The sequence below is a fragment of the Elephas maximus genome, chromosome 1 (assembly GCF_024166365.1).
Source record: "Elephas maximus indicus isolate mEleMax1 chromosome 1, mEleMax1 primary haplotype, whole genome shotgun sequence".
Classification (NCBI taxonomy): Eukaryota; Metazoa; Chordata; class Mammalia; order Proboscidea; family Elephantidae; genus Elephas; species Elephas maximus.
In genome coordinates, this window is record NC_064819.1 from 89909648 (window position 1) to 89981736 (window position 72089).

General features: G+C 40.3%; 1 protein-coding gene across 1 annotated transcript; it reads left to right on the forward strand.

The window, feature by feature from the left end:
- Positions 1-32761: 32761 nt before the first annotated feature.
- LOC126072889 (tripartite motif-containing protein 26-like) lies at positions 32762-43178 on the forward strand. Its single transcript, XM_049878794.1, has 7 exons — positions 32762-33202; positions 34297-34392; positions 34578-34808; positions 36508-36530; positions 41065-41180; positions 41821-41853; positions 42487-43178. Exons 1-7 carry the CDS (start codon positions 32762-32764, stop codon positions 43176-43178), a joined length of 1632 nt encoding a protein of 543 aa, XP_049734751.1.
- The last annotated feature ends 28911 nt before the right edge of the window (positions 43179-72089 follow it).

Genomic DNA, 72089 nt, shown 5'->3' on the forward strand with positions numbered 1-72089 from the left:
TGCTTGGTAAAGTGGAGGGTCAGTGAAAAAGAGGAAGACCCTCAACAAGATGGCTTGACCCAGTGGCTGCAACAACAGGCTCAAGCATAACAAAGATTGTGAGGATGGCACAGGATTGGGCAGTGTTTCGTTCTGCTGTATATATAGGGTCACTATGAGTCGGAACAAACTCGACAGCACCTAACAACCACAACACCTTCTGCAAGAGCTCCCCACTGACTGCTCCCAACTGGAAGCCAATGGGCAAGGGAGTGCCTTGATTTAGTACATGCAGGTCAGAAGCTCAGGACATACAGAAGTGTAGACAGTGGATCTGGAGGGACAAGTAGAAAAAATTCAGCAAAGCTTACCCTTGCTGTTTCTTAGCATCTAGTCTTGCTTTGTGTACCCAAAACAGAGGACACAAAAAGTTCCAATAACCATGTATAATCATGGGATAATGTCAATTCAATCATTATTTCCAATTGGAATGTAAAACATTAACTACCACCATGTTTTTCATATAAAGCATCAGGGAGAAGCACTGGATACACAATTAATACAAAAATAGCTGCTACAATCTTTGTTTTTGTAGCTATTCACAAGGCCTAGGTTGACAATCGTATCTACATTCTTCTACCACCCATTTCTAGGTCCCTTCACTTTCTGCCCTTCAGCTAGAAAAGGCTATTTCCCTGGTGAAGTAACCTAAGCTTTTGTATCTGTGAGATCTGAGTTCTTTATTAAACTGTGTAATTTTTCATTGACCAAGACTATTAGGTAAGGGAGTACTAAGAGGCTCCTTAATGCCCCTTAGTTCCAAACATAATTCTCTGGCAACTGGATCAATTACACAGGCCAGTACAGTGACCTTCTTCTCTACTTGTTGGTTTAGTGACCCTAGGAGCCCTAAATAGCTGGAAGACACAATTACTGTGTTCTGTGGTGGAAGTATTCCTCTCTTGGGTACTAAAAACCCATTGCCATCGAGAGTCAATTCTGACTCGTACCGACCTTAAAGGATAGAGTAGATCTGCCCCATAGGGTTTCCAAGACTGAAATCTTTAAGGAAGAAGACTGCCATGTCTTTCTCCAGAGTGGCTGGTGAGTTCAAACTGCCTTTCAGTTAGCAGTCAAACACTCTATCCACTGCAAAGATCCCTCTTGGGTACTAACACCAGTAAATGCACTGAATCCAACTTCATGATATGAGAAAAAACCTTCAAGAGGTTTATTAGGTCTAATAGTGAAAGGAGCTAGACCCAACTTTACCCCTTGATTCTCAGACCTGTGACTTCTACATGTGAGAGATGGCACCATACATTGGTATGGCAAACTGAATAGTGGCCCCCAAAGATATTGCGCTAAACCCCGGGACCTGTGAATATGTCCTTATGTGGTAAAAGGGACTCTGCAGATGTGATCGAATTAAGGATTTTGAGATGAGGAGATTTTACTGGAGTATCTGAAAGTGCCCTAAGTGTAATCATAAATGTTCTTGTAAGAGGAAGGCAGAGGGAGATTTGACTACAGAAGAGAAGAAACAAAGATTGCAGTAATGCGCTTTGAATATAGAGGAAGCGGCTATAAGCCAAGAAATGCAGGTGACCACTGGAAGCTGAAAAAAGCAAGGAAATGGATTCATACTTCAGTGAGGAAGGAACCAGCACCTTGATTTGGTCATATAAGAGTAATTTTGGACCTCTGGTGTCTAGAACTGTAAGGTAATAAATTTTTGTTGTTTTAGCCATTAAGTTTGTGGTAATTTGTTACAGCAGCAACAGGAAATGAATACAATCAACCACTGGTTTACTAATGCATATTGCTAACTATTAGTGGCATCATCTAACTTCATGAGGCGATAAGAGAATCAAGATCAACTCAAAGCTGGTTCCTATGAGGTGGAGGTCAGACATACCACCACTCACCGTATTCTTCACCAGTTTTGACACAAGCTATCTTCCCCGCTGTACTCTCTACTTCTCTGCTGAGTTCAGAAATTCACTGCAATGGCCACACAGAATTCACAGACCATATTCACGATTATGTGGCTTATTAGGGAAGTAACAGGTTACTTGTGACGCTGCAAGCTATGTCACAGTATTCAAATACCAGCAGGGTAACCCATGGTGGACAGGTTTCAACTGAGCTTCCAGACTAAGACAGACTGGGAAGAAGAAACTGGAGGTCTACTTCCTGAAAAAAAATTACCCAGTGAAAACCTTATGAAGAGCATTGGAATAATGTCTGATATAGCGCTGGGAGATGAGCCCCCAGGTTGGAAGGCACTCGAAAGACTAGGGAAGAGCTGCCTCCTCAGAGTAAAGTCAACCTTAATGACGTGGGTGGAGTCAAGCTTTTGGGACCTTCATTTGCTGATGTGGCATGACTCAAAATAAGAACAGCTGCAAACTTCCATTAATAATAAACAACAACAACAACCTGTTGCTGTTGAGTCGATTTGACTCACAGAGACCCTATAGGACAGAGTACAATTGCCCCATAGGATTTCCAAGGAGTGGCTAGTTGGATTCAAACTGCTGACCTTTTGGTTAGCACTTAACCACTGGGCCACCGGGGCTCCCCATTAATATTAGGAAAATGGAACATACAAAATATAAATCTAGGAAAAATTGGAAGTAATCAAAAATGAAATGGAATGCATTAACATTAATATCCTAGGCATTAAAAAAAAAATAGACTGATATTGGCCATTTTGAATCAGACAATCTTATGGTCTGCTATGCTGGGAATGACAAAGTGAAGAGGAATGGAGTTGCATTCATTGTCAAAAAGAACATTTCAAGACCTATCCTAAAGTACAACGCTGTCAGTGATAGGATAATATCCATATGTCTACAAGGAGATCAGTTAACACTACTATTGTTCAAATTTATGCACCAACCACTAAGGCCAAAGATGAAGAAATTGAAGATTTTTATCAACTCCTGCAGTCTGAAATTGATCGAACATGCAATCAGGGTGCATTGATAATCACTGGTGATCGGAATTCTAAAGTTGAAAACAAAGGATAGGTAATTGGAAAATATGGCCTTGGTGATAGAAATAATGCCGGAGACTGCATGATAGAATTTTGCAAGACCAACGACTTCTTCATGGCATATACCTTTTTCAACAACACGAATGGAGACTATGCGTGTGGACCTTACCAGATGGAATACACAGGAATCAAATAGACTATACCTGTGGAAAGAGACAATGGAGAAGCTCAATATCATTAGTTAGAACAAGGCCAGGGGCTGACTGCAAAACAGACCTCCAATTGCTCATATGGAAGTTCAAGTTGAAGCTGAAGAAAATTAGAACAAGTCCACTAGAGCCAAAGTATGACCTTGAGAAGCTCCCACCTGAATTTAGAGACCATCTCGAGAATAGATTTGACACATTGGACAACAATAACCGAAGACTAGACGAGTTGTGGAATGTCATCAAGGACATCATGCATGAAGAAAGCAAAAGTCATTAAAAACAGAGGAAAGAAAGAAAAGATGAAAATGGATGTTGAAGAGACTCTGGAAGTTGCTCTTGAATGTCAAGCAGATAAAGTGAACAGAAGAAATGATGAAGTAAAAGAATTGAACAGAAGAAATGATGAAGTAAAAGAATTGAACAGAAGATTTCAAAGGGCAGCTCAAGAAGACAAAATGAAGTATTATGACGACATGTGCAAAAACCTGGAGTTAGAAAACCAAAAGGAATGAACACACTCAGCATTTCTCAAGCTAAAAGAACTGAAATAACAATTCAAGCCTCGAGTTGCAGTTTCGAAGGATTCCATGGAGAAAATACTGAACGACACAGAAAGCATCAAAAGAAGATGGAAAGAATACACAGAATCACTGTACTGAAAAGAATTGGTCAACGTTCAATCATTTCAGGAGGTAGCATATGATCAAGAACCAATGGTAATGGAGGAAGAAGTTCAAGCTTCACTGAAGGGCATGGCAAAAAACAAGGCTCCAGGAATTGACGAATACCAGTTGAGATGTTTCAACAAATGGATGCAGCACTGGAAGTGCTCACTTACCTATGCCTAGATTTGGAAGACAGCTACGCAGCAAACTGACTGGAAGAGATCCATATTTATGTCTATTCCAAGGAAAGGTGATCCAGTAGAATGCAGACATTATCCAACAATATCATTAATATCGTATGAAAGAAAAATTTTGCTCAAGACCATTCAAAAGCAGTTGCAGCAGTATATTGACAGGGAACTGCCAGAAATTCAAGCTGGATTCACAAGAAGACATGGAATGAGGGATATAAATGCTGATGTCAGATGGATCCTGGCTAAAAGCAGAGAGCACCAGAAGGATGTTTACCTGTGTTTTATTGACTTTGCAAAGGCATTTAACTGTGTGGATCATAACAAATTATGGTTAACATTTTGAAGAATGGGAATTCCAGAACACCTAATTGTGCTCATGTAGAACCTGTACCTAGATCAGATTCAGTTGTTCCAATAGAACAAGGGGATACTGCATGATTTAAAGTCAGGAAAGGTGTATGTCAGGGTTGTATCCTTTCACCATACTTATTCAATCTGTATGCTGAGCAAATAATCCAAGAAACTGGACTATATGCAGAAGAACAGAGCATCAGGATTGGAGGAAGACTCACTAATAACCTGCATTATGCATACGACACAACCTTGCTTGCTTAAAGTGAAGAAGACTTGAAGCACTTACTGATGAAGATCAAAGATCACAGCCCTCAGTATGGATTACACCTCAATATAAAAATAAAGAGAATAAAAATCCTCACAACTGGATTAATAAGCAGCATCATGATATACGGAGAAAAGACTGACGTTGTCAAGGATTTCATTTGACCTGGATCCACAATCAACACCCATGGAAGCAGCAGTCGGGAAATCAAATGACGCATGGCATTGGGCAAATCTGCTGCAAAAGACCTCTTTAAAGTGTTCAAAAGCAAAGATGTCAGTTTAAGGACTAAGGTGCGCCTGACCCAAGCCATGGTATTTTCAATTGCCTCATATGTATGGGAAAGCTGGACAATGAATAAAGAAGACCAAAGAAGAATTGATGCCTGTGAATTATGGTGTTGGCGAAGAATATTGAATATACCATGGACTGCCAAAAGAATGAACAAATCTGTCTTGGAAGAAGTACAGCCAAAATGCTCCTTAGAAGTGAGGGTGGTGAGACTTCATCTCACATACATTGGACATGTTATCAGGTGGGATCAGTCCCTGGAGAAGAATATCATGTTTGGCAATGTAGAGGGTCAGGGAAAAAAAGGAAGACTCTGAATGAGATGGATTGACACAGTAGCTGCAACAATGGGCTCAAGCATAAGAAAGATTGTGAGAGTGGCACAGGACCATGCAGTATTTTGTTCTCTTGTACATAGGGTCACTATGAGTTGAAACTGACTCCATGGCACCTAGTAATAACAACAGCAGGCTACTTGGAGGTAACATGATACAACTCAGGAGGCAGGAGATAGTCCATCAGAACCGCTTCCAACCAAGACAGCTCCCAGCTTTTTCTCAGCTGTGCCCACAGGCAGGCGCCCCTTCTCTTGGCCACGTCAGGCTGTGCCAGCCAATGGCCCTTGCTGCCAGGCCCCTCTCAGCCTCTGCCTTGCTAGGGTAAATGTTACAACTCTTTAGATCCACGGACAAGTGCCCAGAGGCACCCTACTCTGACAGCAAGCCTCTTGCCTGAAGGCTTTAAGCTCTTTTTAGCTCTGTGGATCAGCAAGCCCACTGCAGCGGCCACACGCAGTTTCCTGGTTCCTGCTGCTGCTGCCACTGCTGCCGCCATCTTGCACTGTCTCCTGCTGTCTCTGACTGTCTTCAGTGCTATAGCTCTTTATCCCAAATCTTAGAGGTTCTCATCCCAGCTCCCCAAAGAATGCACTCTGCTCCAAGCTCTTCTTCTTGATGGTAGCGATGTACCCCTAAACCTCTGCGGGATTGGCCCTTATAAGCCTAGCAGGATGGCATAGCTGACCAATCTCTCTGGTAGGCCACAGTCACTTAATGTGCATAGTTATTGACCAATTCCCATAAGGTCGGTTAGCCTTATTGGTTGGTTTTATGAACTCTATTTGCACAGTAGACTAACCAATTCCTTGCAATATTGAGGCCTAGCCAATCATTTTGACAGAGTTATAAACCCAAGGCCAAAAAGACCATATGTAAGAGAAATCTACTGCACCTGGCACATGTTGCATTCTGTGGGATAGCACCCCAACCTCACAGTGAATGTTATTCCAGTTGGTGCTGTAACTGAGTCTTCGGTGGCCATCCCACCATTTTATGAAGCCCAGCTTCTTCTGGGTGATGGGATGTGTGGTAAGATCAGTGAATTCCATAGGCGTAAGCCCATATTCACATTTCCTTTGCTGTAAAATGTGTCACTGATCAGACTTGATGCTGCATGGAATACCATGGTGATGGAAAAGGCATTTTGAAAGTTTAGGAATATAGAGCTTATAGAAGTAAACTATTCATGGAAGGCAAATCCATACTGGAGAAAGTATTTGTGTGGAAAGGGTTAACATAGCAGGCCTGGGTTTCTAAAACCCTGGGAATTCCCAAGACAGATCTTTTTCCATGACTGATCCTTATGTGGCTTCTAGGAGCTGAACTCATGTAACGTTTTAACTGATAAAGAGTGTTTTGCATGCTGTGGTATAAGGCCTAAAATTAAGGCTCAATATTATGTTCTGTCTTGACATGTGGTAAAATCAGGAGGACCTCAAATGGACCACAAGTTCTTCTGCCTACTTTGCTCCTGTGGAGAAGGTCCCCTAGTCAAACAATCCTCCTTGGCAAAGGAATCTGGCACAGTTCCTGCTTATTCCTGAGCAGTGAGTTTCAGTTCCATGCCAGCCTCTGGAATTATTCAAACAAGCCAATCACATCCTCCCATGTGGACAAGGTATCAGCCCATCTTCTTGATATAACACAGCCTGGGTCCCACAGCCCCTGCTTGCTCATTCTGTTCCCAAGTGCAACCCCCATAAGGTCCCGTATGGCATAACATGTGATACCTCAGCAGCCTTGCCATCCCACACACAATCTTTGCAGGCAAGATCTTAACTACATCTACCTTTCTCCAGGATTAGAGATATGCCATTACATGGATGACATCCTCCTCTGAGGAGGTTCATTGGACACACTGATTCAGAACATACAAATAATCAGAAAGAAGCTCACAAGAACAGGATGAGCCATTATCCATACATAGTGCAGGGTCCCACTATCTCTGTTAAACTTCTAAAAACTATTTGGTACACTGTTATGGATTAAATTGTGTCTCCTCAAAATGTGTGTCAACTTGACTAGACCACGTTTCCTAGTATTGCATGATTGTCCACCATTTTGTCATCTGATGTGATTCTCCTGTGCATTTTAAATCCTGCCTCTGTGACATTAATGAGGCAGGATTAGAGGCAGTTATGTTAATGCGGCAGAACTCAATCTACAAGATTAGGTTGTGTTTTAAGGCAATCTCTTTTGAGATATAAAAGAGAGACAGGGAGACTTCATACCACAAAGAAAGTGGAGCCAGGAATGTGCATTCTTTGAACTCAGGGTCCCTGAGCTGAGAAGCTTCTAGAGCACAGGAAGATTGATGACAAAGACCTTCCCCGCAGAGCCGACAGAGCATGAAAGGCTTCCCCTGGAGCTGGCACCCTGAATTTGGACTTCTAGCCTCCTACACTGTGAGAGAATAACTTTCTGTTTGTTAAAGCCATTCGCTCATGGTATTTCTGTTATAGCAGCACTAGATATCCAAGACATACACTGAGGGCTGCTCCACCCCTGACATTGTCAAGAAACAATGTCTCTGTCAGTACCCACGATGTTAATAAAAGCCCAACATATTTTAGACTTTTGGGGGCTCTATGGGCAATATATTCCTCATTTATAAATTTTACTTTATCTTACTTATGTTATTTGCAAATTTGCACACCATGAATTTGGCCCCCTCCAACAAAAGGCTACAATAGGCTCGCTCATTGGTATCCCCAGAGGCTTCTTCCCTGTAGAGGCTTTAGCATCCTCCTCTGAGACCTCCTGGAGTCTCTGGACTACCCTTGATGGCCATAGTTGTTCATTGACTTCTGATGCAAGAAATTGTCCTCTTTGGTCTTATGATATTAGGGTGGCAACTGCTGGCCACATAAGGGGCTTTTCTGGAAATAGAGGCTCTCATAGACACTGAGCCTGTGACCCTCTGTGCCATGCTGCCCGTTATGCCTTGAGCCATGGAAGTAGCATCCCACAAACTCAGCAAGACTACCAAAGCTTCTTTGCTACAGGGTGGAGCCAAACATGGGCCCTCTGGCATATTTCACCTGCAGGATGGGTAGCCCCCTGTCCTTAGTCTCTTGTCGGGTACTGTGGTGCTGAAGGAGATCACCCATCCCAGACTCCTTGGCTACCTGGGAAGGTCCTTGTTATCAACTGAATGAACAGCAATGGGAATTTGTACACTTCACAGACAGTATCACCACCATAATATGTGAAGGTCTGTGGAGTGTTGCTGCTTTTCATCCTTTAACCAGGATGTTTCTGATAACGGACAGGACTCAAGAATCAGCACAATTAGCCACTGTTCGTGCAGCCATCTTAGCACTGGATGCTCTGGAGAGAAAATAACCACATATGCACCTTCTTACAAACTCTTGAGCATTGCCAAGAGTTGTCCCCTTTGATGTAAAGAACTCTGGTAATCTCTGGCCTCACAGGTACTCAAAATGTAAATTAAGGTTAAAAAAAGTCTCTGCATGTGCTAAGGCCACAATACAAGGCCTCAACAGCACACTTTTTATCCCTTTATCTCATTTCACTTCTGAGGATACACAATGTTGGGTTCTTGAAGTAAGCATTCAATAGAACTTCCAGTAACAATTTCCTCATCTCCTACTGCCTAGTCTCTAAGCCAATACTTCCTAGTTTAGGTTTTTGTGTGTGCACCAAAGAATTAACTCAGCAGCACTGGGTTGTTCAAATTCACATTACAAAGAAAGAACTGGCCTTTGACCAGCTCCTGGGGGATAACCTCTAAGCCCATGGAGTATCTTGGCTGATAAGGGGTTTTTTTTTGTATACCTAGGGATCTTGGGCCATGTCAGATAATTTATGCTCACGGTGTGATTTATGGCAGAGGCCTTGGACCACATTGTATCAGTGTGACCTATGATAGGTCTGGAGACTGAGTAACTAAGGTCAGACAGGCAAGTGCTCCATGTCTGCATGGCTGACCCCCAATAAAGACCAAGGGTACCAAGGCTCAAGTGAGTTTTCTTGGTTGGCAATACTCCATACATGTTACCACACATCATTGCTGGAGAATTAAGCACTGTCTGTATGACTCCACTGGGAGAGAACAACTGGAAGCTTCACTTAGTCTATCCTAGAGTCCATTCTATACATGACTTTTAGCTTTGCTGATTTTAATCTGTATTTTTTCACTGTATTAAACCACAGCTGTGAAAATAGTAGCTTTTCTGAATTCTGTGAGCCCTCCTAGTGAATCATTGAACCTGCGGGTCATCTTGGGGATCTGTGACCCATGTATTAGAGCACCAACCCTTTTCTAAACACCAATTTCTGTATCAGTCAGGATAGACTAGACCATATTGCAGTATTGTTGTCTTGTGCTGTTGAATTGATTCTGACTCATAGTGACCCCATGTATTGCAGAGTGGAACTGCTCCATAGAGTTTTCGTGGCTGTAATCTTTACGGAAGTAGATCACCAGGCCCTTTCTTCCTTGGTGCCACTGGGCGGGTTCGAACTGCCAACCTTTCAGCTACCAGCCAAGTGTAAACCATTCGCGCCACTGCAGCACAGAGAATTACTAATCATGGCCTTTCTAGCCATAATCTTTGTAACTCCCACTAAATGACTGGATGAGACTATGCAAATGAAGTGCTTGTGGCCCACCAAGGGGATTGGACAGCTGCTAATAATACAAATAAGGGGCATGGTACCCTTGTGGGAGTGGGACCATGCAAATAAGATGTATGGAACTCTAAAGAGGTGATTGGTTAGTTTTGCCATCCTACTATGCTTAAAATGAGCCATCACAGAGGAAGAAAGGGGGAACTCACTACCACCAATAAGAAGAGACAGGGGCTGAGTGCATCCTTTTGGACTCGGGGTTCCTGTGCTGGGAACTTCCTAGACCCAGGAGACACACAGCTGTAACATTGGAGGAGGTGATAGACGGCAGAAGCAGCAATAGAAAAACAGTGGCAGCAGAACCAGGAGATCAGCGTGAGATGGTACAATGGGCTTCCTAGCCATGAAGCAAGAAAGCTGAGCAGCTTTAGACCTCACTGGCGGAGTGGGGTGCCTCTGGGCGCTTATTGGTAGAGCTAAAAGAGCTTTGTAACACTGGCTTGAACAGGGCAGAAGTTGGGCGGAGGGGTGAGCAGTCAGAGAGGTCTGCCTGCAGGCACAGCTGAGAAGAGGCTGCCCTGATCGATGAACTATGTGTTCTGAGTGTACCTGACCCTGAACTGTAACCTGTTACTTCTCCAACAACCCCCATAATCACAAGTATTTTCTGTGAGTTTTGTGTGGCCATTGCAATGAATTATCGAACTCACCAGAGAAGTAGAGTGCCGTGGGAGGGACAGTTGGTGTCAGAATTGGTGAAAAGGTTGCAGGGCGGAGGCATGTCCAAACTTCACCTCAAAGGAATCAGGCTTGGGCTGCTGCTGCTGCTGCTGCTGCTGGTGATTTTCCCCCCTCATGAAGTTAGAGGAGGTCAGATGCTTCTGCCATGCCATTTTTACAGCCACCCAGGGACTTTACTGCAGTATAAATCCCCAAATATCTGTAGCTAAAATAATATAGATATACTTCTCACTCATACTTCACTGAAGATTAGAGGGGGCTCTATGCTTTCTAGTTACACCAGGATTCAGGCTGACAAAATAGCTGTATGTCTGGAATGTTACTGGTTGTTATGGCAGAAAGGGAGAGAGAGAAGTTGGCTCTTAAAGCTTCTACCAGAAACACATGCATCACATCTGCTCACATTTCATTGACCAAAGCAGCTCACATGGTCACACTTAACTTCAAAGGAGGCAGCGGAGAGTAAGAGTTTGTGAACAAGATTAATGACTACTACAGTCATCATTCACCTTTATTCTAATTATTAGTCTTTTTTGTATTCTAAGTACCCTTTCTTTTACACATTATTGTGGACTGCCTTGGGCCTTCTGAGGCTTGTACCTTGTATAGAGCCCATTTGTTGCAATCAAGTTGATTTGGACACATAGTGACCCCGTGTGTTACAGAATAGAGAAAACACAGGGTGGGTTTGAACTGACAACTTTTTGGTTAATAGTTAAGTTCAAAACAAGTGCAAACTATATGTGCTACCTAGGGACCTTAAGTTCAACATACTATCAGAAATTCTGTTTATCTCTAGGTTTAGGATAAGCCATGACATAGTGACCCAAAACATAGACTTTTTATTACGGGAAATTTCAAACATAGAAAAAAATTGAATAATATAATGAAGTCACATGTACTCATGTCCCAGCTTCAATAGTTATCAGCTGTTGACGAATTTTCTTTCATTTATATACTCATTTATTCCACCCCGCAACTCCACCACCACACACAATTCATTTTAAAGCAAACCTATACATCATATTTCATCTGTAAATATTCATTATCTATATCCTGTTCTATACAATTGCTATAAAAATTCTGCATTTGATTTCATGCTCTTCCAATTAACCAGATTTTCCTAATTCTACTGATTTATCCTATTTATGTTTTAGCCTCTTGCTGTGTTTGTCTTTTTCCCATTTCTACTGGCTTAGGATTTTCATAGCTCCAACTCAAATCTCCCCTGTACCTAGTAGGATTTCTCAACTATCACGCTACTTACGTTTTGTTGTGAGTGATAGTTCTGTACATTGTAGGAATATTTAACAACATCTCTGATTCTACCCACTAGATCCCAGATGCATCCTTTCCCCAGTTGTGACAACTAAAAATGTTTTCAGACATTGCCAAATGTGCCCTTGGAGGGTAGGAGGAATTGTTCTGAATTTTCAAACACTACATTAAGGGCTGTGATGCTGGAAACTATGCCACCAGTAGTCAGATACCAACAGGGTCACCCATGGCAGATAGGTTTCAGCTGAGCTTCCAGACTAAGAGAGGCTAGGAAGAAGGACCCGGCAGTCTACTTCTGAAAATAATTAGCCAGTGCAAATCTTATGAATAGCAGTGGAACATTGTCTGATATACTGCCAGAAGACGAGCCCCCCAGGATGGGAGCCACTCAAAAGACGACTGGGGGAGAGTTGCCTCCTCAAAGTAGAGTCGACCATAATGATGTGGATGGAGTCAAGCTTTTTGGAACCTTCATTTGCCGATGTGGCATGACTCAAAATGAGAAGAAACAGCTGAAAATGTCCATTAATAATCAGAACATGGAATGTATGAAGTAAGAATCTAGGAAAACTGGAAATCTTCAAAAATGAAATGGAACACATAAACATTGATATCCTAAGCATTAGTGAGATGAAATGAACTAGTATTGGCTGTTTTAAATTGGACAATCATATAGTCTACTATGCTGCGAATGAAACCTGAAGAGGAATGGTGTTGCATTCATGATCAAAAAGACCATTTCAAGATCTATCCCGAAGTACAATGCTGTCAGTGACAGGATAATATCCGGATGCCTACAACGAACACCAGTTAATATGACTATTATTCAAATTTACACACCAACCACTAAGGCCACAGATGAAGAAATTGAAGATTTTTACCAGCTTCTGCAGTCTGAAATTGATCAAACATGCAATCAGGATGCATTGATAATTACTGGTGACTAGAATGCAAAAGTTGGAAACAAAGAAAAAGGATTGGTAGTTGGGAAATATGGCCTTGATGATATAAACGATACCAGAGATCACATGACAGAATTTTGCAAGACCAACGACTCCTTCATTGCAAATACATTTTTTCACCAACATAAACGGTGACTGTACACGTGGATGTCGCCAGATAGAATACCCAGGAATCAAATCGACTACATCTGTGGAAAGAGACAATGGACGAAAACTCAATATCACCAGTTAGAACAAGGCCGGGGCTGACTGTGGAACAGACCATCAGTTGCTCATATGCAAGTTCAAGTTGAAACTGAGGAAAAGTAGAACAAATATACGAGAGCCAAAGTACGACCTTGAGTATATCCTGCCTGAATTTAGAGACCATCTCAAGAATAGATTTGATGCGTTGAACACTGATGACTGAAGACCAGACGATCTGTTGAATAACATCAAGGACATCATCCACGAAGAAGGCAAGAGGTCATTAAAAAGACAGGAAACTAAGAACAGACCAAAATGGGTGTCAGAAGAGACTCTGAAACTTGCTCTTGAATGTTGAGTAGCTAAAACAAAAGGAAGAAATGATGAAGTAAAAGAACTGAGCAGAAGATTTCAAAGGGTGGCTTGAGAAGACAAAGCAAAGTATTGTAATGACACGTGCAAAGAGCTGGAGATAGAAAACCAAAAGGGAAGAACATGCTCAGCATTTCTCAAGCTGAAAGAAATGAAGAAAAAACTCAAGCCTGGAGTTGCCATAGTGAAGGATTTCATGGGGAAAATAGTAAAAACGACACAGGAAGCATCAAAAGAAGATGGAAGGAATACACAGTCATTATACCAAAAAGAACTGGTCGATGTTCAACCATTTCAAGAGGGAGCATATGATCAAGAACTGATGGTACTGAAGGAAGAAGTTCAAGCAGCACTGAAGGCACTGGAGAAAAACAAGGCTCCAGGAATTGACAGGATACCAATTGAGATGTTTCAACAAACGGATGCAGCGTTGGAAGTGCTCACTCGTCTATGCCAAGAAATTTGGAAGACAGCTACCTGGTCAACTGACTGGAAGGGATCCATATTTATGCCTGTTCCCAAGAAAACTGATCCAACCGAATGTGGAAATTATAGAACAATATCATTAATATCACACACATGTAAAATTTTCCTGAAGATCATTCAAAAATGGCTGCAGCAGTATATTCACAGGGAACTGCCAGAAATTCAGGCTGGATTCAGAAGAGGATGTGAAACCAGGGATATCATGCTGATGTCTGATGGACCCTGGCTGAAAGCCAAGAATACCAGTAAGATATTTACCTATGTTTTATTGACTATGCAAAGGCATTCGACTGTGTGGATCATAAATTATGGATAATATTGAGAAGAATGGGAATTCCAGAAAACTTAATTGTGCTCTTAAGGAACCTGTACATGTGAAAGGGGCAGTGTGAGAAAGAGATTGTGGCATTGTTTCTACATGGCTTGCATAGTTAGCTTTTGCATACCCCGTTGATTTTGTGATTTGTGGTTTGTTTCCTCCCTTCCCTTTCCCATTGTCCATGATTCTATAAAGTTTAAAATTAACCCATGTTCCTCTTGAAGAAGCAGAACAACAATCAGTAAGATCTGGGACGGGACAACTAGACAGTGGGGGCCCATCTTGTGACTGAAACCAGGATGGCATCAGAGGACCTCTAAGAATACCCACAGAAGGTCAACGTGTCTGAAATGTGGCCAACATGCCCCCTCGAAAGGGAACTTTCATTCTCCAAATTCCTCAAGCCTAAGCCCTAGCCCTGTAAAACCCTTCGGTCAGTCTCTGACAAACAGACAAATTTTGGAGGAGCTCTTTCCCCTTTGTCTCTTGTATATCAGTATACAATAAAGCCCTCTTGCTGCTTACCTCACCCATCTCAGTATTGGCTTTTGTGGCTGGCAGCTCAAATCTGTATTTTGCGGTAACACATAGACCAAGAGGCAGTTGATAGAACAGAACAAAGCGATACTACCCAGCCACCCAGTGCCGTTGAGTCTGCATGGTTTCAAGTAGGGAAAGGTGTGCGTCAGGGTTGTATTCTTTCACCATACCTATTCAATCTATATGTTGAGCAAATCTGAGAAGCTGGAATCTATGAAGAAGAATGGGGCATCAGGATTGGAGGAAGACTAATTAACAACCTACATTATACAGATACACAACCTTGCTTGCTGAAAGTGAAGAGAACTTGAACCACTTACTGATGAAGATGAAAGACCACAGCCTTCAGTGTGGATTACACCTCAACATAAAGAACACAAAAATCCTCACAACTGGACCAATAAGCAACATCATGATAAACGGAAAAGATTGAAGTTGTCAAGGATTTCATTTTACTTGGATCCACCATCAACACCCATGGAAGGAGTCAAGAAATCAAAAGACACATTGCATTTGGCAAATCTGCTGCAAAAGACCTCTTTAAAAGTGTTGAAAAGTAGAAATGTCACCTTGAAGACTAAGGTGTGCCTGACCCAAGCCATGGTGTTTTCAATCGCCTCATATGCAAGCAAAAGCTGGATGATGAATAGGAAGACCGAAGTAGAATTGATGCCTTTGAATTGTGGTGTTGGTGGAGAATATAGAATATACCATGGACTGCCAAAAGAACGAACAAATCTGTCTTGGAAGAAGTACAACCAGAATGCTCCTTAGAAGCAAAGATGGTGAGACTAAGTCTTACATACCTTGGACATATTATCTGAAGGATCAGTTCCTGGAGAAGGACATCATGCTTAGTAAAGTACAGGGTCAGTGGAAAAAAAAAAAAAAAAGGAAGACCCTTGATGAGGTGGATTGACACAGCAGCTGCAATAATGGGCTCAAGCACAATAATGATTGTGAACATGACACAGGTCTGGGCAGTGTTTTGTTCTGTAGTACATAGGGTCACTACGGGTTGGAACAGACTCGATGACACCTAACAACACATTAGAGGCTTCTGTGGGTGAAGCAGGCACTCATGAAAATATTATTAAGGGTTATTAACCATCCCATAATAGTTGTTTTTCAGAAAAGTCTACTCTTGCTACATTTTTTGTTACAACTTTTACAGCACTTCACCATGATTGGTATAATCCCCAGGTTTCTTCTCTCCTCCTGGCAGGAGGCCTAGGCTTAGGTGCAATGACTCTGAATCTACCTGCTATGTGACCTTCCTCGGTGGCAGTAGCTAGCCATCGCCATTTTTTTAGGGCTGTCTCCGCAATATTTTTAGAGCCGTGTGCAAAAACCCATTCACTAAAATTATGCAGATTGTGCACACATCACAAGACTGAAGATCCTCCCCTCCCTGCTCATGCATATGTATGTCACTCCCTATAAAAGGAGCAAATCTGCTCTGGTCCAGGGAGCTGTCAGCCTTAGGTCATGAGACCCTGCCTGTCTCCCAATTTGTGAACTGTGAATAAACCTTTTTGTTCTTCCAACCCTGCATCTGGTTGAAATCAATTCGCTAGTCTGCTTGACAAGAACCTATTAGTTAATGGTTTCATGGGGACCTATGACTTGGGCTGAAAGATAATTTGTATGGCCTTGGAGACCTGGTGGCATAGTGGTTAAGAGCTCAGCTGTTAACCAAAAGGTTGGCAGTTCGAATCCACCATCCACTCCTTGGAAACCCTATAGGGCAGTTCTACTCTATCCTATAGGGTTGCCCTGAGTCGGAACAGAAAGGACTCCACTGCAATGGGTAGAAGCGATAGGGATTATTATGTCCATACAAAAGTCTTTTGTATTCCCACAACTACTATGATTATTCTTCATCTTTTGACATTTCATTTAGTGGTGGGAAATTTCAGCTTGGCTCCCATCGATCGGTTGGTGATATGTGGCATCGTACTTTGCCAACTTTCATGCTCCTGAAGGGTTGCAAAGTCTTCACACATCCCCTAGAGGAACGATGTGGGGCAAGAATTCTAGGATACTGTTGCCAGGAGGAAACCCCGGGTTTTGCTCGGCGTGACTAGTTCCAGCCAATAAACAAGAGGTCGAGGTAGGAGATCAGAAAGACATCTTCATTTCGTTGTACAAGGAAAGGAGCATTCTGGGCTGCTGCCTTCAAGACTGCTCACAGGCAGCCTGGGGAGGTGGGCTTTTACAGAGAGCGGCAAGGAGATGCAAATTCATTATGAATATTCAGGACTGACCTTCATGCAGGTGTTCAGAGGTTAGGGATGACTACGCATTTTCTCTAGACAGGGTCTGATACCCTAGGATGGAGGAAGGGATGAATTTTTCTCCATTAGGATGTTAAGTCTCCACCCAGAGGCAGGTTGAGGCCATCTATGGCCAGTTCTGCGTTTATCTTGTCAAGGACAATTTCAGAAAAATGGGCAGCTTATTTTTTTTATTTTGCTTGGTGTAGGAGGATAAGCCAGAGCAGGTGTCTCTTAGAAGGGTTGGGCTCTGAAACTGCCTGCCTCAATACCAACGGTTATAGCTGTGTTCAAGCCAGTCTTAAGACACAATTATGACCTTCAGTCCCAACAAGGCACCTGTCTCTCACAATTCATTCTTTCTTCGTGAAAATGAGGCCTGTTCCCATAGATCTACCTCTCAGTCCATCTACTTCACAGGCCCAAGTCTTCCATTCATCCTCACTGCATTTTCCTCTAGACCCCCACATCTTTGGTGTTGGTTAGAGTTGGACATTTCCACCAATCTGGGGGTTGACTCCAATGGCCCGTGACCTCTCCAAAAGAGCCAGAGGGCACCTGAGATTTTCAAAGGGCAAAAGCAAATGAATGGTGAAAATGGCCAACAACGGTGGAAGCAGCTGATGAGCAAAATCCCCGGCCCAGGGGGTAAAATCTCCAACTTCAGAGTTCCAGGAATCTGAGGTCCAGCCCCAACAGCAGGCATCCCACAATGCCGGGCAACCAATGGCTCACCCTGCACAGCCAGCAGGGGCTTGATGGAAGTAAAGTGCTGCCATGTTGGTCTTTTGGTCTTGGCTGAGTTGCCTGCCTTGTCTCCCATTTAGCCATAAAAAGGAACAATGACAACTACCGCTCTTGCGCCTTGCCTCATGAGACTGTTGATCGTCACAACACGGTACGAAGTAAAATTATCGTAAAAACATTCGCAGACCATTAACCCTCCTGACACCGCCTCTTCCTTCCCCCCACCACTCCCCTCCCGCCCCCAGAAGGCCCTGCGCGAGGGCCCGGAAGGCAGACGTGCGTCCTCAGCAACGGCTTCCGCTTGTGGGCTGCCAGGGTGGAGAACTTTCCGGAGTGGCCAGGAGGTGGAACTCAGGTACAGGCAGGTCTGGGGCTGTCAGGAAGGGCTCAGGAGCAGTCAGCAACCCAGGTCTCGTTAGGGGTTACCGGGGCCAAGCCGGACCTGTGGAACCACCGACCTGAGAGGCCATAGTGGGGTGGGCCAGGCCCGATCGAATTTAAGGAGAGAGCTGTAAGAGGGTTAAAGCAGGGGTCCCTGTGAGGCACAAGCATGAGAGTTAAAAACGAAATATTAACTTTGACTTTTTAGTGTGGAAAATAACCAGCATTCTATAGGGCATAACGCTTTGGAAAGTGATTTTTATTTACTAACCTGGTCTCGTTTCACTAATCGGTAGAAACTATGGTGGCGTAGCGGTTAAGAGCTACGGCTGCTCACCGAAAGGTCGGCAATTCAAACCTACCAGGCGGTCCTTGGAAACCCCATGGGGCAGTTCTACTCTGTCCTGTAGTGTCGCTATGAATCAGAAGTGACTCCATGGCAACGGGTTTGGTTTGGTTTTGGTATTTTAACTATCCGTAGCCTTCTGGGATATGGGGGTTATTATTATTTCCCTTTAACCGGGGTAGTTGTGGTGGTAGTAAGGGTGTCATATCCGTATTAAGGCCAGTTGATCCCAAGCATAACCCTATGATGGTGCCCCCTTAGCCTTTCCCATATTTAACATAAAAAGCCTATGGGCCCATTACACAAATCTGCTGATACGTTAAATACTAGCCAGAAGTTTTAACACGAGGAAAGCGAAACTCGTGAATATCGAGGCAGACGCCTTCACACCAAACTTTTAAAGTTTAGTCGCCATGCCAAAGGGGGGGAGGGGAAAAAGCAGATTAAAATTGAACTCATAATTATAAAATTTTTTTTTGAATAAAGTCTAGTGTGGCAGTGACAGTTAAGGACATAACTGGGGGGTGGTGTGGGGGTGGGGAGGTATAGGATCCCCTTTCCTTGGCCCACTAAACTCTCTTGTTTTGTGGTTAGTCTAGGGCTGGGAGGCGAATTGTGGAAAGAGACGTCCCTGAGGTCAGGTCCTGATTTTGACCCTTAGTGGCTGTTTGAGTTCTCACAATTCTGCAATCCGAGTTTGTTTCCTCTTGTAATAAAATGGAGATAAATGCCTGTCTCTGGGATTTTGGGAGGATGACAAGAGACAAAGGATATTACTGGACACAAAGATATATATCTTTTGTCTTCATCCTCTTACTGATAAGAAACTTGAGGTTCAAGGCACTTTCTCAAACTTTGATGGGGGCAGTTTTACAAACAGCAGGGAGCTAGGGGTTGTTGTGTGCCGTTGAGTGGATTCGGATTCATACCGACCCTGTAGGACAGAGGAGAACTGCCCCATAGGGTTTCCAAGGCTGTACATCTTTATGGATGGAGCACGGTTGGTGCAGTGGTTAAACCTTTGGCTTCTAATCAAAAGGTAGGCAGTTTGAGTCCACCAATCGCTCCTTGGAAACCCTTTGAGGCAGTTATTCTCAGTCCTATAGGACCGCTATGAGTCAGAATCTGCTGGATGACAAAGGATGTGGGTTGTTTTTTTTTTTGGCGGAGGGGTGGGTGGTGGGGAGGTTGGGGTGGAATCTTTACGGAAGCAGACTACCACATCTTTCTCCTGGGGAGCAGCTGGTGGGTTGGAACCACCAAGCAAGCGCTTAACCAGTGCGCCACCAGGGGTCCTACTAGGGGCTAAAAAACAAACCAAACCTGTTGCTCTCAAGTCGATGCCAACTCATAGTGACCCTATAAGTCAGAGTAGAACTGCCCCATAGAGTTTCCAAGGAGCACCTGGTGGATTTGAACTGCTGACCTTTTGGTTAGCAGCGTAGCACTTAACCACTACACCGGTAGGGTTTCCACTAGGGGCTAGGGATAGGAAAAAAAATAAGATGGCACTCCTATTGTTAAGAATCTTAACTGAGCATGTAAATAGATAATTTTAATTGTGTTATGATGGGGTTCTGTAGCTGGTGTTTTGGGGGCACAGTGTAATGCTGAATTTTTTTCCCCTCATTTTTGTTAAAACAAATTTGCATACAGTAAAATTCACTGTTTTAAGCATACAGTACTGTGAGTCTTGGCAGATTTTACAGTCGTGTAACCACCACCACGATCAAGAGAGAGAACTGTTCCATCATCCCCCCAAATTCCCGTATGCTGCTTTGTAGTGTCCACCTGTAGCCACTGGCAGCCATCGACCTGTTTTCCCTCTGCAAGAATATCACGTAATTGAAAAGACTTTTGAGTTTGGCTTACTTCACGCAGCGTAATTCATTGAAAATCATTCATGTTGCTGAGTGTATCAGCAGCTTGTTCTATTTCCTTGCTGAGTATTCCATTGTATGGATGTTCCACAATTTGTTTATCCATTCCCTAGCTGAGGAAATACAGCAGCTAGAAGTATTTGTATGAATGTAAATGTTTATTTCACTAGGTAAATACCTAGGGCTGGGATTGCTATCTTCAGTGCTAAGTATATGTTTACCAGAGTGACTGTACCCATTTCCCAGTTACTCCATGTCCTCACCAGCCTCTGGTTGTGGTGATGGTGGTGTTTGTTAATTTTAGTTATTTTAATAAAAGTGGTGATAATTTCATTGTGGTTTTAATTTGTGTTTCCCTAATGACTAATGATGTTGAACAACTTTTCATGTGCTTGTTTGCCATTTAAATATATGATTTTTTGGTGAATAGCCCTTTTTTTTTTTTTGGCTATTAAATATTCTGGATAGAAGTCCTTCATCAGATAAATGACTTGCAAGTATTTTCTCCCTGCCTATGGCTCATCTTTTTATTCCCTTGACAATCTTTCAAAGAGCAGAAGTTCTTAATTTTGATGAAGTCCAATTCATCAATTCTGTTCATGTAAATCTTGTGGTTTTGGTATTGTATCTTTGTCTAACTCATGGACAAAAAGATTTTCACCTATGTTTCTTTATAGGTATTTTATAGTTTTAGGTTTTACGTTTCCATCTATGATCCATTTTGTGACAATTCTTGTATATGATCCCGTTAAAAAAAACCGATTGCCGTCGAGTCGATTCCGTCTCATAGCGGCCCTATAGGACAGAGTAGAACTGCCCCACAGAGTTTCCAAGGAGCATCTGGTGGATTCGAACTGCTGACCTGTTGGTTAGCAGCCATAGCTCTTAACCACTACACCACCAGGGTTTCCCTTGTATATGATAAAAAAAAAAAAAAAAAAATGATATGGGGGCTAAATCAAGGTTAATTTTTTTTTTTTTGCATGTAATATCCAACTGTTACAGCATCATTTGTTGAAAAGATTATTCATTCTCTTTTGAGTCTTTTATCAAAAATCAGTTGACTATATATGTGTGGGTCTATTTCTGGACTCTATTCTCTCTCTCTTTTTATTTTTTGGTAGCAGTATACACAACCAAACATGCATCCATTAACAATTTCTACATGTAAAATTCAATGATGTTGGTTATATACTTCACATTGTGTCACCATTCTTACTATCTCTACCCATATTGTTTCATCACTATTAATTTAGACTCTCTGTACCTTAGAGTTTTCATCTGTGCTTTAGATTGTCAATTTGAATTCATACAGATACATCTTTAGAAGAGTGCAGTGTTGAAGGCAAACAGTATTAATTGAGCTAAACTAGTATTTCGTTTAACGGTAGCCTCATCGGATAGTTTTGGCTCAAGATTTAAAGACTATTTCTGAGTAATAGATTCAGGGGTTCCCCCAGTCTCAGTGAATCCATTCAGTCTGACTACCATATGAATTTGAGGTTCTTTTCCACAGTTTTCCTCCTTTTGATCAGGATCCATCTGTTGGGTCCTTGATCAAAATGTTCGATAGTGGTAGCCAGGCGCTATCCATTTCTTCATGGTAAAAGAGGTAGTAGTTCATGGAGGCAGCTGTACCTGTTGTCCATTTCCTTCTTCAATTCCTGGGTCTTCTCCTTCATCTGGTGCTCCAGGCACATAGAGACCAATTGTTGTATTTTGGGTGGCCACTTGCAAGCTTTTAAGACCAGAGGCGCTACTCACCAAACTGGGAGGTAGAATAGACATTCTATAAAACATGTTAGGCCAGTTGACTGGATAGACCAATGAAGCCATGACCGTAATCCTTCCAACCAAGAACACTAATCTCACGAGTCATTTAGTTGTACCTAAGTAGTACCAGGAAACCCTGGTGGCGTAGTGATTAAGTGCTACGGCTGCTAACCAAAGGATCGGCAGTTTGAATCCACCGGGCACTCCTTGGAAACTCTATGGGGCAGTTCTACTCTGTCCAATAGGGTTGCTATGAGTCGGAATCAACTCGATGGCACTGGGTTTGGTTTGGTTTTTGGAAGTAATACCAATAAGTGCGGCAACCCTCACCCTGCCCTCTTTTTGTGGCTGCTGTAGTAGTTGTAAAATTATACAAAACACTTTACTTGCCATTTTGCTCTTTTTTACTAGTGTGCAGCTTAACGGTAACAGCTACATTTGTCAAGTTGTGTAACCAGTACCCTTAGTTGATGCCTGTTTTCCCATCACCATAAACAAAAATTCACTACTTTCCAAAGAGTGATCTCCCCTCCTACCTATCCTGTCCCTAGTAACCACTAGTAACTATTGTTCTCTATATATTTACCTATTCTTATAATTTTATGTAAGTGAGACCATACAATATTTGTCCTTTTGGGATAGATTTACTTTGCTGAGCATAATGCCTTTGAGGGTCATCTAAGTTGTAGCATTTATCAGAACTTCATTTTTAAGACTGGATAGTATTCCATTGTATGTATGTATCACATTTTGTTAATCCATTCATCTGTTGATGGGCACCTGGGTTGTTTTCACCTTTTTGCAACTGTAAATAATGCTGTAATGAACAGCAGTGTACATATATCTCTTCGTTACATTACCTGTAGGTCCCTGGAGTATATACCTAGGAGTGGTATTGCTGGGTCATGTGGTAGTTCTATTTGTCATTTTTTGAGGACTCACCATACTGTTTTCCACAATGGTTGTATCATTTTACATTCCTCCCGTCAGTAGATGAGGGTTCTGCTCTCCCCATATCCTCACCAACATTTGTTGTTTTCTGTTTTTTTAATCATTGCCATTCTAGCTGGGGTAAAGTGGTATCTCGTTGTAGTTTTGATTTGCATTTCTGTAATGGCTAATTGACAGTGACCATGTTTTCATGTATTTGTTGGCCACTTGAATATCCTCTTTGGTGAAGTATCTGTTCATGTCCTTTGCCCATTTTTTTTGATTGGGTCATCTTTTTACTGTAGAAGTTTTATGTATATTTTGGATATTAGACTCTTATGGGATATATTGTTCCCAATGATTTTTTCTCAGTCTGTAGATTGTCTTTTTACTCTTCTGATAAAGTCTTTTGGTGAACATAAGTATTTAATTTTTATGAGGTCCCAGTTATCTATTTTGTCTTCTGCTGCTTGTGCATTTGTAGTTGTATTTAATAATTTATTATTTAAAAAAAAAAAAACAAAAGAAAACAAAAAAACTAAGTCCCATTGTTTTGCCACTCTCCTAGAACTTTACCGTTTTAGCATTAACATTTAGGTCCTTGATCTATTTTGAATTAGTGTTATGTATGATGTGAGGTATGGATCCTGCATCATTTTTCTGCATGTGGAAATCCAACTTTGCCAGCACCATTTATTAAAGAGACTGTTCTTTCCCCACTGAATGGGTTTAGCACCCTTGTCAAATATCAATTGACCATAGATATATGGTTTTATTTTGGGGTCTCAATTCTATTTTGTTGGTCTATGTGTCTATCATTATTAAACTAGTACCAGGCTGTTTTGATTACTGTAACTGTATAGTATATTTTGAAGTTGGCAAATGTGAGGCTTCCAACTTTGTTCTTCTTTAAAATTGCTTTGGCTATTTGGGGCCTCTTGCCTTTCCTTATAAAGTTGAGGATTAGTTTTTCTATTTCTTTAAAAAGTGTTGGAATTTTAATTAGGATTGTATTGAATCTATAGATTGCTTTGGGTTGGACACTCTGTTCTTTTCTATTGATCTATATGTATGTCTTTTCTCCATTACCGTATTGTCTTGAATAGTATAACATTAGATCTGGAAATCAGGAAATGTGAGTCTTCCAACTTTGCTCTTTTTCAGAATTGTTTTGGCTATTTTGATTTCTCTACCTTTCTAAAAATGTTAGAATCAGCTTGTCAATTTCTGTAAATATCCTGCTGGGATTCTGACAGGAATTTCATTTACTCTATAGATCAGTTGGGGAGAATTGACATCTTAATGATATTGAGTATTCTAATTTATGAGCATAGTATATTTTGGTATTTATTTAGGTCTTCTTTGATTTCTTGCATCACTTTTTAGTGTTTAGCATTTAGATTTTACATATATTTTGTAAGATTTATACCAAAGTATTTCATGTTTCATAATGCTATTATAATGATACCGTTTTAAGAAACTTCAATGTCCAGTTTTTCATTAGTGTATATAAAAATACATATATAAATATATATATAAAATAGTCAATTTTTGTATATTGACCTTGTACCTTGTGACCTTGTTAAACTCATTTATTCTACTTACTTTTTGTAGAATCTTTGGAATTTTCTACATAGGCAGTCATGTTTGTGAGTAAATATAGTTTTATTTATTTTTAATCTGTATGACTTTTAATTATTTTTTTTGCTTCACTAGCTAGGACATCTGATTTTAGATTGAAAATAAGAAATAAGAGTGGACATTCCAGCCTTGTTCTCTATTTGGGTTTAGTCTTTCATGATTAAATATGATGTTGGCTGCATTTGTTTTTTCGTAGATGTCATTTATTAGGTTGTGGGTATTCCCTTCTGTTTCTAGTTTGCTGTAAGTTTTTATCATGAATAAATATTGAATTTTGTCAAAGGCTATTTCGGCATGTATTGAGATGAACATACCTTTTTTCCCCTGTAAAAATGGCTTAGGGCTGGCGTCTGACCTCCTCCAACCCCTCAGGGGGGAAGGAGAACCAAGATCAACAGCATTAAGGCAGACTACAGTGAGATGGAGGCCAGAAAAGCCACCTCTCTCCACCATCTTGACTAATTCTGACACCAGCCAACCCACCCACAGCACTCTCTACTGGGTTTGATAATTTATTGCAATGACCACAGAGAACTCACAGACTGTACTCACAATTATGGGGTTTATTAGGGAAGTAACAATTACCATTTAAGCTCAGAACACTCAGGATACAGTTCTTCCATCAGGATAGCGGTGCTCGAAGGCATGCCTCTCCCTGGCCCTCAGTCTCTGCCTAAGGCACTCAGCTTTCTCGCTATGTGGGCCGGAAAGCCTACTGCCCTGTCTCCTACTGCCATGTTTCTGCTGCTGGTCTGTCCTTCCTTGGTGGTGGTCTCCTCCTCCCTGCTCTGGAATTGGCTCTCTTTTAAGGCAAACTTACCAATTCTCTTGGTAGGCCACAATTGCCCTATCACAAAATCACCTGGTTGGGAGTTACAAGACTGTGACTAGACTAGAAAGGCCACACACAAAAGTAATTAATCGCACCATATCCCCCATTAGTTTTTTAATAAAAAGTCCTTAGGTGGTGCAAACAGTTTGCACTCAGCTGCTAATCTAAAGGTTGGCAGTTCAAATCCACCCAGTGATACTGTGGAAGAAAAAGCTTGGTGGTCTAGAAAATCCTGTGGAGTAGTTCTACTCTGTAACACATGGGGTCACCATGAGTTGGAGTTGACTTGATGGCAACCAACAACAGCAGTTTGGTAATATGCTGAATTACAATGATAGCTTTTCCAGTGTTAAACCAACTTTGCATTCTTGGGATAGGCCCCATTTGATCATGGTAAAAAAAAGGTCATGATCTTTTTAATATATTGTTGGATTCAATTTGCTGGTGTTTTGCCAAGAAATTTTGCTCCTATGATCATGAAGAGTACTGGCCTGTGATATTTTCTCTTGTGATATCTTTGTCTGGTTTTGGTATAAGGGTATTGCCGGACTCAAAATGAGTAGGGGAGTGTTACTTCCACCTCAGTTTTTATGGAAATGTTTGTATAGGATTAGTATTATTTCTTTTTTAAGTGCCGGGTAGAATTTGTCAGTAAAGCCACCTGAGTGTAAAGGTTTTTTTGTGGGAAGGTTTTAACTTAGATATTCAATTCCTTTAATAGACTATAGGAGTATTTAGGTTATCTGTTTCTTGAGCGATCTTTGTATCTTTAAAAAAATTTGTCCATTTCATCTCACTTGTCAAATACATGAATTTGGGATTGTTCATAGTATTCCCTTATTACCTTTTTAATGTCTAAATTTTTTTTATAGGCTCTATAGTGATGTCCCCTCTTTCATCCCTATTATTTGTAATTTGTCTTCTCTATCTTTTTCTCAGTCATATTGGCTAGAGGTTTACCAACTTTATTGCTCTTTTTCTTCTGTCTTCTTGCTTTGGGTTTAATTTGCCTTTTTTCCAGTTAACTCATATGAAAGCTTAGATAATTGATTAGAGATCTTTCTTTGTGTTTAATGCTATAAATTCCCCTCTAAGACTGCTTCAGGTACATTCCACAAATTAGAGATGTTGTGTTTTTATTTTCCTGTTGTTCAAAATACTTTCTAATTTCTACCATGATTTCCTCTTTAATGCACGGCTTGTATACAAGTGTGTTGTATAAAACAAAAAAAAACCCGTTGCTGTCGAGTTGAGTCCGACTCATAGCGACCCTACAGGACAGGGAAGAACTGCCCCATAGAGTTTCTAAGGAGTGCCTGGTAGATTTGAACTGCGGACCCTTTGGTTAGCAGCCACAGCACTTAACCACTACACCACCAGGGTTTCCAGTGTGTTGTATACTTTCTAAATATTTGAGGATTTTCCAAACATTCTTATTTTAGTTAAATTTTGTTACAATCCAAGAACATACTTTGTATCAGCTCCTTCAAAAATTTTAAGGATTGTTTTATGGCTGAGAACATGTTCTCTGTGTGAATATTGTATATGCACTTGAAAAGAATATAGTTTGCTTTTGTTGGGTGGAGTGATTTATAAATGTTATTAAAAACATTTATAAATCACTATAAATGTTATTAGGTCGATTTATTTGATAGTGTTGTTCAGGTCTTCTTTATCCTCACTGATTTTCTGTCTAGTTTTATAGTCAGTTTTTGAGTTTTAGATTTGTCTAATTCTCATTTCAGCTTTATCAGTTTTTTCCTCATGTGTTCTGTGTTTTGAAGCTCTCTTGTTAGGTGCATACACATTTGGAATTGTTTTTTCTTAGAGAATAGACCTCTTTGTCATTATGTAAGATCTCTCTTTATTCCTTGTAACATTGCTTGTTCTAAAGGCTTCTTTATTTGATATTAATATAGCCACTCCAGCTTTCTTCTGGTTAGTGTTTGCATGATATATCTTTTTCAATTTTTTTATCTTTAGCCTATCTATGTCATTATACTTAGTATGGATTTTTTGGAGACAGAATATAGTTTGGTCTTTTTCTTTTTTTAATTCAATCTAACAATCTCTGTTTTTTAATGAATGTGTTTAGACTATTCACATTTATATATGTAAGTGGATCATTGGATTGAGGTCTACTGTTTTGTTGTTTCTGTTTTTGTCCCCTTGGAAGAAAGGCCTTGTGATCTGCTTCCACAAAGATTACAGCCAAGAAAACCCAAAGGAGCAGTTTTACTCTGTAACACATAGGGTTGCCACAAGTCAGAATTGTTTGTTTTATTTTTGTTTCCTGTGTATTTTTTGCTCTGTTTCACTTTTTCTTCTTTTGATTTATTTGAATTTTTTTAAGTTAATTATTGCAAGTTAATTTATCTATTTGTCTTTTGCTCTCTGTTATTCAGATTGTATAATTTTTCTTACTCTATCTTCAAGTTCACTGATTTTTTCCTCTGTCATCTCCTTTCTGCTGTTTAAGCCATATGTTGTTGTTGTTGTTAGGTGCCGTCGAGTCGGTTCCGACTCACAGTGACCCTATGCACAACAGAACAAAACACTGCCTGGTCGTTCGCCATCCTTACAATCGTTGTTATGCTTGAGCTCATTGTTGTAGCCACTGTGTCAGTCCATCTCTTGAGGGTCTTCCTCTTTTCCGCTGACCCTGTACTCTGCCAAGCATGATGTCCTTCTCCAGGGATTGATCCCTCCTGGCAACATGTCCAAAGTATGCAAGACGCAGTCTCACCATCCTTGCCCCTAAGGAGCATTCTGGCTGCACTTCTTTCAAGACAGATCTGTTCATCTTTTGGCAGTCCGTGGTATATTCAGTATTCTTCGCCAACACCACAATTCAAAGGCATCAACTCTTCTTCAGTCTTCCTTATTCATTGCCCAGCTTTCACATGCGTATGATGTGATTGAAAATACCATGGCTTGGATCAGGCGCACCTTAGTCTTCAGGGTGACATCTTTGCTCTTCAACACATTGAAGAGGTCCTTTGCAGCACATTTGTCCAATGCAATGCGTCCTTTGATTTCTTGACTGCTGCTTGCATGACTGTTGATTGTGGATCTAAGTAAAATGAAATCCTTGACAACTTCAGTCTTTTCTCCATTTATCATAATGATGCTCATTGGTCCAGTTGTGAGGATTTTTGTTTTCTTTATGTTGAGGTGCAGTCCATACAGAAGGCTGTGGTCTGATCTTCATTAATAAGTGCTTCAGGTCCTCTTCCCTTTCAGCAAGCAAGGTTGTGTCATCTGCATAACGCAGGTTATTAATGAGTGTTCCTCCAATCCGCATGCCCCATTCTTCTTCATATAGTCCAGCTTCTCGGATTATTTGTTCAGCATACAGATTAAATAGGTATGGTGAAAGAATACAACCCTGACACACACCTTTCCTGACTTTAAACCAACCGGTATCCCCGTGTTCTGTCCGAACAACTGCCTCTTGATCTATGTAAAGGTTCCTCATGAGCACAATTAAGTGTTCTGGAATTCCCATTCTTTGCAACGTTATCCATAGTTTGTTATGATCCACACAGTCGAATGCCTTTGCGTAGTCAATGAAACACAGGTAAACATCCTTCTGTTATTCTCTGCTTTCAGCCAGGATCCACCTGACATCAGCAATGATATCTCTGGTTCCATGTCCTCTTCTGAAACCAGCCTGAATTTCTGGCAGTTCCCTGTCGATATACTGCTGCAGCCATTTTTGAATGATCTTCAGCAAAATTTTGCTTGCGTGTGATATTAATGATATTGTTCTATAATTTCCACATTCGGTTGGATCACCTTTCTTGGGAATAGGCATAAATATGGATCTCTTCCAGCCAGTTGGCCAGGAAGCGGTCTTCCATATTTCTTGGCATAGACGAGTGAGCACCTTCAGCGCTGCTTCTGTTTGTTGAAACGTCTCAATTAATATTCCATCAATTCCTGGAGCCTTGTTTTTTGCCAGTGCCTTCAGAGCAGCTTGGACTTCTTCCTTCAGTACCATCAGTTCCTGATCATATGCCACCTCTTGAAATGGTTGAATATCGACTAATTCTTTTTGGTATAATGACTCTGTGTATTCCTTCCATCTTCTTTTGATGCTTCCCGCATTGTTTAATATTTTCCCCATGGAATCCTTCACTATTGCAACTCGAGGCTTGAATTTTGTCTTCAGTTCTTTCAGCTTGAGAAACGCCGAGTGTGTTCTTCCCTTTCCATCTCCAGCTTTTTGCACATGTCATTGTAATACTTTACCTTGTCTTCTCCAGAGGTCCTTTGAAATCTTCTGTTCATTTCTTTTACTTCATCAATTCTTCCTTTTGCTTTAGCTGCTGGACGCTCAAGAGCAAGTTTCAGAGTCTCCTCTGACATCCATCTTGGTCTTTTCTTTCTTTCCTGTCTTTTCAGTGACCTCTTGCTTTCTTCATGGGTGATGTCCTTGATGTCATTCCACAACTCATCTGGTCTGCGGTCACTAGTGTTCAGTGTGTCAAATCTATTCTTGAGATGGTCTCTAAATTCAGGTGGGATATACTCAAGGTCATATTTTGGCTCTCATGGGCTTGCTCTGATTTTCTTCAGTTTCAGCTTGAACTTGGATATGAGCAGTTGATGGTCTGTTCCACAGTCGGCCCCTGGCCTTGTTCTGACTGATGATATTGAGCTTTTCCATCATCTCTGTCCACAGATGTAGTCAATATGATTTCTGTGTGTTCCATCTGGCGAGGTCCATGTGTATAGTCACCGTTTATGTTGGTGAAAGAAGGTATTCGCAATGAAGAAGTCGTTGGTCTTGCAAAATTCTATCACTCAATCTCCGGCGTTGTTTCTGTCACCAAGGCCATATTTTCCAACTACTGATCGTTCTTCTTTGTTTCCAACTTTCGCATTCCAATCACCAGTAATTATCAATGGATCTTGATTGCATGTTCGATCAATTTCAGACTTCAGCAGCTGATAAAAATCTTCTATTTCTTAATCTTGGCCCTAGTGGTTGGTGCGTAAATTTAAATATTAGTCGTATTAACTGGTCTTCCTTGTAGGCTTATGGATATTATCCTATCACTGACAGCGTTGTACTTCAGGATAGATCTTGAAACATTCTTTTAGACGATGAATGCAACACCATTCCTCTTTGAGTTGTCATTCCCAGCATAGTAGACTATATGATCGTCCGACTCCAAATGGGCAATACCAGTCCATTTCAGCTCACTAATGCCTAGGATATCGATGTTTATGCATTCCATTTCATTTTTTTGATGATTTCCAATTTTCCTAGATTCATACTTCGTACATTTCAGGTTCTGATTATTAATGGACATTTTCAGCTGTTTCTTCTCATTTTGAGTTGTGCCACATCAGCAAATGAAGGTTCCGAAAGCTTTACTCCATCCACATCATTAAGGTCAACTCTGCTTTGAGGAGGCAGCTCTTCCCCAGTCATCTTTTGAGTGCCTTCCAACCTGGGGGGCTCATCTTCCAGTACTATATCAGACAATGTTCCACTGCTATTCATAAGGTTTTCACTGGCTAAGGCTTTTCAGAAGTAGACTGCCGGGTCCTTCTTCCTGATCTGTCTTAGTCTGGAAGCTCGGCTGACACCTGTCCTCCATTGGTGACCCTGCTGGTATCTGAATACCAGTGGCATAGCTTCCAGCATCACAGCAACACGCAAGCCCCCACAGTACGACAAAATGACAGACACGTGGGGGTAAGCCATATAGTGAATAAAAAAATAAGCCATATAGTGAATTAAAAAAAATTTTTTATTGTGTTAAATATTTATCTCACAAAAAACAATTGCCATTTCAACAGTCTTCATCTGTACAATTCAGTGACAATAATTATGTCCATCATGTTGTTCTAGTATCACCCTTATCTACTCCCAAATTTTTCCATTACCCATAACAGAAGTACAGTATCCCCTTAGGCATGCAGTGAAACTTTTATTTCATGTATTGTGTTGTTTAATTTAGTGACTACGTGTGGACGATGGTAGTGAGAGAAAGAGGTGTTCAAAATTACTCCTAGGTTTTTGGCTTGGGTAATGGGTTGGTTGTTAGTACCTGTTCCTGAGAAACAGGAAAAATGAGGGTGATAATACATTTGGACATGTGAATTTAAGGTGAAAATAGTACATTCAAAACCTGCACTTGGAGTAGACATCAGGGTGAATGATAAAGTTGTAGAAGTTTAAATCAGTGTTTTACAAAAACTGCAGGTTGCAATCATGACATTAATTTTTTAGGTTATACCAGTATTTTTAAAGATGGAATGTAACAACAAAAAAATCAATGTGTTATACATAGTAAAGAGTAAATAGTATTTAATGAAACTTGTGTTTTAGTAAGTGTGTGTGTGTGTGTGTGTGTACATCAGATTGGGTGTGAACACATCATTTCTTACTTTCATTCATGGTAAAAAAAAAAAAAGTTTAAAAAACATTTGTTTAAACCATGATGATGATATTTACTATGAAAAACAAAACCTAAAATTCAATTATACCCATACTGCCTAGCTATCATATTTTCAGATGAGTTTTAAGATACAACCCAACATTTTTATAATTCTTATTTTCTACTGTTAAAATTGCTGGGTGGTGTAGATGGTTAATGTACTTGGCTGCTAACTGAAACATTGGAGGTTTGGGTCCATCCAGAGGTGCCTCATAAGAAAGACCTGGTGATCTGCTTCCAAAAAATCAGCCATTGAAAATCCTATGGAGCACAGTTCTATTCTGACACAATAGGGTCGCCATAAGTTGGAATCGACTAGATGGCTACTGGTTAGTGTTGAATTATTACAGCAAATATTTTCTACTGAGCTAATACACTAAGTGCTAGGACACCAATCCCTTAGACTTTATTGAGAATATACTTCCTCATAAACTTCTAGAATACCTCACTTAATTACATATGCTAGTACCCTTTGAAATGCTAATAACAACAGAGCTAGCTGCCTGAAATTTAACTCTGCAGGCTGGAACCATTTCTGATTATTGTTCTGGAAGGAAATTTAGATTTGGGGCAAAATTACGGGAACAGTCTGAACATAAAAATTATTTTCTCTTGGGTTTCATTTTGAAGTTTATTAAATTTGCAGTTTTGCTTTTTTCTTCGTGTTGTTTTAGAAAGTAATTCCTCACTTTGAGAGGAAATTCTGCAGGATTTAGACACAGCCATCATGGCTGCTGCCTCCCCACTGAGAAACCTGGAGGATGAGGTACTGTGCTCCATCTGCCTTGACTACTTGAGAGACCCAGTAACCATTGACTGTGGCCACGTCTTCTGCTACCGCTGCGTTATTAAGGTCTGTGAATCCACCAGGCAGCCCCTGTATTGTTCTCTCTGCAAGACAGCCTTTAAGAAAGAGAATATCCGCCATGTATGGCAGATGGCCAGCCTGGTGGAGAACATCTGGAGAATGAAAGTAGATGAGGAGAGACAACCAAGAGAGGAAAGAACACCTGAGCAAAGAGCAGAGAAGCTGTGTGGGCAGCACCTAGAGAAGCTCCATTACTACTGCAAGGATGACCAGCAGATACTGTGTGTGATGTGTCGGGAGTCCCAGGAGCATAGGCACCATGCTGCAGTTCTCCTCGAGAAGGCTGCACAGCCTTACCGGGTAAGAAGCCTGTTGGACCCCAGTTTTGTTCTTGTTGCCAAAAATTCTATAGTATCTAATGGGATAAGGCCCAAATTCTTTAGCATGGTTAAGTCCTTGGTAAAATGCTAACCTTTGAATTAAGATAAGAAAACTGGTTTATCTTTTGTAATAGTAAGTCCATCCTATTGCTTTGATGTTTTGGTTTCTGAGACATTTGGATCAGGTCTCAATCAACAGTACAGAATACCAGCACTCCTGAGAGCCCTCCTGGTAAAAAAAAAAAAAATTTTGTATGTAGCTTCAAATTGTGTGCTCTCCAGCACATAATCATTATAAGAATATATCTGAGGATATCATATCCTGTAAAAAATCTCCTATATAAATTTTCTTTTAGAATTTAATCCCAGAGAAAATGTTATTTCCTCTGAGATACTGGCATATTTCTTCTTGTCTGCTGAAGAAGATGTAATTTATTCTTTCCCTTTTCTCCTTGGCTGACAGGAGACTTAAAACCAATTTAATCATTCTCTCAATAATTTGAAGTTAGTATATATAGTTTCCCTCACTTTGGGGGGTTTTCTTTTTCTATGTTATTAATTAATTTTAATATAAATTATATTTTTGGTAGAAAAGGACAGGGTGAATATAAATAAAAACTATATCATAAATCTTAGTAGTTGTACTAAATTATTATTTTATCTCATTTCTAAGAAATTGCTCTAAGCCAACATAGCACTAATTGTGTTTCTTTTTCATTAACTAGAATAGAAACTGTTCCACATGAGTGTTATTATACTACATAGGGTCAAAGGAAGAAGCCCTGATGGTGCCAAGGTTAGGTGTTCAGCTGCTAACCGAAAGGTTGGCAATTTGAACCCACCCAGTAGTTCCATGGGAGAAAATACTGGAGAACTGTTCCTGTAAAGATTGCAGCCTAGGAAACCCTATGGGACAGTTCTACTCTATCAGATAGAATCACTATGAGTCAGAATTGACTTGATAGCACACAGCAATAAGGGCCAAGCCTTTTTAATTTCACTCTGGATCATTCTCTTTTTCTTTTGAGGCCATTTTTATCCTGATCTTAAGATTATCTATGTTTATTTCCATAGAGCAAAATTCTAAACCATCTGAAGATTCTGAAGGGAGACAGGGACCGGGTTCAGAATTTCCAGTCTACAGGAGAAGATGAGATTGAGACCCTGCTGGTAAGAGAAGCCCTGAGTGAATGTTCTGTGTACATGTGTGTGTCAAAGAGTAGAAGAAAATGAGGGAGAAGAGGGTAATGGAAGGGATTTACCTTATGAACTTATCCCCAGGAGATCTCACAAATGTTCTGGTGCTTCCTAGTCTCTCAGAAGAAATCATCTTTCTCTTTCTGCATTTACTGTAGACAAAATTCCAGAATCACAGACAAGACATTGTGTCAGCGTTTGAACAGGGCCATCAGTTCTTGAGAGAAAGGGAGCAGTACCTGTTGGAGTGGCTGGAGGTGCTAGAGCAAGAGCTTGCTGAAGGGAGGAACAGCTATGTTACCAAGGGCTCTAAGGAGGTCATCCGGCTTGGGACCCTGATTTCTGAGTTGGAGAAGAAGGCACAACAGCCAGCACTTGAACTTTTGCAGGTGAGGGACCAACTAAACTGTATCTGAGTCCTCTTGTTCTAAGTTGCACTGTGACCCCTTATCAGCAAGAGGTTTGGACAAGGAGGTAGGAAAGAAAGGTTTTATGCGCACTTACTGAGTTATCTGATAAGTTAATCAGCCAGCAAATAGGTTTTAAGCCTCAAATTGCAGTGGGCAGGAGACTGTAATATGCATAGGCCATACAACGAGTCAGCAAAATCTGTACATTTACGGTTACAACAAATAATCGAGTGTTAAATCTTGTAGTCAAACTGGAGGCCACAGTTTAGTGAGTTTACTTATGGAAGGCCTTGTGGAAGAAGAGGGTCTTAATGTTGGCCTTGAGGAAAATGTAAAGATTTGGTTTAGCAAAAAGGAGGAACTGAACATGCCATTTGGTGAGACAGAGGGTGGTAGGAATAATCTTGGTGTTTGTGTGGGCAAGTGGGTATTTATAGGTGGTGAGCAGGTAGGAAGGGGATATAGAGTGAGGGGAACTACCTTTCTGGAGGAGTCATTTTAAGTGACGAAGAAGTTCAAGACAAAAGGAGATAGGTCAGATGGAGCCAGCTGAGGAGAGGCCTTCCAAGGCAGGCGGAGATTTCAGTCTTAACCGCTTGACAGGAGGATTCTTATAGTTAATTATCTGGAAACATAGAGAAAATAGAATTATTTAGAAAGATTAGCCTGTCAATTATATAGATGGGTTTGAAGGAGAGAATGAAAAGGAGGAAAGATCCTGCTAAAAGAATCTGTTAAAAGACTCATAGAAATGAAAACATGAAGTATTTTGAGACTGAAGTGGGATGGTATAGGACAGATATTTTGAAAAAGGAATCGATGTGATTTTTGAAATTATCCTCTCTTGGCCTTATTTCCTTGGATATAAAAACGGGTAAGGTACTTCAGCAGGAGCCCTGGTGGCTCAGGCTCTGCTAACCAAAAGGTCGGCAGTTCAAACCCACCAGTTGCTTCTCTGGAGAAGGATATGGCAGCCTGCTTCCATAAAGATTTATAGCCTTGGAAACCTTATGGAGCAGTTCTACTCTGGCCTACAGGGTCGTTATGAATCGGAATGGCCTCGCTTGACTCAGTGAGTTTTAGTGGTAGGTAAGATACTTTACATAATGTTTGATCTCAGAAGCTTGTATCATTAAGAATAAAATCTTTAAATGGCAGGGTGAACATATGAATGTAATTTAATGTATGCTAAGGGTTTTGTAACAGAAACAGTACCTTCCTTTTTCTTTGACTCTCCACACTCCTGGTGCAGTCAAGAGGGAAGCCTTAAGTGGTCATGGTATGATGGATAATCTTACTTAGGGATAGTCAGAAGGGGCCTTTATGTGACCAAAGAAATAAAAGTGGGAGAGAGCAGTTTTCCTTCCATTTACTCCAAGTGGGAACTGGGTCTAATGGAGTGGCGAATGAATGGTGGAAGAATGGAGGAAGGGTATAAATCAAGGAGGGTTTCCTGGAGGAGATGGTCTAGAACTCAAATGCAGGAAAGGAGGGGGAAGCATGAGTCCCTAAAACTGATACTACAGCAGAGAGCAGAACAGGTTCAGGCCCATCAGAATAATTCTCTGTACATTCTTGTTGTGTACCCATTCCCCAGTGAGCCCATAGCAGGGGATGGTGATGATGACTCCTGGGACCCTTCTTTCCGTGACAGTGTCTGTGTTCTCTTCCTTTCCAGGACCCAAGTGACATAATAAGCAAGTAAGTCCTGCTCGCTTTTTATTTCCTTTTTTAAACCACTCCTGGTGTCCCTTTGTTTTTTTTTTTCTTTCTTTCATCTTAACTTGTTGGAATTTGACAAGGACTGGGAAGGAGATTATTTGGAGGGAGGAGAGAGGTTCTTCTGCAGGGGTCAGTTGAAGGGTATTCCATGGAATGGGGTACTGAGTTCTAGAAAAATTATTGTCATAGAACTTATGTTGGGATGGTAATGGACTGAGAGAGAAGTGACATGGTAGCAGATAATGAGAGTTATTAGAGAAAATTTAGAACCTCAAGTTTTTTTCTAACCTAGTTTCTTGTCATTCTTCCCATTCCTACCTGCTGCTCTTGACCTCAGTTTCCCCCATATTCTGTAGAGCACATTTTATTATCAGACTGTCCTTCATGCTCCGTAAACCTCCCTAGTTTTTTGCTCGCTGCCCTTCCAGAGGAAGAAGACACTTACATATGTCATAAACTCCAAAAAATCAAACCCATTACTGTCGAGTCAATTCCAACTCATACTTACCCTATAAGACAGAACAGAACTGTCCCATAGAGTTTCCAAGGAGCGCCTGGTGGATTTGAACTGCGAACATTTTGGTTAGCAGCCATAGCACTTAACCACTACGCCACCAGGGTTTCCAACGTATGTCATAGGGATAATGATTTCTCCTGCAGGGATTCTGCAGAGAAATGCCTGTTAAACACTTAGCATGGACAGTTTCAAGATCATACCCACACAGAACACAGAAGCTCTGGACAGAAAATAAAAGGCCAGCATTTTGATAATACACAATTCATTTCCAGGGATATCCAAGACCTACATTAGCATAGGAAACCCTGGTGGCATAGTGGTTAAGTGCTATGGCTGTTAACCAAGAGGTTGGCAGTTCGAATCCATCAGGTGCTCCTTGGAAACTCTATGGAGTAGTTCTACTCTGTCATATTGGGTCGCTATGAGTTGGAATCAATTCAACGGCAGTGGGTTGGGTCTTTTTTGGACATTAGCATATGCTGAATATTTACGGTTGGCCAAACACTGGGTAGAAAGATAGGCAGTGAGATAGGCCGTAAGATCTGGAAGAGCAGAGGCCCTGTCTGGGGAGACTGGACAGAGACATTAGAGATGAGAAATTATATAAGAAATGAGGGCCATACAGAATAGGTAATACATCTCACCTTAAAGTAGTACTCTTTGATACTAGAAAATTATTCCGGCTTCTTTTTGATTAGTGTTTGCGTGGTGTTTCTTTTTATATCTTTTAACTCACAACTTTTCTGTGTTGCTATTTTATAATGTATCTCTTATAATCAACATATAAGTTTGTTTTTTATTTTTAATAAGTCCATTCTGACAATTTTTAATTGAAATATTTAGTATTGGTATGTTCTGTAAAGTCACCATTTTCATTTGTGTTTTCAAAATTATTTGTGTAGTCAAAATAATTTCCTTAAATGTATTAATTTTTTGAATATCTAAATATTTTTCATTTAGTACTTTGTGTATTTTTGCTTTCATCTCCCATGCCTGCCTTTTTTCCTAATTAGGTTAATTAATGGTTTATTGTTTTCGTCTTCTGTGAATCCTGTTTTTGCTGTATACCAAATTTTCTATTATATAGTATTTTTATTATTACTGTTTTCTAAGTATTTTTAATTTTCTATTTGATTTACTAGTAAACATAAGATTTGTTTAAGATAGAGGATATTTGTCACCTTTTTTTCTAGTAGGCTTTTTTTGCTTTATTGTATTTTTATTTTGTGATCAGAAATGTTATCTTTGCTATTTCTACTTGTTGAACTTTGTTGAGACTTTTTGTGTACCTTATAAGTTGTAAATTTTTGTGACAATTCCATGAACATTTGAAAAGAAGGTTGCGTTCTCTGTTGCAACATTACTGTATTCACAACGTCTTAGTAAAGACAGTTTGGAGGAGGGCACAGACCAGATACTTGTAATGGTGTGATCAACAGGCGTTTATTACTCACAGTAAACAAGACAGGGATGAGTAGAATAGCACACATCATCAGCCTAGGTTCCCCAAAGTTAGGTTCTTGTCCAGACACGCCCCAATTCATGTTTTGGAAGGAGAATACCTAAATTCTTCTCTCCTGGGATTTAATACTAATCAGACAGCCATGTCTATGTGCCAAATGACATGTATAGAGAGCAGGTAGGGAAAGGGACAATGAAAGATGGCAATAAAAGGTAAAAGGGGATACTAAAAGTGGAAGTCCACCTGTAGACGATAGACATCATTTATTGCCCCTGTTCAGGCTATTCTAGATTTACTGGCACCAGAGAACAGCCCTTCCTCCTTTACCCCACTAAGATAGTGTTCTGGGTTCCTTCAGAGGGGAATCATCGAAATCACCAAAATGCACACTTTACGTCCATTAGCATCTAGGGAGATGGTGAGGGGGCAATTATAATATAGCACACCTGTGCATCCAGCATCTGTTTTCTTGCAGCAGGATTTGCTATATCTCCATGAAGTCTTCCTTAGTAATTTTATTATCTAGATCGTTTGTGCCGCTACTTATTTTTTGACTTCTTGATTCCTCATGGACTAAGAGAGGTCAGTTAAAGACTCCTACTAGAAGTGAGTTTTTGCCTATTTTTCCTTGTATTCTTATAGTTTTTACTTTTTAATATTTTGATGCTTTTTTCCCCTGCATCACCTTTGTCCTTGTTGTTGTTAGCTGTTGTCAAGTCGGCCCCCCCAACTCATAGCAACTCCAAGCACAATGGGTTTGGACCATTGTGATCCATAGGATTTTCACGGGCTAGTTTTCAGAAGTAGATTGCCAGGCTTTTCTTCCTAGCCCATCTTAGTTTGGAAGCTCTGCTGAAACCTGTTCAGCATCATAGCAACATACAAGCCTCCACTGACAGATGAGTGGTGGCTGCATTTGAGGAGCATTGGCTGGGGCTTGAACCTGGGTCTCCCACGTGGAAGGTAAGAATTTTACCCCCAATCACCAATGCCCTCTGCGTGGCCTTTAAGGAGAGTTGTATTTTAATTGTAGATTATAATCTTATTATTACTATAAATACTCTTATCTTATTTGGAAACCCTGGTGGTGTAGAGTTTAAGTGCTACAGCTGCTAACCTAAAGGTCGGCAGTTCAAATCCGCCAGGCGCTCCCTGGAGACTCTATGGGGCAGTTCTGCCCTGTCCTATGGGGTGGCTATGAGTCGGAATCGACTCGACGGCAATGGGTTTTTGTTTTACTATCTTATTTACTATTTTGCCTTGAGTTCATTCCTGTCTGATAAGATCAACACCTCAGATTTCTTCCATTTTGTATTTAGCTTATATAGCTCTGTCCAGCTTTTTACCTGTAACTTTTACTGAAAAATATAGACTGTATCTCACCAGTTCTGAGGTCTCTCTTCTGCTTTTCCCTGATCCATATGATGTCTCCTCGAGCTCTCCACTTCTGATACTCCTCTCTCAGCCATTGACATCTGTTGAAGTTACTCTGCACCTCCAGGGAGCCTCTTTGAAGATGATCCACCTTAGATCCTTTCCTTGGCTGTATATCTGGCTTACTAGCTATACATACCATTGCTCTGCCCTCAAGAAGTTAAGCTTGCTCTTATTGAAGATGCTATACCCACCCTGCTGTCAGCCCAGCACCTTCAGACTTCACACGAGTGTCAAGCGCCAATCCTCGTGTTTCTCCCCTCTCTTCCCACCACTAGCTCTAGCAAGAAAAACTCGTCCTGGTCATGTTCTGCCTATGGTTCTCTAAAGCTTCCTCATTTGGCTTGAAGAAGAGCACTAACTCTCTCCTCCCTGTGGTGAGGGAAGGAAAGTCACAACACAGTGGCACCTCTCCCCAGAGAAATCTTTATTGCCAGCCCCCTGTCGTGAATACTCAATCTTCCCTTATTAGAGTCCAGAGGTAATTAATGAGCTAATGGTAGCTTAAATAATAGTAGGCCACCCATTTTGAAAATTCTGCATAGCTGGATTAGACTATTAGAATGGAGATGGGACAGTTCTTGGAACCTATTTTTCTCAGTTTTGGGGTACCAACTGACACTCTGAGGCATCCTGTTATACTTACCCAATCCTCCTCCCACCTATCAAACAATTTGGAATTTTAACTCCAGGTTATAATGATTACACTCGACTACTAGCCAAAAGGTTGGTGATTCAAACCTACCCAGAGGCACCTCAGAAGGTAGGCCTGGCTCTCTGCTTCCAAAAGTTCACAGCCTTGGAAACTCTAGGGAGCAGTTCTACTGTACACACATGGGGTTGCCATGAGTTGGGAATGACTCGATGGCAGACTGACATTAACAACAGAGAATACTTGAATCGTGGCCTGTTTCTCAGAAGTCTATATATCTTATTCTTTGACCTTGATGTTGAAACTAACCACTTGGAAATAATGCTTTCATTTTCTCCCTTCTTTGACTCATTGTTGGTGTGTATGCGTGTGCGCATGCATATGTGGTGACGGTGGTGAATTCATGCCTTTCTTTCAGTAGTTCCTGCTGTGACTCTGCTCTCTCTAGATACCCCCGGAAGAAGTTCTGGATTGAAAAGCCTATCAGTCCAGCAATCAGAAAACGGGCAGAAGAATTTTCAGATAAACTTCTTTCATTAGAAAAAGGACTCAGAGGATTCCATGGTAAGCAAATAGTTGAAGGAAGGGATTCTGAGTATAGAAAACCTTGGTTTCTTTTTCTACGATGTTTCCTAGAGTTTTGATTCCGGTTTTGGGGCTTCTCAGAGTTCCTTGCTCTTCTGCAGCTCATTCATACCTGGCAGAGACACTGGGGAGAGAATATAAGCAGGTCCAAGTAAAACCAGGGAAACTTTCCACATGACAGTCTAAGAAAGTTGCCTAGACAAAGGTAGAATCATAATCAATAGGCCTCAAAGTTGGTTAAAAAAAAAGAAAGATGCTTTGTATCTAAAGGTGAGGTAAAAGAATATTGGGAGAATGAACCCCAAAGAGGTACCTTCAAGAATAGAGAAAGTAGTGCAATTTAGAGCTAGGTATTTAAGATTTAGAATTTAGAACAGAGAATATGCCCCCAAGGTCCTCTTCATTGAAGTGCCAAGTTCATTCAGCAGATATTGGCATGGATCCTTGAATGAACCATGTTAGACCGGACAATTCTGTCTCCTACTCCTACTCTATTTCCCTTGAGCTTTCACGGGGCCCCATCATGTCTTAAAGATGTATTGCCCAAGAGTAAAATAATTTGACCTGGAAAGATATGATGTCCAAATCACATAACTGCCTTTTTCTTCTTTCACTCTAGGAAAATTGGTGAGGGATCTGGAATATAAGACAAGTGAGTATCTGGAGAGGATAGTGTACCTGCTATTTGCCTCAAACAAAGTAAAGGTTCCCACCTAACACTGCAGCTTTCCTTGGAAGCCCCTTTACTTGTGGATCAGCTCTTTAACCAGGAATGTTTTTATAATGGCTGGTCTATCCCAGGAGCTCTGGTGGCTTGGTGCTTAAGAGCTCAGTTGCCAACCAAAAGGTCTGCAGTTCAGATCCACCAGCAGCTCTTTGGAAACCCTATGGAGCAGTTCTGTCCTATAGCATTGCTATGACTCAAAATCTACTGGACAGTAGCAGGTTTGATTTTTGGTTTTGGATCTATCCCAAGTCTCTTTATCCCTTAGATTTCAAAACCACAAGCTTTTCCCCAACCATAATTGTCCAAGTTCCTCTCTCTCCATTTCTCTCTCCCTTTTTTTTTTCCTCACAAGTCCCATCATGCTGCCTATGCCCTTGAATTTATAACCTGTTTTCTTCATTCTCTAGATATGGGAGCTAATAGTAGTGTGAGCACAAGGTCTAAGGCAATCTCTGTCCTGGTCCCCAAAGAGGCTCTCCCACTATTGTTAGAAGGGCTCCAGACAAACTCCTTTGATATCTTTTATGATACCACACCTTTATTCCCTTGTCCCCACAGTGAAGATCATCCTGAATTCCCAGACAGCCAATGGCTACCTCTCAGTGTCTCCAGATGGGAAGAGTATGATATTCACTGGCTTGTGGATGAACAAATACCAACACAGTCAGCGATTTGATCCTGAGCCTGGTGTGCTGGGCAGTAAGGGCTTCACATGGGGCAAAGTGTACTGGGAAGTGAAAGTGGATAGGATATGGTGGGAAGCAGAGGAGGAGGAAGAAGCAATGAAATATAGGTATGGAGCCAGAGGTATGTTTAGCAGTAGCTATCTTGGTAGATTCATAGGCATCACTGATGCATATAGTTCTATTGGATACAGAAATGAGAATGAAGAGTTGGAGGAACAGTTGTCTCAGGAAAACGGAATATGGCCAAAATTCTGCCTGGTGGGGGTAGCAAGAGAGTCTGTGGTAAGAAGAGGATTTCTCAACTTCACCCCTGAGGAGGGATTCTGGACTCTGCAGCTGTCTTCAGCTGGAGCCTATATATTTACTAGCCCTGAGCCTTTCCGAATCCTGTCCTACTGTCCAAGGCAGATTGGAGTTGCTCTGGATTATGATGGGGGGAAGGTAACCTTTATCAATGCTAGAACTCAGGAGTTTATCTATGAATTCTCATCTTCTTTCACTGGGAAAATTTTCCCTTTCCTGTGGCTTAATTGCATGAGATCCAGACTTACATTGAGACCATGAGAGAAGGCCTCAGGCACAGCCCTAGGTTATTTCATTTATCCCTTATTCCTCTATATCATTCCCAACTTTCTACCTCAACTAACTGTTCTGCTGGGGTTCTGAGTCCCCTTAGCTGACTGGAGCAATGTGGTATATAGTGGGGAGCCAGGAGTCCTCTCTGCTTCATCTCTAAAATGAGAGTGGTAATACTTGACCTTTTATCTAGAGTGGAAGAATTGAAATGTCTTCAAAGTACTTATTAAAATGAGTGATATTGTTAATCTTTGTCTTCTGTTACCTTTGATTTTGTCCTTGTCTTCATCTGCCACTAAGACAGAGGTCTGAGAAAGAGCGACTACGTCATAGGATCACAACCTCGGCCACTAATAGTAATTGGTTACAACATCCGTATCCATTTCTAAAGCACCTGTCACATAATTTCTCCTGATAGCTTTCTAACCAGCTGGGGAAGTATTTTGATACAATTCATGCCTGATGAAGCATCTGATCTTTATATATTTTGTGGTTTGAGATATCCGGAGTGGGAATTGGTTTATTTATTTTTGCTATATTCTTATAATCTTTACAGTAAGAAGGGAGGGAGGAAACCATCGGAGGCTCAGACATATATGTGTTTTTATAAATCATTTGATTGTTAAGTAAGCTTATGTCAGCTGAGTTTTGCGATTGTAGAAACAGATATTTATTTTAAAAAAATTAGGTTAAATTAGTAGCCTTAGCTATAGGTAGCAGAAAATGAATCTGGGTAATTTTAGAGAAGAGAAATTTATTAAACAATATTGGGGCATGTAGAGCACCATGAGGGAGGGTCATAAGTATCTACCCTCCTGTAAAGTCTGGAGGTCCTACTGTATTGCCAAGAAGGGGCAGGTTGGGAGTCAGCATGGGAGCTGCAGCAGGAGGGAGGAGGAAGTGGAGGCATTACCAGAACTTGAGGGGATTGGTGGAATTGTCAGTATGTAAATGGAACATGTCATGCATGCACAAGTACAAGCTAGCATTCCTGGGTCAGGAGGTGTGGGGAAATTTGCTTTGATAGTTCATTTAAAAATGTTTTGTTGGGAAATAGGACCAAATAATAGAAGATCCCTATATCCTGTATATACATGCATCAGTACAAGAAAGTTGAAGTAGATTGCCAATATTATGTGCTCAGAATCCTCGATATAGCAGGGACAAAGCAGTTTACAGCTAGATTTTTTAATATAACAAATGGCCAAGAGTTTTAGCTAATATATTCTGTTACTGCTCAGTTCACGTTTAATGACTTTACAGAACCTGAGGGAACAGATTTTATGGGTTAAGGATGTACTAATGAGTTTGGCTGGAAATAAGTGTGAACCAGAATATAAGTAAGCAAGATGGTGGTGGAACTGTTCCTCTTTAGAATCTTTTACAAAATCAGAGACTGATGTTAAGGAGCCCTGGTATTGCGATGGTTAAACATTTGGCTGCTAGCCAAAATGTCAGAGGTTTCAACCCCCCAGCTGTCCTGCTGGAGAAAGATGTGGCAGACTGCTTTTATAAAGATTACAGCCAAGGAAACCCTATGGGGCAGATCTGTTTTGTCCTGTGGGTTGCTGCGAGTCAGAATCAACTCAAGAGCAATGGGGTTTTGTTTGTTTACGATCTTACTAGACAGATAAACAGAAGAAAAATGATAAGAGGGAGATCACAGAATCTCTGGTGGACTGGAAGCAAGTTGGCCACATACTAGGAACAGTGCCCACAATCATGTTATAGAAACAATCCCATGAAGATAGCTGCTGCTGCAACTGCTAGTGCTACTTGGCCTGAGGACACCATTGGTGATGGACAGTGACCACTGCTGCCAGGACCATTTCCTCTGCTACCTTTGAAAATGGGATGTTGCTGTTGCTGCTACTGGAACAATTGTTATAATAGATTCTTTTTTTTTTTTTCTGTCTTCCTTTTTTTTTATATATAATTTTTATTGTGCTTTAAGTGAAAGTTTACAAATCAAGTCAGCTTCTCATACAAAAACCCATATACACCTTGCTACGCACTCCCAGTTACTCTCCCCTAATGAGACAGCCCGCTCTCTCCCTCCACTCTCTATTTTCGTGTCCATTTCGCCAGCTTCTAACCCCCTCTACCCTCTTGTCTCCCCTCCAGGCAGGAGATGCCAACATAGCCTCAAGTGTCCACCTGCTCCAAGAAGCTCACTCCTCACCAGCATCCCTTTCTAACCCATTGTCCAGTCCAATCCATGTCTGCTGAGTTGGCTTTGGGAATGGTTCCTGTCCTGGGCCAACAGAAGGTCTGGGGGCCATGACCACTGGGTTCCTTCTAGTCTCAGTCAGACCATGAAGTCTGGTCTTATGAGAATCTGGGGTCTGTATCCCACTGCTCTCCTGCTCCCTCAGGGGCTCTCTGTTGTGTTCCCTGTCACGGCAGTCACCGGTTGTAGCTGGGCACCATCTAGTTCTTCTGGTCTCAGGATGATGTAGTCTCTGGTTCATGTGGCCCTTTCTGTCTCTTGGGCTTGTAATCACCTTGTGTCCTTGGTGTTCTTCATTCTCCTTTGATCTAGGTGGGCTGAGACCCATTGATGCATCTTAGATGGCTGCTTGCTAGTGTTTAGGACCCCAGATGCCACTCTTCAAAGTGGGATGCAGAATGTTTTCTTAATAGATTTTATTATGCCGGTTGACTTAGATGTCCCCTGAAACCATGGTCTTCAGACCCCTGCCCCGGCTACTCTGGCCTTCGAAGTATTCAGTTTATTCAGGAAACTTCTTTGCTTTTGGTTTAGTCCAATTGTGCTGACCCCCCCTGTATTGTGTACTGTCTTTCCCTTCACCTAAAGTTGTTCTTATCTACTAATTAGTGAATGCCCCTCTCCCTCCCTCCCTCCCTCCCCCTTCTCGTAACCACAAAAGAATGTTTTCTTCTCAGTTTAAACTATTCCTCAAGTTCTTATAATAGTGGTCTTATACCATATTTGTCCTTTTGCATCTGACTAATTTCACTCAGCATAATGCCTTCCAGGTTCCTCCATGTTATGAAATGTTTCACAGATTCCTCACTGTTCTTTATCGATGTGTAGTATTCCATTGTGTGAATATACTGTAATTTATTTATCCATTCATCCATTGGTGGGCACCTTGTTTGTTTACATCTTTTTGCTGTTGTAAACAGTGCTGGAATAAACATGGGTGTGCGCATATCTGTTGGTGTAAAGGCTCTTATTTCTCTAGGATATATTCCAAGGAGTGGGATTGCTGGATCAAGTGGTAGTTCTATTTCTAGCTTTTTAAGGAAGCGCCAAATCAATTTCCAAAGTGGTTGTACCATTTTACATTCCCACCAGGAGTGTAGAAGTGTTCCAGTCTCTCCACAGCCTCTCCAATATTTATTATTTTGTGTTTTTTGGATTAATGCCATCCTTGTTGGAGTGAGATGAAATCTCATTGTAGTTTTGATCTGCATTTCTCTAATGGCTAATTATCGTGAACACTTCCTCATATATCTGCTAGCTACCTGAATGTCTTCTTCATTGAAGTGTCTATTCATATCTTTTGCCCATTTTTTAATTGGGTTATTTGTCTTTTGCAGTTGAGTTTTTGCAGTATCATGTAGATTTTAGAGATCGGGCGCTGATCAGAAATGTCATAACTAAAAACTTTTTCCCAGTCTGTAGGTAATCTTCTTACTCTTTTGAGGAAGTCTTTGGATGAGCATAGGTGTTTGATTTTTAGGAGCTCCCAGTTATCTAGTTTTTCTTCTACATTCTTTATAATGTTTTGTATACTGTTTATGTCATGTATTAGGGCTCCTAACATTGTCCCTATTTTTTCTTCCATGGTCTTTATCATTTTAGATTTTATACTTAGGTCTTTGATCCATTTTGAGTTAGTTTTTGTGCATGGATTGAGGTATGGGTCTTGTTTCATTTTTTTGCAGGTGGATATCCAGTTTTGCCAGCACCATTTATTAAAAAGACTGTCTTTTCCCCATTTAACTGGGGGCCTTTGTCAAATATTAGCTGCTCATATGTGGATGGATTTATGTCTGGATTCTCAATTCTGTTCCATTGGTCCGTGTATCTGTTGTTGTACCAGTACCAGGCTGTTTTGACTACTGTGGCGGTATAATAGGTTCTAAAATCAGGTAAAGAAAGGCCTCCCACTTTGTTCTTCTTTTTCAGTAATGCCTTATTTATCCAGGGCCATAATAGATTCTTTAAAAGCCCCAGTTCTTCATGCAGTTAACCCCTGAATCAAAATCCAGCATAAGCCCGTCTGATTGCCAGAGTGTAGGGTACATGCCTGTGCCCCAGAAAGGCATGCACCCTACAGGGACTGGAAAAGTGTGTTTTCAGCTTCTCCAGTAAGAGGTGGTTTCATCAAGATTCTTGTAGTATAGCATTCCCGAGACGTGGAAGCACATACTAGTTACCTAAAGAATGATGGAAGTTACATTATAATCCATTCCTTTGCCTGCCAAACATCAACATCCATCCTTCTTCCCATACTTAAATATCCAAAAAACCAGTGGAAAAAAATGCTCCCATCTAGCATCATGCATACAACCCAAAACATGCTCACCTTCTGCCTAAGGGAGACACCAAAGCTTCATCAGTTATTATATCTAACTCAAAGGTCAGGATATTTTGCTGAAGTCTACTCTAGGAGCTCCATTATGGCTACATATAAAAATTCTTGTGATTTTGTATGTCTGTATATACAGATACATATGTAGTGTATATATAGTCAGAACCGACTCAACAGCAACAGGTATATGTAGTATAATATAAAAAACCCCAAAGCCCATTGCCTATATATAGTATATATAATATAAAGTTAGCTACCATCAACATACCCCACATAAAATAGTAGTAGAAAGGATAAAGAAGAAAAGATGAAATGTTAAAAAGAATAGATGAACTCATTTTATTAGTGGTATAGCAAGTATGAAAATATGGGTCGATAAAGCATTCTCAATTTTATAGTTGGTCAGGGCTCTGGAGTAAGTTTCTTTTTTCATATTCCTGATTTCCTTGCTCATTCCAAGACCAGCAGCTTTTGGGTGATAGGTTAAAAGATAAAAGAATTGATTTTCTTTTTACTTCCACATTCTGGGCCCATTCCCAGAAACCTGTATATCTCCAAAGCTCCTGTGACCAGACCTCCAATTTTGTTCTTTCACATAATTGGCCATCAGGCAAACACTTGGCCACTCCCTGTGAATTGATGTAACCATAACATCAGACATTACTCAACTTCCAGACAAACTGGGCAATGAGCTATACCTTTCAAAATTCTGTACAGTGTTCACATTTTTACTTATCTATTGTCCTTTAGCCAAAAAAAAAAAAAAGATCAAATCAGTAGAAATCTTAGCACACACACATCCCTGGGCCCAGGAAATTTCTTAGGGGAAGTTCTATGAAGCAAGGAAAAAATAATTCCAATCTTAACACAGGTTCCTCCAGCAAACAGAAAAAAAATTTATATACTCCAGTTCATTTTATGAGGTTAGTATGACCCTAGTGTTACAGTGGTTAAGAGCTTGGCTGCCAACCAAAAGTTCAGCACTTCAAACCTACCATCCATCCCTTAGAAACCTTATGGGGCAGTTCTACTCTGTCCTGTAGGGTCACTAGGAGTTGGAATCAACCCGAAGGCAATGGGTTAGGTTTTGGTTTCTTTTGGTTTTAGGGTAACCCTAAGGAGTCCTGGCAGTTAAGTGCTCAGCTGCAAACCTAAAGGTTCGAGCCCAGCCAGAGGCTCTATGGGAGAAAGATGTGATCTGCTTCATAAAGATTACAGCCTAGGAAACCTATGGGGCAGTTCTCCACTGTTACACGGGGTTGCTACAAGTCAGAATCGACTCAACGGCACCCAAAAACAACTGCCTTAGGTTGGGTTCTTTAGAGAAGCAAAGCCAGTGAAATGCATATATATATGTATATGTATATCGTGGGTTTTCTGGGTATGTGTATATAGAGTGCTCTATCTTAAGGAAATAGCTCACACTTTTGTAGAGGCTGGAAAGTCCCAAGTCCGTGGCTCAGGCATCAGGCTGTACACTTTTCCTGACTCACATAGCTGCAGGGTCTAATGAACCCAAGATTGGCAGGTCAGATGGCAGGCCACTGGTTCACAGGCTGTGGAGGCTAATAAATCCCAAGATCAGCAGGCAGTACGGCAGGCCACTGGCTGAAGTCCCAAGAACCAGAGGTTAGATGATGATGAGCTGGATGCAGTATATGGAGCAAGTGAGCAGACTTTGCCAGAACATTCATATATATATTGGATGTAGGCCATACCCCTAAGGAAACTCCCCTTACAACTGATTGGCTGTTCACATCAAAGCACATCATGGAGGATGCATACATCATTTCACAACTGCCAAACTACATCATTACGTAACTGCCAAACCACTGAGAATTATGGCCCAACCAAGTTGACACATAACTTTAGCCATCACAATAATCATTATTCCAAAACTGTCAAACACAATAAAAGAAGGAAAATGACTGGTAAATGTCCCTCATGAACAAATTCCTAGGAAAAATACTAGCATACTGAATTCTGCAGTATATTTAAGGATAATAAACTCATGAATTTTGTCCTCAAGAATGCAAGATTGATTTAACATTAGAATATCAATTGTTGTAATTAACCACCTTAAAGAATATAAGAACAATATGATAGATACAGAAAAAAATTGATAAAATTCAACATATTTCATGGTAAAGATATATCACAAACTAAGAATAGAAAGAAGCTTCCTTAATGTGATACAGACTAAATAGTTGAATATAAATATTTAGGTTAAATATTCGATAGTGTATTTGTTTTTATTTGGAGTATACTCTGTCAGTTTATTTAAAATATTACATTTGACATAAATTTACAGATAATTCAAAATTACTTGGTTTTTTTTTTTTTTGGAATCTATAAAAGTTAAGTCAAATTTGGAGTAAAATTAAAGAAATGGCAATCTAGGTCCCAGTCAAGCCTCCTCTCCCACAAGACAAGAGGGTTCAACTCCAGCAGAAGGGCCATTGTTCTTAGCAGTTTTGCTGAAATAGCAGGAAATTATGAAGTTGGCTGAGAGGAGGGTAGCAGTCACTAGGGGTAATAACTCTTTTTATTCCAAAGCTCCACTGAAAAAAATACCAAAAACAAAAATCTCAAAAACCTGTCAATACCAAATGCTGGCAATAATGTTGAGCAACTGGAACTCTCATACACTGCTGGTAGAAATACAAAATGGTAAAACTACTTTGGAAAACATTTGGCGAAGTCATATAATGTTAAACTTACAATATGACCCAACAATCTCATTCTTAGCTGTTTATCTAAGAGAAATGAACACTTAGGTTCACACGAAAATCTGCTCACAAAATTTTTTTGCAGCTTTATCTTAATTATCAAAAACTTGACTTGGATCCACAATCAACACCCAACGATGTGTTGCATTGGGCAAATCTGCTGCAAAAGACCTCTTTAATGTGTTAAAAAGCAAAGATGTTACCTTGAAGACTAAGGTGTGCCTGATCGAAGCTGTGGTGTTTTCAGTCATCTCATACACATGTGAAAGCTGGACAGTGAATAAGCAAGACTGAAGAAGAATTGACACCTTTGAATTATGGTATTGGTGAAGAATATTGAATATACCATGGACTGCCAAAAGAACGAAAAAACCTGTCTTGGAAGAAGCACAGCCAGAATGCTCCTTAGAAGCAATGATGGTGAGACTACTTTTCACATACTTTGGACGGGTTGTTAGATGGGATCAGTCCCTGATCATGCCTGGTAAAGTAGAGGTTCGATAAAAAAGAGGAAGGCTGGCGATGAGATGTATTGACACGGTGGCTGCAACAGCACACTGAAGCATACCAACGATTGTGAGTATGACGCAGAATTGGGCAGCGTTTTGTTCTGTTGTACTGACCTTCATAGGGTCTGTATGAGTCAGAACTGACTTGACAGCACCTAAAAACAACATCAAAAATTGATAATACAGCAACAACCAAAAAATATATATGTGAGTATTTATGTATGTATGTAGGCACATATGTGTATAGGTATGTATATGTGAGTACATATATGTGTACATATAGGTGTATGAGCATGTGTATACATGTATGTGACTGTATGCACATATATTCATGTATATAATAAAGCACATAGGAGCCACAATAACAGATACTCCTTAGACATAACCAAACACTTCATTGGATTGGTTTCAGGGTTTGAAGGTTTATAACCATAGTCTCATGGAACATTTTGATCAGTTGGCATAATACAGTTTATAAATTTTATGTTCTACATCTTAGTTTGGTGAATAATGTCTGGGGCTTTAAAAACTTGTGAGTGGCCATCTATGAGACAACTATTGGCATCTGCTCATTCAGAACAAAAGAGAAAGAAGGAAACCAAAGACTAGTTGAAAAAGAAGAAGCTAGTCTACAAGACTAGGAATCGACACAAAACACAGCCTCATGTACCCTGAGACCAGAACTAGATGGTGCCCTTCTACCACTACCAACCATTTTTGATCGGGGCTGCAATAGATGGATCTTGATAGAATGGGAGAATTTATGGGACAGAACCTCAAATTCCTAAACAACTATGATGAAAAAAAAAAAAAAAAGCTTGCTAGACAAGTTAAGACTGGAGAACTCTCCAAGATTATTGCCCAGAGATACTCTTTATGCCTTGAAGTGAAACTAGCCCCGAGCTCATCTTTTAGCTAAATAACAGATTGGGTCACAAAATAAAGAATATCACTGTGCTCCTTTAAAAAGTCATCTATATGAGACAGAATGGTCAACAATTACTTTAAAACAAAAACGAGAATTTAAGGGGGCAGGGAAACTAGATTAATGGAAACGGAACAACCAGAATGGAAATACTGAGAATGTTCACACTTTGTGATTAATGTAAACAATGTCATTGAACAATTGTGTAGAAATTGTTGAGTGGGATCCTGAACTGCTGTGTAAACCTTCAATGAAAACACGATAAAATATTACTTAAAAAAGGAAGAAAAAAGAAAGAAAACCCTGTGGAACACAGTTCTGCTTGGCACATATGGGGTCACACATAGGGTCGCCAGGAGTCAGAACCTACTCGAAGGCAACTGATATAAGTGTTGAGAGTCTTCAGGACCCAATACCCATGGAGAGTATTTACCCTCAAGACTCCTAAAATAGTAGTTTTTCTAAAATTTGCATAATATATTGTAGTAGCACTCTCTAAGATCCTTACCTCTTGGTATTCACACCCTCATGTACCCCTCCGCAGTGAATCAGGGGTGGTCTGCATGACCAATAGAATACCGCATAAGTGACTGTGTGTCTTCAGAGACTTTAGCTTCGTTATAAAAGGCATTGAAAAAAAAGGGGGGCAGGGAGGAAAGATGGTGGCTTTGTGAGACACATCATACCTTACACCCAAGAAACTAACTGAAAAAGATAAAGATGCAGGTAACAATCTTGAAACCCTAAGTATCAAATGAACGGATAAAGAATTAGATCGAATACTGATTAGAAGAAGAAACTGAATGAAAACAGTGAACAAAGATACAGAGTGAAGGGGCCCTGCCAGCTGGCCCAGCAAAGTGTGGCCATCTTGAAACAAAGTCAGCAGTGACTCCAGGTGTGGATCACAGGAAGGCAACTTCACAGAATTTCCAATACAAGACAAACTGTGGAGACATACCCAGAGTGAAGCAAGGTGAGCAGGACATAAACCAGAGCTAAGGAGGGAAAGTACAGGGAGGGCGAGAGACCCACCTGTCATCCACAGAACAGGGAGGGAGCCAAAATCCAGAGAAAGGGTGACTCGCCAGTGGTGGTCCCCAACCATTAGGGCAGATGGCATGAACAGAGTAATAGATCCATAGAGTGTCAGCAGAAGCTCCCCTCCTTGACTGGACCCCAGGCAACCCACCCCTCCTTGCACTTGGTCGGAGCCAGATCATGATCACTAGCTGCAGCCAATTGGAAGTGCCCAGGAACTTTTACCTGGTAACTAGAGGAGCACAATTCCTCTCCTCTCATCCTCCTGATGATTAGCAGCATGAACTCCCTCTTTCCTGTTGCTCCAACCATGGGGACCACACTTCGAATACCCCTCTTCCCCCTCAACCTAGCCCTGTCCAGCGGCCTCTCTGAGTAACTGGCAAGAAGTGGAGGGTGAGTGTTCTCTGGCCGGCTGCCCTGCCCCTAGTGCCAGTGGCCAACCGAAGAGGCATAAGAGTACTACAGCACTCCAGGCCACACGACCTGCCCCAATCCTACCTCCCTGCCAAGTGGGCCAGCACCCAGCCACGTACCCTATCCCAAAGCTGCCCACTCACCGAACAGGTGGGGAGTACTCTTCTACCCTGGTTACATGCCTCACCTCCAGCCTCACCCATCCACAGTGTGAGCAGAGAGTGCCCCAGACCCACCATCCCACCCACCTCGATTTGGCAGTGAGCCCCCCAGTGCCCCTGGTTGCCTGTCCTACCCCTACCCCACCCACCTGCTGAGCAGTGGAGAGCATGTCAGCACCCTTGACCACCAGCTACACCCCCTGCCCACTGCCCCACCCACTAGGTGACTGTGAGCACTCCTGTGCAGGTGGACTGAGGACAGGTGGTGACCAGCACCTGCCAACGCTGCCCTCAGCTGTCTTGTATGTCCAGTGGGCAGTGACAATGGCTCACCCTGACTGCCACCGCCCACCTCACCCAGAGACAGGAGGTGAATTCTCCCACTTCACCAGAGGACCAGTCAGCTTAGCATGCTTGACCTACCCACCATAATATATCAAAACAAAACAAAGCAAAAAATATAAGTCAATAATCAAATAAAATAAAACTCAATGCCTCAGAGACAGCAGACAATATCAAACCATATAAAGAAACAGGACAAGATGGCTCAAGCAAGTGAACAAAACTAAGTAGAAGAAAACCTTCCTGAGGAAGAAATGGTAATGGAACTACCTGATAAGGAATTCAAAAGACTTATTGATAAGACCCTCACAGAGATCAAGGAAAACACAGACAAAACCAAGGAAAACAGACAAAAACCTAGAAGAATTCAGAAAAACAATACAAGAACAAAAAGACAAAATAGACAAGTAGTAACCATACAAAAACAGCAACTAGAAATCCAGAGGATTAACAATAAAGTATCAGAAATAGACAACTCAATGGTAGGATGTAGAAGCAGAATTGAGTCAATGGAAGAAAGAATCAGCAAATACAGGGCAAATCTCTTAATACTAATTTTAGGAACCATCAGGAAAAAAATGAAGAAAGCAAAAGAGTTATGTGAGACACTCTCAAGAGAAATAATTTACATGTGATTGGAATTCTAGAATAGAAGGAGACAAAAAAAAAAAGCACAGAGAATTTTTGAAGATTTGGTGGCAGAAAATTTCCCTAGTATCATGAAAGATAAGGTCTCCATCCAAGAAGCTCAACAAACCCCATACATGATAAACCCCAACATAGAGTCACCAAGACATATCATAATCAAACTTTCCAAAACCAAAGACGAAGAAAAGTCTGAGAACAGCTAGTGAGATACAAAATATCTCCAACAAAGGGGCACCAATAAGGCAAAGCTCTGATTTCTTGGCAGAAATCATGCAAGCAAGAAGGCAATGAGATGACATATATAAAACCCTGAAAGAAAAGAATTGCCAATGAAGAATTATATATCCAAACAAAATTGTCTCACAAATATGGTGGCGAAACTAGGACATTCTCAGATAAACAGAAATTAAGGCAATTTGTAAAAACCAGACCAACCTTACAAGAAATATTAAAGGGAGTCCTTGGGACAGAGAATCAATGACATCAGACAACAACCCGAGATTAAGACACTCGACACCACCACACAGATACCAACCCAAATAAAGAATTCTCAGAAGCAAAATAAAGTTATGAAACTAAAAACAGGAAGCCAGAATGTCAATCTGTAAGTGACGATAACTTCAAAACAAAAAGGGGAAATAAATGGTGTAGTCACAGAAATCATACATGAAGAGGAAGTCAAGGTGATAGCAAGAAATAGCATGCTGTTATAAACTTAGGAAGAAAAACATAATTTTCAGAGTAACCTCAAAGAAAAGTAATGAACCTACTCACCAAAATAAAAAAAGACTCAGTAAACACAAAAGCAACGACAGTGAAGGAAATGAAATGAAAATCCTCAAACAAAAAGAAGTCAGCACAGAAAATTAAACAGAACAAAGAATCTGTCAACACCACAAAAAAAAGCATAACAAAATGGCAGCAGTAAATTCATACCTATTGATACTCACGCTGAATGTAAATGGCTTAAATGTACCAGTCAAGAGACAGAGAATGGCAGAATGGATTAAAAAAAAAAAAAAAAGACCCATCAATATTTTGCACACAAGAGACACACCTTAGACACAGAGACATAAATAGGATAAAACTAAAAGGATGAAAAAAAATATATCAAGCAAACAGTGACCAAATAAAAGCAGCACTGGCAATATAAATCTCTCATCAAATAGACTACAAATAAAAATCCAGTATAAGACGAAAGGAAGGGCATTATATAATGATTAAAGGGACAGCCCACCAAGAGGACATAACCATAATAAATATTTATGCACCCAACGACAGAGCTGCAAAATACATAAAACAAACCAACAGTACTGAAAAGAGATTGTTCTACAATAATAGTAGGAGACTCTAACACACCACATTTGACAATGGACAGATCAACTCAAAAGAAACTAAACAAAGGTACAGAAGATCTAAAAAACAGAATCAACTAACTTGACCTCATAGACGTATACAGAACACCCCACTCAACACATTACACATTTTTCTGCAACACACATGGATCTTTCTCCAGAATAGACTATATTTTAGGCCACAAAGCTAGCCTCAATGAATTAAAAAACATAGAAACGATACAAACCATCTTCTCTAAGAACAATGGTACAAAACTAGAAATGAAAAACAGGAAGAGCAAGGGGAAAAAAATCAAATGCATGGAAAACAAATAACATCTTGCTTAAAAACCCCCAGGTAAGAGAAGAAATTAAAAAAGAAAGATAAAATTCCTAGAATCAAAGGAGAATGAACATACAACATACCAAAACCTTTGGGACACAGCAAAAAGCAGTGCTCAGAGGTCAATTTATAGCAATAAATGAAGACATCAAAAAAGAAGAAAGGGTCAAAATCAATAGCTTAACCCCACAACTCAACCAAATAGAAAAAGAGCAGCAAAAGAAGCCTACAGTCACCATTAGAAAAAAATAATAAAGATTAGAGGAGAAATAAATGAAACAAAAACAATAGAATCAACACGACTAGAAGTTGGTTGTTTCAGAGTATCAATAAAATTGACAAACCACTGGCCAAATTCATAAAAGAAAGGCATGAGAAGATACGAATAACCCAAATAAGAAATGAGATAGGTGACATTACAACAGAACCAACTGAGCTAAAAAGGATCATAACAGAATATTATGAAAAATTATACTCCAAAAAATTTTAAAACCTAGAAGAATGGACAAAGTTCTAGAAACTACCTACCTAAGCTAACACAAACTGAGGTAGAAAATATGAACAGACCCATAACAAAAGAAGAAATTGAAGAGGTCATAAAAAACTCCCAACAAAAAAAACTCCAGGCCAGACAGCTTCACTGGAGAATTCTACCAAACATTCAGAGAAGTGTTGACACCAATTCTATTCAAAACTATTCCAGAACATAGAAAAGGAAAGAATACTCCCTAATTCAGTCTATGAAGCCGGCATAACCCTGATACCAAAGCTAGTCAAAGGCACCACAAAAAAAAAAACAAAAACAAAAAACTGCAGACCAATATCCTTCATGAATATAGACACAAAGATTGTCGACAAAATTCTAGACAATCAACAGCATATAAAAAAAAAATCATGATCAAGTGGAATTCGTATCAGGAATGTAAGGATGGTTCAACATTAGAAAATCAATGTAACTCAAAACAAAGGACAAGAATCACATGATCACCTCAATCAATGTAGAAAAGGCATTTGATAAAATGCAAAAACGCTTTCCTGATTAAAAACTCTCAGCAACAGGAATAGAAGGGGAATTCCTCAACATAATTAAGGGCATATATACAAAACCAACAGCCAACATTTTTCTCAATAAAAGACTGAAAGCATTCCCCTTGAGGATGAGAGCCAGACATGAGTGCCCATTATCATCACTCTTAGTATTATACTAAAAATCATAGCCAGAGCAATAAGGCAACAAAAGGAAAATAAAGGGCATCCAAATTGGTAAGGAAGAAATAAAACTATCCTTATTCTCAGATGACATGATCCTTTACATAGAAAACCCCAGAGACTCCATAAGAAAGTTACTAGAACTAATAGAAGGGTTCAGCAAAGTGGCAGGGTACAAGATCAACATAAAAAATCAGTTGGATTCCTCTGCACCAACAAAGAGAACTCCAAAAAGGTAATCAAGAAAATATCATTTGCAATAGTCCCCTGTGTTAGTTATCTAGTGCTGCTATAACAGAAATACCACAAGTGGATGGCTTCAACAAACAGAAGTTTATTTCTCACAGAAGTCCAAATTCAGGGTGTCAGCTCCAGGGGAAGGATCTGAAAGGTCTTTTTCATCAATCTTCTCCTGGACTAAGAGCTTCTCAGCTCAGGGACCCCAGGTCCAAAGGATATGCTCTTTTCCTGGCACTACTTTCTTGGTGGTATGAGGTCCCAATGTCTCTCTGCTCGCTTCTACCTTTTATATCTCAAAAGAGTTTGGTTTAAGAAACAATCTAATCTCGTAGACCGAGCCCTGCCTCATTAACATACCTGCCCCTAATCCCATCTCATCACATCATAGAGACAGGATTTACAACACATAGGAAAATTACTTCAGATGACAAAATGGTGAACAATTCACATAATACTGGAAATCATGACCTAGCCAAGTTTACAGATTTTTGGGGGGGACACAATCAATCCATGACACTCCCCAAAGGATAAAGTACTTAGAAATATATCTAATTAGAACCATGAAAGACTTAAACAAAGGAAACTACAAAACACTACTGCAAGAAACCAAAAGAGACTTACATAAATGGATTGAATTGTGTGCCCCCAAAATATCTGTCAAATCGGCTAGGCCATGGTTTCCAGTATTGTGTGATTGTCCACCATTTTGTCATCATTTACAACACATAGGAAAATCATCTGGTGTGATTTTCCTATGTGTTGTAAATCCTACCTCTATGATGTTAGTGAGGCAGGCTTAGCGGCAGTTATGTTAATGAGGCAGGATTCAATTCACAAGATTAGGTTGTGTCTTAAGTCAACCTCCTTTGAGATGTAAAAGAGAGAAGTGAGCAGAGAGACATGGGGGACCTCAGACCACCAAGAAACAAGAGCCAGGAGAATAGCGTGTCCTTTGGACTTGGGGCCCCTTTGCTGAGAAGCTCCTTGACTGGGGAATATTGATGACAAGGAACTTCTCCCGGAGCCAACAGAAAGAGAAAGCCTTACCCTAGAACTGGCACCCTGAATTTGGAGTTTTAGCCTTCTAGACTGTGGGAGAATAAATTTCTCTTTGTGAAAACCAACCACTTGTGGTATTTCTGTTATAGAAGCACTAGGTTACCAGTACAACTACCCAAAGTGATCTATAGATATAATACAGTATCAATCCAAATTCCAACAACGTTCTTTAACAAAATGGAAAAACTAATCTCCAACTTTATGTGGAAAGACTCCTCAGATAGCTAGAACACTATTGAAGAAGCAGAACAAAGTAGGAGGTGTCTCACTTCCCCATGTCAGAATCTACTATACAGCCGCAGTAGTCAAAACAGTCTGGTACTGGTACAATGACAGACACATGGACCAATGGAACAGAATTGAGAATCCTGAAATAAATCCATTCATCTATAGACAGCCAGAAACTCTGGTGGCATAGTGGTTAAGAGCTATGGCTGCTAACCAGAAGGCTGGCAGTTCAAATCCACCAGGTGCTCCTTGGAAACCCTATGGGGCAGTTTTACTCTGTCCTTTAGGGTCGCTATGAGTTGGAATCGACTCAGCGGCAACGGGTTTGGTTTTTCTTGTATGGATAGCTGATCTTCAACAAAGGGTCAAAGTCCATTAAATGGGGAAGAGATAGTCTCTTTAAACAAATGGTGTTGGCAAAACTCGATATTCATCTGCAGAAAAATGAAACAGGGTACATACTTCACACCATACACAAAACTAACTCAAAATGGATGAAAGACCTAAATGTTAAACCTAAAACTACAAAGTTCATGGAAGAAATCACAGAGACAAAGCTAGGGGCCCTAATTTATAGCAAAAATAAACTATCAAACATAAGTAAAGATGCACAAACAACAGAAGAAAAACTAGATAACTGAGGCCTCCTAAAAATTAAATATTTATGGTCTTCAAAAGACTTCAGCAGAAGTGTAAAAAGAGAACCTACAGACTGGGAAAAAAAATTTTGGCAACGACATATCTGATAAGGGTCTAATCTCTAAAATTTATAAAAAACTTTAACACCTTAGCAACAAAAAGACAAATCAACTAAAAAATGGGCAAAAGACATGAACAGACACTTCACCAAAGAAGACCAAAGGAGACATTCAGGCAGCTAACAAACACGTGAAAAATACTATTGTTAGCCATTAAAATGCAAATCAAAACTAATATGACTTCTTGGATCAGGTGGACACTTGAGACTACACTGGCATCTCCTCCCTGGAGGGGAGATGAGAGGCTAGGGGGGGTTAGAAGCTGGTGAAATGTACATGAAAAGAGAGAGTGGAGGCAGGAAGTGGGTTGTCTCATTAGGGGGAGAGCAATTGGGAGTATGTAGCAAGATGTATATAAGGTTTTGTGTGAGAGACTGGCTTGATTTGTAAACTTTCACTTAAAGCACAATAAAAATTAAAAAAAAAAAAACAAAAAACTAATATGAGATACTATTTCACCCCAGCAATAATGGCACTGATCAGTAAAACAGAAAACAACAAATGCTGGTGAGGATGCAGGGAAATAAGAACTCGTATACACTGTTGGTGGGACTGTAAACTGGTACAACCATTATAGAAAACAGTAGGAAGTTTCCTTAAATAGCTAGAAATAGAAATACCATAGGATCCAGTAATACCACTCCCAGGTAGGTATTCTAGAGAAAAAGAGCTGTGACACAAATAGACAGACATATGCACACTCATATTCATTGCAGCATTATTCACGATAGCAAAAAAATGGAAACAACCTAAGTGTCCATTTATGGATTAGTGGACAAACTGTGGTACATACATACAATGGAATAAAAAAAATACTATGCATTAAATAAAGAACGCAATACTTTAAGATTTTTTTTATGCTTTAAGATTAAGAATAATGGATGAATCTGGAGGACATTATGCTGAGTGAAATAAGTCAATCACCAACAGACAAATATCGCTTGAGGCCACTCTTATAAAAATTCAAGAATAGGTTTATGCACAGAAAGAAGCATAAGAAGGGGAGCTAAGGAAAATCACAAACTAGATAGTAGACACTTGTTAATTCTGGCAAAGGGAAAGGCAATACACAATATAGGGAAGTCAGCACAATGTGACCAAGGCAAAAGACACTGAGAGATATGCAAGAATAAAGAGCAATTACAGTAAATTTTATAAATATGCAATCCTGTAACAATAGCAATAACCCAGTACCGTCGAGTCGATTCTGACTCATAGCAACCCTATAGGACAAAGTAGAACTGCCCCACAGAGTTTCCAAGGAGCACCTGGAGGATCTGAACTGCTGACCCTTTGGTTAGCAGCTGTAGCACTTAACCACTAGGCCACCAGTGTTTCCACAATAGCAATAGCAAACGATAATTTGTGAGTGGATACATAGTTAGATATGTGTACTAAATAGGTGTGAGAGGTCGTATGAGAGCATACCCATGTGCATACATGGGTATGGTTGTGGATATTTCTACATACATATCTGTGAATGCTGCATGTGTATTTATACATGTAATAGAGCACATGGGGGCAGAGTTACGGAAAAGTCTTGGACATAACCAAACACCTCACAGGACTGAGTTACTGGGCTTGAAGGCTAAGGACCATAGTCTCAGCAGACATCTTGGTCAATTGGGATAACATAATTCATAAAGATAATGTTCTACATATTAATCTAGTGAGTAGGGTATGGGATGTTAAAAGCTATGAGCAGCAATTTAAGATATAACTATTGGTCTCTTCCTGTCTGGAGCAAAGAAGGCTGAAGAAAACTGAACACTCAAGGAACCAATTTAGTCCAAAGCACTAATGGCCCATGTAAACGACAGCCTCCTCTAACCTGAGACCAGAAGAACTAGATGGTGCCCTGCTACCATTACCGACTGTTCTGATCAGGACCACAATAGGTTAGAGTAGGGGGAAAATGTAGAACAAAATTCAAATTCATAAAAAAGACCAGACTTACTTGTCTGATAGAGACTGGAGGAACCCCCGAGAATATTGCCCTAACACAATCTTCTAACTTGGAACTGAAGCCACTCCTGGAGGCCACCTTTCAGCCAAATAATAGATCGGCCTCTAAAATAAACAATAATACCCGTGAGGAATGTGCTCCTTAGAACAGTCAACTATACGAGACCAAAAAGGCAATGTTTGCCCAAAAACAAAGATGAGAAGGCAGGGACAGGACAAATGGGAACAGGGAACCCAAGGTAGAAATGGGGAGAGTGCTGACACATTGCAGGGTTTGCAACCAATGTCATGGAACAATTTGTGTATGAATTATTGAATAGAAAACTAACGTGCTGTGTAAACTTTCACCTAAAACACAATAAATATTGAAAAATAAATAAATACAGGTATTGCAGCTTCCACCTTGGTGTCTTGGATGTCTTGCTCTTGTGGAAGCTGGCCTCCATGCTGTGGGGACACTAAAACAGCTCTACGGAGAGATCCACTAAGAGAGGAACTGAGGGCTCCTGCCAAAAACCAGCACCAACCTGCCAGCCATGTAAGTGAACCACCTGGGAAACACATCCTCCAGCTCCAGTCTAGCCTTCAGATGACCACAGCCCAAGCTGACATTTGCTCACAACCTCAGGAGAGATCCTGAACCAGAATTTCCTTCCAAATTCCTGACCCACAGAAATGATGAGAGATAAGAAATTGTTATTTAAAAAAAAAAAAATGGTAATAACCCAGAAGCTCTTCAACCATTGAATGAATAAACAAACTGTGGCACACCATATATTTGAATTTCTTGTTGTATGCCATCGAGTCAATTCCGACTCACAGTGACCCTATAGGACAGAGTAAAGCTACCCCATAGGGTTTCCAAGGCTGTAATCTTTACAGAAGGAGATTGCCTCGTCTTTCACCCAGGGGCAGCTAGTGGTTTTGAACCACTGACGTTTTAGTTAGCAGCCAAGCACTTAACCACTGTGATACCAGGGCTCCTTCAATACTACTCTGCAATACAAAGGAATGAACTACTGACTGTCACATAACATGCATGAATCTCAAATGCATTTTGCTAAGTAAAAGAAGGCAAAACCAGAAGGCTACACACTGTATGATTCCATTTCCATGACAATCTAGAAAAGGCAAAGCAGTGGGGATGGAGAACAGATCAGTGGTTGCCAGGGTACAGTATGATGGAATTTTAGGGGAGACAGAACTGTTCTACATCAAGACCATAGTGTTAGGCACACAACTCTAGGTTTTGTGAATACCTGTAGAACTGAACATTGTGAAGAGTGAATTTTACTCTATCTATGTAAATGAAAAAGAAAGTAAACAGACTAAATATGCCAGTTTGACAACAGACTGTTTGATTAGATAAAGACTCAAGTCCAAGCTGTTTAAAAGAGATGCATTTTTTTTTCTCTTGTGCTTTGCTTTATTGTGCTTCACAGATATTGCATGTTTTACAAATTTCGTTTTCTTTTCTTTATTGTGCTTCAGGTGAAAGTTACATCTCAAGGTAAATTCTCATTCAAAAATGTATACACATTGTTTTGTGACATTAGTTGCAAGGAGATGCACTTAAATACTGAGACACAATAGGTTAAAAGAAAAAGAATTTTAAAAAATGACGTGAAAAGCTAACCAAAAGAAAGGTTAGTGTCTGAAAAAGTAGACTGAAGGCAAGAAGCATTATGGCATTTCATAATGAGAACAATTGTCAATTCAGGAGGATGTGACCATTTGAAATTTGTATGCACTGATAATGCAGCCTTGGAATATATAAACAAACAGGCAAATCCGCAATCATAGTTGGAGATTTTGACAAACTTCGTTCAGTAACTCTTACAACAAGCAGACTAAAGTTCAGTAAGCACGTAGAAGATATACAGTCTATGAAGCAACTTGACCTAACTGATATACATGGAACATTACATTCATAGCAGCAGAATGCATATTTATTTCAATTGGTTTCCACAGAGAAAAAATATCCCAGGGAGGCACCAAGGCTTTCATTCAGTCTTGATTCAAAGTAACATTCTGTATCCAAATGGCAATGACACCCCTCATGATGGGCAAATACGTTGTGTTTTGTTAGAGTGTGGGCTAACATGGTTGTAGTGATGAAGTGGAGAAGAGCTCCACTAGGACATTTAGCATGAACCCTGTATTGCTCCCACGTCACCTAGGTGAAGACATTAGTCTACCAAAGCTCCACGTCATTAGAATAAAAGTAATTCTATGCCTGAGGATATAAAGACAGTATAATATGATTAGCCTGGTGTTATGTGTTGAATCCCCCAACAATGTGTGTCAACGTGGCTAGGCCATGATTCCCAGTATTGTGCGGCTGTTCATCATTTTGTGAGCTGATGTATTACCCTATGTGTTGTAAATTCTAACCTCTATGATGTTAATGAGGCAGGTTTAGAGGCAGTTATGTTAATGAGGCAGAACTCAATCTACAGGATTAAGTTGTATCTTGAGTCAATCACTTTTGTGATACAAAAGAGAAAATTGAGCAGAGAGGATGAGGAACTCATACCACCAAGAAAGTAGTGCCAGAAGCAGATTGTGTCCTTTGGACCAAGGGTCCTTGCACTGAGAATCTCCTAGATCAGGGAAAGATTGATGCCATGACCTTCACCCAGAGTCGACAGAAAGAACACCTCCCCCTGAATTCAGGCTTCTAGCCTACAAGACTGTGAGAGAATAAATTTCTGTTTGTTAAAGCCACCCACTTGTGGTATTTTTGTTACAGCGGTACCAGATAACTAAAACACCTGGTCTCTTTGATTCTTAGAACTGCTATAGCAAAAATATCACAAGTGGGTAGCTTTAACAAACAGAAGTTTATTTTCTTATGGCCTAGGAGGCTAGAAGTCTGAAATTGGGACACCGGCTTTGGGTGAAAATTCTCTGTGTCGGCTCTAGGGGAAAATTCCTGTCTCTCTCAGTTTCTGTTCCTCAGTTCCTTGGTGATCTTCTTGTGCCATCTATCTTCCCCTTGTTTGTCCTTGCTTCTCTGTGCTTAATCTCCTTTTATATATATCAAAAGCAATTGGCTTAAAACAAACCCTATGCAGATATGTCATCATTAACATAACTAAGAAAACCCTATTTCCAAATGGAATTAAATCCCTGTGTATAGGGGTTAGTTATAACATGTATTTTTAGGGAACACAATTCAACCCTTAACACATGGCTAAGTGGGAACATCTTTATGGAGAGTCAGAGTACACAGAGGTTCCAGCTGACAGCAGGTAGAAGTGATTCTTGCAGCATTGTCTGGAAGCATTATGTCAATAAGTTTGCCTACGGCTGGGCCAGGTAAGGTACAAAATATTTAACATCAAAATGAATTTAGGGAGGCAGTCCAGGCTGGTGAAGTAGTCAGATGGCTCATAACATCCCTCTTACAACAAAGACCTGAGAAAACAGTGAATTGGATATAGATGACAACTTTGGAACCCTGAGCACCAAAGACAAGGCCGAATCATCAGACTGAGTGTAAAGTGGAAGGAGACAGCACAAAAATAGGGGACATGGAGAATTATAGATTGCCAGTGCTCTGCTAGCTGAACATGCGGGGCAGAGATATATTGAGACAAAGCAACCAACATTTCCAACTGAAAGCCCCATCACCTGGTGCAGCCAAGCAGGAGTGACTCTGCATTCATGCCTAGAGCAAAGCAGCAGTGCTTCCTGCCTTGCAAAAGTTAAGTGCACACACCCCACCCACTGCTCCCACCTCAGTCCCCCATGCCAGAAGCCCATGGGCCTGTGGGGCCCCCACACCCTCCTCACCCATCCCTCTTCCCTGCATGTGATCACTATTGCCTGCCCACTAAGCTGGGAACCCACGGTCTGGATTCACCGGCCCCTTCACTCAACCACTTGCTCAGGGGGCACACGGACCTGCAGCACTTCCTATTCCCTCCAGTTACCTGTGTCAGTGGCCCAAGGCCCCAAAGGCTGGCCCTGCCTCCCATTCCCTCTGGCCTCCTATGCTGGGCTGTGGTGCCTCCCACTCCTTCCAGCCACTTGTGCCAGGGGCCTGAAGTCTGCTAGTGTCTCCTACTCTCTCCGTCCCAGGGGCCTGCGGGCTGTCGGTGCCTACACTCCCTTCAGCTTCCTGTGCTGGGGGCCTGAGGATGAGTGGTGCCTCTTGCTCCTGCCAGCCACCCATACCAGGGACCCAAGGACCGGTGTCTCCAACTCCCTATAGCCACCCGGACCAGCTGCACAACTTCCCCCACAATGTGCTCTAGTGGACAGGGACATGCCCTTCAACCAGGCATCTATGGACAGATTATATCCCCTGCCTTGCCCCCATATCACCCCCACTGCAAATGGGGGCTTGTGCCTGCTTGGAATACCCCCACACAACCCTGCCCACCCGGGGCTGTTGGTGAGAATTTCCACACCACCCACCTGGTGACCTACAACCCAGGCATCCTTGCATCAACCACCTAGCAATCAGCAGAGCATACACACAACACCCAACCCGGTGACCAAGGAGAACGCCCATTGCACTCACGGTAAGGTGACTGGCTGGACTATTACATCACCTCACCAGAAATACTAGCTACATCCTCAGCAGCATCACAAGACTAGTGACCAGAGGCCCACACTGACACACACAGACACTGCCTTACCCACGTGGAGACAAAATGTAACAGCTTCGATGTGGCCAAATCAGTGACCAGAGTAGAACGCACGCCCAGCCTACTCAAATATATCAAAAGAAAACCCCTCCCAAAAAGTTCAGTAGGTAGCAAACAAACATACAGTAAAAAGCATATATATATATATATATATATATATATATATATATATATATATATATATATATATATATATATATATATATTCTTGATGCTTTGGAGACAACAAACAATTTCAAATCATATAAAGAAGCAGAATAAGGTGGCTCCAGCAACTGGCCAAAATAAAGAATATGAAAACCTTCTAGAGGAAGAAATGGCAATGGAACTACCTGATAAGGAAATTGAGAGACAAATATACAGGGCTCTTCAAGAGATTAAGAAAGAGAAAATATAGACAAAACCAAGGGAAATATAGACAAAAGCAAGGAAAACACAGCAAAAAAAAAAAAAAAAAAAGCAATAGAAGAATTCAGAAAAACAATACAAAGAAAAAAATGACAAAATAAATAGAAAATTACAAACCATACAAGAACAGCAACCAGAAATCCAAAAGATGAACAACAAAAATTCAGAAATAGACAACTCAGTGGAAGGATATAGGATCAGAATTGAAACAATGGAAGACAGAATCAGTGAATTTGAAGACAAATCCTGACACCAATTTGAGGAAAAATCAGAAAAAAGAATGAAGAAAAATGAAGAAAGTCTAAGAATTATGAGGGACACTATCAAGAGGAAAAATTTGTGCAGGATCACATTTCCAGAACATAGAAAGGCAATGGAAAACACAGAGAGAATTGTCAAAGATTTTCTGGCAGAAATATGAAAGACGAGAATATATCCACCCAAGAAGAATACAGGATAGACCCCAAAAGAAAGTCACCAAGACATATCATATTAAACTTTCCAAAACCAAAGACAAAGAAGGAATCCTGAGAGCAGCTTGGGAAATATGAAGTTACGTACAAAGGGGAGCCAATAAGACTAAGCTCTGATTACTCAGCAGAAACCATGCAGACAAAAATGCAATGGGGTGACTTATATAAAACCTTGAATGAAAAAAAAAAGCCAACCAAGAATTATATACCCAGCAAAACTGTCTCTCAAATATGATAGTGAAATTAGGACATTTCCAGTAAACAGAAATTAAGGGAATTTGCAAAAACCAGACCAAACTTACAGGAAATATTAAAGGGAGTCTTTCGGATAGAGAACCAACAACATCAAACAACTACCTGAGATTAGGACACAGGACAGCATCAGCCAGATACCAACCCAAATAAAAGATTCTCAAAAATAAAACAAAGGTAAAAGATTGAAAACAGGGAAGCAGAGATGTCAATCTGTGAGTGATGATGATGTCAATACAAAAAAAAGAGAATAAATGGCGTAGTTACAGAGCTTTCATATGGAGAGGAAGGCAAGTTGATATCAAGAAATAACAGACTGGTTTAAACTTAGGAAGATAAAGGTAAATTTCAAGGTAACCACAAAGAAAACAAGCCTGCTCATCAAAAAAAAAAAAAAAGAAGAAAAACATAAAGACTCAGTAAACATAAAATCAACAACAATGCAAATAAAAAGAAAACCCTCAAATGAAAAGAATTCAGCACAGGTAATTAAATGGAACAAGCAAACATTAACACTACAAAAAAAAAAAAAAAGCAACAAAATGATTGCAGTAGATTAATACCCATTGATAATCGCACTGAATGTAAATGGCTTAAATGCACCAGTCAAGAGACAGTGAGTGGCAGAATGAATTAAAAAAAAAAAAAAAAAAGACCCAGAACCATGCTGTCTACAAGAGATACACTGCAGACACAAAGACATAAATAAACTAAAACTCAAAAGGTGGAAAAAATATAACAAGCAAACAATAATCAAAAAGAAGCAGGAAAAGCAATATTAATCTCTGATAAAATAGGCTGTAAGACAAAATCCACCACAAAAAATAAGGGAGGACTTTATATAATGGTTAAAAGGTCAATCCACCAGGAGGACATAGTCATAATAAATACATATGGACCCAATGACAGGGATCCAAAATACGTAAAACAAAATCTAACAGCACTGAAAAGAGAAATAGACAGTTCCACAATAATAGGAGGAGATTTCAACACACCACTTTCAGTGAAGGACAGAACATCACGAAAGAAACTCAGTAAAGATACAGAAGATCTAAATGCCACAATCAACCAACTCAACCTCATAGATATATACATGAACACTCCACCCAACAGCAGCAAAATACACATTCTTTTCCAATGCATGTGGAACATTTTCCAGAATAGACCACATTTTAGGCCACAAGGCAAGCCTTAACAAATTCCAAAACAGTGAAATAATACAAATAATTTTCTCTGATCACAACACCATAAAAGTAGAAATCAGTAACAGAAATTGCAAGGAAAAAATATTAAATACATGGTGTCTTAGTTATCTAGTGCTGCTATAACAGAAATACCACAAATGGATGGCTTCAACAAACAGAAGTTTATTTTCTCATAGTCTAGTAAGCTACAAGTCCAAATTCAGGGCGTCAGCTCCAAGGGAAGGTTTTCTCTTTCTGTTGGCTCTGGAGGAAGGTCCTTGTCATCAGTCTCCCCCTGGCCTAGGAGCTTCTCCACATAGGAACCCTGCCTGGGTCCAAAGGACGTGCTGCTCCCAGTGCTGCTCTCTTGGTGGTATGAGGTCCCCACGCCTCTCTGCTCAATTCTCTCTTTTATATGTCAAAAAAGATTGGTTTAAGACACAATCTAATCTTGTAGATCTCATCAATATAACTGCTGCTAATCTATCTCATTATCATCATAGTGATAGGATTTACAACACACAGGAAAATCACATCAGATGACAAAATGGTGGACAATCACACAATACTGGGAGTCATGACACAGCCATATTGATAAATGTATTTTTGGGGAACAATCCAATCCATGACACATGGGAACTGAATAACATCTTACTTAAAAACCACTGGGCAATAGAAGAAATCAAAGATGGAATTTAAAAATTCCTAGAATCAAGTGAGAATGGAAACACACCTTACTAAAACCTTTGGAACACAACAAAAGCCGTGTTTAGAGGTCAATTTATAGCAATAAACACACACATCAAAAAAGAAGGACCAAAATCAAAACATTAACCCTACAACTCAAACAAACAGAAAGAGGGCAGCAAAAGAACCCCGAGTCTCCAGAAGATAGGAAATAATAAAGATTAGAGCACAAACAAATGAAACTAGAAAAACAAAAGAATGAATCAACAAGACCAGAAGTTGGTTCTCTGAAAGGATCAACAAAATTGACAAACCATTGGCCAAATTTACAAAAGTAAGGCAGGAGAGAAAGCAAATAATTTGATATTAAAACCAGCTGAAATAAAAAGGATCATAACAGAATACTATGAAATATTATACTCCAACAGATTTGAAAACCTGGAAGAAATGGATACATTTCTAGAAACACACTATCTACCTAAACTAACAGTGAGGTAAAAAATCTGAACAGACCTCATAAAAAAAAGAAGAGATTAAAGCGGTAATTAAAAAAAAAAAAAATCCCTGGCCTGGACTGCTTCACTGGACAATCCTAGCAGACATTCAGAGAAGAGCATACACCAGTACTACTCAAACTGTTTCAGAGGAAAGAAAAGGAAGAAATACCCTTGAATTCATTCCGGGAAGCCAACATAACCCTGATACCAAAGCCAGGCAAAGACAACACACAAAAAAGAAAATTACAGACCAGTGTCCATCATGAATGTAGACACAAATATTCTCAATAAAATTCTAGCAAGTAGAATTAAACAGCATATCAAAAAAATAAATATCATGACCAAGGGTTTCATACCAGGTATGTAAGGATGGTTCAACATTAGAAAATCAATCAATGTAATCTACCACATAAACAAAACAAAAGAATCACACGATCATCTCAATCAATGCTGAAAAGGCATTTGACAAAGTTCAACACCCATTTCTGATAAAAACTGTCAGCAAAATAGGAATAGAAAGGAAATTCCTCGGTATAATAACGGGCATACATACAAAACCAGCAGCCAACATTATTTTCAATGAAGAGAGACTGAAAGCATTCCCCTTGAGATCGGGAACCAGATAAGGATGCCCTTTATCATTAGTCTTATTCAACATTGTGCTGGAAGTTCTTGCTAGGGCAATAAAGCAAGAAAAAGAAATAAAGGGCACTCAAATTGGTAAGGAAGAAATAAAACTATCCCTATTTGCAGATGGTATGATCCTATACATAAAGAACCCCAAAGACAGCTGATCTATCGCAAAGGGCCAAAGTCCATTAAATGGGGAAAAGACAGTCTCTTTACCAAATACTGCTGGCAAAACTGAATGTCCATTTGTAAAAAACATCAACAGGGCCCATACTTCACATCATACACAAAAACTAACTTGAAATGGACCAAAGACCTAAATAATAAAATGTAAAACTATAAAGATCATGGAAGAAAAAAATAGCGACAATGCTATGGGCCCTAATATATGGCATAAACAGAACACCAAACATAACTAAAAATGAACAAACAGCGTTAAGATGAACTAGATAAATGGGACTTCCTAAAAATTAAACACTTAAGCTTATCAAAAGACTTCACCAAAGGAGTAAAAAGAGAACCTACAGATTTGGAAAAAATTTTTGGCTACAACATATCTGACAAGGGTCTAATCTCTAAAATTTATAGACAACTTCAACACCTCAATAACAAAAAGACAAACAATCCAACTAAAAAATATGCAAAGGACATGAAAAGACACTTCACCAAAGAAGTCATTCAGACGTGCTAACATATATATGATGAAATACTTATGATAATTAGCCATTACAAAGATGTGTATCAAAACTACAGTGAGATACCATCTCACCCTGAGATTACTGGCACTAAAAAAAAAAACAAAAAAAAAAAAACAGAAAATAACAAATTTTGGAGAGGTCATGGGGAGATTGGAACTCATACACTGCTGGTGGGAATGTAAGATGGTACAACCACTATGAAAACAGTATGGTGCTTCCTTTAAAAATTAGAAATACCACATAACCCAGTAACCCCACTCCTAGTATATACCCTAAATAAAAGCCATGACACAAATAGACATATGTACACCCACGGTTATTGAAGCATTATTCAGAAGAGCAAAAACATGGAAACAACGTAAATGCCCATCGGCTTATAAATAGATTAACAAACTGTGGTACATACACACAATGAAATACTATGCAATGATAAGGAATAATGATGAGTCCACAAAACATCTCACAACATGGGTGAATTTGGAGGACATTATGCTGAGTGAAATAAGTGAATCACAAACGGACAAGTATTGTATGAGACCACTATTACAATAAGCAAGAAAAGGTTTACATATAGAAAAAAAATTTTTTTTATGGTCGCCAAGGATGCGAGGGAAAGGAAGGAAAACTACCAAATAGATAGAAGGCTCTTGTTAATAATAGTGAAGGGAAAGGCAATACACAATAAAAGCGAAGTCAGCAAAATATTACCAAGGCATGAAAGAACACTGAGAGGAATGCAAGAAAAAAGGGCAATAACAGTAATTATTATAGCATAGACAATCCTGCAACAATAGTATTAACAAACACTAATTTATAAGAAGATACATAGGTAGATAGGTATGCCAAGAGATGTGTGAGGGTGTAAAGGAACACGCCCACCTTCACATTTGTTTTGGTGGTGTATAGTTCTACATACGTAACTGTAGGGTATTCTTATAT

Excerpts from the sequence above, each read along its gene's own strand:
- LOC126072889 (XM_049878794.1), top strand. The coding sequence starts at position 32,762 with ATGGCTGCTGCCTCCCCACTGAGAAACCTGGAGGATGAGGTACTGTGC. Across the intron at positions 34,809-36,507 it reads CAGCACTTGAACTTTTGCAG|GACCCAAGTGACATAATAAG; the intron begins GTGAGGGACCAA and ends CTTCCTTTCCAG. Across the intron at positions 41,181-41,820 it reads AGGACTCAGAGGATTCCATG|GAAAATTGGTGAGGGATCTG; the intron begins GTAAGCAAATAG and ends CTTTCACTCTAG.